The sequence below is a fragment of the Eurosta solidaginis genome, chromosome 5, assembly GCF_040869045.1.
Source record: "Eurosta solidaginis isolate ZX-2024a chromosome 5, ASM4086904v1, whole genome shotgun sequence".
NCBI lineage: Eukaryota > Metazoa > Arthropoda > Insecta > Diptera > Tephritidae > Eurosta > Eurosta solidaginis.
Genome location: NC_090323.1, coordinates 204,675,010 through 204,747,098, shown reverse-complemented (window position 1 = coordinate 204,747,098; position 72,089 = coordinate 204,675,010). Strand labels below are relative to the sequence as shown.

The window sequence follows — 72,089 nt, the reverse complement described above, 5'->3', positions numbered from 1 at the left end:
GGTTTCGTTGTGTAGATCCAATAGCTGCTCCACATAATGACCTAAGGCTGATTCAAGATTCGATTGCCTATTTTGATAAACAAGTTTCCAATGCTTTATTACAAAAAATAAAAAATAACTTATGGTACTTGCCGGAAGAAGCTGTTAGCCTTTCATTTTTTGATGAAAAAATTCCTTTGCATATTCAGCAAAAAATGGTAAAAGCAATTAATAAAGAAAACCAAGATGGCAATGCTGTTCCAAAACGAATTACCGCAACAATGCCCGATATACTTCTCTATGACAGCAAGGATATAAGTAATTTTGTTTCACCAAGAACTAAAGCATTCTTCACACGTTTAGGAATAGAAACAAGTTTTTTGCAATCAGATCCTTCCACATGGCAAGAGAGAGAAGATTATAAGGCAGGAAAAGGAATTTGTCAACATTTAACTGTAGTCAATGACGCTGCTGAGAGAGCATTGAAATTGATCACCGACTTCAATCGATCACTGACTTATATTGAAGAAGATAAAGAGCAATTATTGCAAGTTGTTGAGCACTATAGACAAAGTTATCCATCTTGCACCAAATCGTCTCTCATTAAATAAGTAATCAACTTTTATTTCTTTTGGAAATAGTACTATATACTAATAAAAAAAACAGTGAATTAAAACAAATGTTTTGTTACACTTGTTTAACTTGTTCTTTTGTCGTTTTAAAAACAATTTGAACAAACTTCAAAAAAGTGAAAAATGACACTAAAAATCGTAAAAATGGTAATTTTCTTGAAGTTCTACGTAATTTGGCCTTCACAAGGCACGTTAAGGGATGATCGGATCGAGCTGAAAAATTATACTGTTTCTTTTTACACATAACCTCATATTTTAAGATAAAAAAATTAAAGATTTTCCAAAAAAAAAAAATTGACGGCCAGTCTAATGTATATATATCTTCAACTTAAGTATGAGGTGAGAATCATTTTACGGGAGTATTTAAACTCCTGAACCTACAAAAGAACTTTGCATCACCGATTTCGCTTATTCTTTTGGCAATCGGGATATATATTTTTTTTAAAAAATCTGTACCTTTTTTGGATAACTTGCATTTTTAGGACCAGTTGAAAACGTGTTCGACATGGGTCATTTAGTCAGCATTTAGATTTATAATATAATTTTGTTTAGTGTTTTGTTTTAATTACTTGATGGATTCGGTGATGCAAAATCCGCGTGGAGCTGGCATTGAAAGCGCCTGTTTTTAAATAACTTTTGAACGGTTAGCAAGAATTAAATTTCGCAATTTGATTCTTATAACTGGTTGTGATGCGCATCCGTTGATACCCTTTCTACCATATCGGACCAATTTTCGACATGAACAATAAACGGTCTAGAAAGTCTTTAATGAGTAGAAAATATAGTAACGCGCAGAACGCCGGTGGCGACGCCGCCGCGCATATACTTTTGACATTCGGCGGCGGCGGCGTTTACCGGCGGCGTATATCTCTATTTCAAGCATCCGCTTTGGCAAATCTTATTTTGGCAAGCTCAGTATTTACTTTAAGTATACCTACATATTGTAACGAATTTTTGGAATTTCTGATTATTATGCATCTTCTGCTAACGTTCGAATGGCTGAACTGTCGCATAAATAACTCCAATATTCAGTACTGAAAAATGCTCTGTATTTAGACTACTTTGGGAGTAGTACAATTATACTTCACTAATAGCGTGTTTAAATCAAACTGATTACTATTCCTCAGCTTGCGCTGCTTTTATACTCTCTGTTGCCTCGTTCGCATATTTCTTCGCATAAGGTCTAGACGTTTCATAACCATGCCTTCTACAACAGTTGTATATCATGCTTGGTTATTTAGCTATATACATGTATATCTGTAGTCTATGTTTTTCTTCTAGCCATATGCGTGTGTATGTGTGAGCAACGACTTCTGCTCTTAGCTGCCGGTTACATATATGTATGTGAAATAATCTCTCTGATTTAAGCTGCTGGTTATGTGTATGGAATATTCTTCGTTGCCCTGCACATAAGTGTGACTGTTTGCTTTAATGTGTACATGTACATAAGTGTGGCTGCTTGCTGCTTTTGTTGTTGTGATTATTTACTAACAGCATAGTGATGCTTACATTCGCCACAATATGTTTTAATTCTATTTAGAATACAAATTTGCTGGAAGACTCAAACTTCTACTTACCGAATTGGCCAACTCAGGGGCCTTCGTCTGTATTGCGGAGCGAATAAATATTGGTTTTATTACGTTAGTGAGAGATAGGGAGTTTAAGATGGGTTACTCTGACATATTCTCTTTACGTCTAAATGAAATTGGTAGTGTTTACCTACTAAGAGTTGCGCTGCAAGCTGTAATCCTCTTTTTTGGAGTAAACATCTCGCTATAAAAATATGTAAATATCTCACGTATAGGTCTTCCCATACAAAGTTAAAAGGTTAATCGGTAAAGACCACTCTATGCTGATGAAGACAAAAGCAAAAACTGAAATCACTGCCTTACAGAAGTATAGTGGTCAGGCAGAGTACTCCTATCATCTATACATGTGGAAAAGGTTTCGGAACGATCCCTATAAAATCATAGTAGTTTTATCTTCACCCAAGAGTCGGCAAGCAAAAATACGCTTATAGCCTCACAGTCGGAAAATCACGATTCCGCGATGTAATATCTCCAAATTAGGAGAGATTGATTGACTTTAGGAGCGTTTTGCCGTCATGAAATAGAATGTGGGTATCTGCATTTTTATATAGGGAACTCAATTTTAACTTTTTTTTTGGCATAAATAAAAAGATCGCATCCATATTAGTCCATAAATACTAAGTTACAAACAAGTGAAGTTCAACATATCAGTTTTAGTAAGAATGTAGATGCCCACATTATTTTTTAAGGACGGCAGCGTTCATGTTGATAAATAGGGATAATGTTCATGTTAAAGCAGTAGCAGCTTGACTCACAGCTCAACTGAGCATTTATGATAGCTTCGCAGACGTGAAATATTCGTGAGACTCTCGAGAAAGGCGTTGTACAGTCACACAATATGCGCTCCACAGTTTCCTCCGCCCTCGAAGATTGAAACTGTGACATGAGGTATTGCATTAGAATCCATTCGTATCGCGCATGAACCCAAATTGTGTTTTGTATCTGATGATGACATGCTCTTAGAAACTTCAGATAACTGCAAACGCTTCCAAATACTGTTAGTCTCGCTAAGCAAGTGCTGGGGCATGCGATCTGTCATGAGTCCTAGGTGTGCAAAGATCTCCTCAGCTCTTGCAAGTTCAAGAGCCGATTCACGCCGTACTAACACATCGGCCATTTCGTTGGCCTGTATGTTTCAATGACCAAGCAAGCTTGATATAACTTTCACTGTCCTGAATGCCGGAAGAGCCGCATGGCTATTGGAGAATATGGCTCTAACGTTAACTGCACTATTTGCATTTAGTTATGCTTTACCCGCCTTCTGAGCCCGGAAGACGCATAGTTGTGGACGTGGCCGGAAGTATTTTAAACACTTTCATCCCAGTTCACACGCTATTTAAAACTGACATGTCCAACCTGTGAGTGGGCTCCTCGTTTTTCCAGTGCTTCCTTGTAGGAAAGGGGATCATAAAGTTTGTATTTTATATTGTCATTCGCTAATGTAGTCCTTTTTTGCTGCGCTGCATATGCATATGCAGCTGTTACCAGATGATCAAATCCCCAAGCATAGATTTGTTGAATATGACATCTAACGTTTAAGGCCTTTGAAGAGCACGATATTATCGCCGCTGTGATCACTCCAGAGGATGATCGTTGATCTTTCCATAGCATATAAATAACATGCAGTTCATCCCTTAGTGGCTTTCACCAAACTCGTGCTCCGTGTGTAAGAACCTGTCGAATAAACGCAGACTATCCATACTGTGAGTTCTGTATTAGACTCCATTTTTGCTCGGCATTCTTTAGCTGGCATACATAGCCGCGTAAGCTCGTTTAGCCCCATGTGACGTATATAACCTATGGTTCAGTTGCAGTGTAGGTAGATTTAAACTTGGGATTTTCATCCACGAGAGGTGGCGCTAAAGACCAAGTAAAGTGGTCATCTGGTATAGGCTAAAAAGCAAAATAGAAGAACAGTGCAGAGAGGATAGTATCGTAGGACTCGAATGAAGAAGGAGAAGATGGGTGGGATGGACAATAAGATTGCAAACAAAAGTGGAAGGGGGGGGGGGGGGGGGGGTAAGATGAGGGGGAGTAAGAGAGAGCTATAGGGCAGGGAAATGTTTCCCAGTTCGGCTATTATGTTCATACTTACTTGGGTTTACTATAAAGAAAAGCTACAACATTTTTTATATAACTAACGCGTATTGTATTTAACTTTTATTGTATCTTCTTTTCATTTCTATAGTCAATTATTGTTCTAATATTTTTATCTCTATGAAAGTACAGCAGCGAACACGAAAATGGCAGTGACAATTTTCATCAAACTCCGTCAGTTGAATTCTTTTTTATTTTCGATAAATTAAGACAAAACTTGCATGAATTTTGTTACTGAAACTATGTAAAAAATTTTTCAAAACGTTTTCGAAACAATTTTAAAATTAACGAAAAATTTTAGGAAAACTCCGCACTTTTTATTTGGAGCTCTCTGAATTTTTTCGAGTATGCAGTTTTGTAGCCCAATGAATTTTAGCCTTACAAAGTACAAGATTTAGGTTGCTCGAAATTCGCATTGGATTTTAAAAATTTTTTCAGAAAACTGTTTTAGATTTTCATCCATACGAGAAAGTACACCCCTCCGAAATAATTGTCAAAAATCAATGCGAATTTTGAGAAACTTGTACTTTGTTAAAATAAAATTGTTTGGGCTACAAAACTGCATATTCAAAAAAATTCAGAAAACTTTCGAAAATTTCGAAAAACTTCGAAAATTTCGTAAATTTTTCCGAAATTATTTTTGATATTGGTTTCAGTTACAAAATGGATAGCTGTTTTTTGTAAATAATCGAAAATAAAAAGAAACAGAACTTAATTGAGGAAATATGTTAAAAATGTTCACTGCTAATATCGTTCTATCTGCTGTATGTATGTATATATTTAACAATATTCTAAATGTATGCTATGTAATTTTTTGCTTATTTTCATATTAAATATCTATAAAATTCTCTTCTATAAGAGCCGTTACATATCAAATTCGCCTAAGTCAATTTTAAGCAATTTTCGGAAAATTACATTTATTTATCCCTAGCCGTCGCTCCGATATAGCAACTCCAAAGCTGGAAAAGGCATCTGCTAAAAACATTGTAAAGTACATTGCGCAGTAAAAATTATAAAAAGTTAAGCCACCTCATCTAACCTGAACCATTTTTGCAATAAAACAGTTTTAGGCAGTACTTAGGCGCTTTTGAAAAAAACTGTAGGGACTTTTATTATTATTGTTATTATTTGTCTTGATGCACTGCGACCTTTTTTTTAAGTCTACTGTAGTTAGCCTTTCATCCTATTACTGTATGTGAAGACTTTTACTGTATTTAAGAGCACGTCTTCAGGTTTTTTACCCCATATCACGAAGGAATTAAGAGGCACGCAACCTAGATGAGACAGGTCTCTGCTTTGCCAGTGCGACGCATTCGCCGATAATGTGATCCTGCGTTTCATCCCAAAGCTGACAAAAGCGCCAGATTTGTGTATCGGATAGATTTAACTTACATAGGTAAGACTGCAGTGTCCCGTATAGAAATCACTGAGAGTGTGTAATAATCAGGATAGAAAAAAAATTTGATTGAGCCATGTCCGTCCGTCCGTCCGTCCGTCCGTCCGTCCGTCCGTCCGTTAACACGATAACTTGAGTAAATTTTGAGGTATCTTGATGAAATTTGGTATGTAGGTTCCTGAGCACTCATCTCAGGTCGCTATTTAAAATGAACGATATCGGACTATAACCACGCCCACTTTTTCGATATCGAAAATTTCGAAAAACCGAAAAAGTGCGATAATTCATTACAAAAGACAGATAAAGCGACGAAACTTGGTATATGAGTTGAACTTATGACGCAGAATAGAAAATTAGTAAAATTTTGGACAATGGGCGTGGCACCGCCCACTTTTAAAAGAAGGTAATTTAAAAATTTTGCAAGCTGTAATGTGGCAGTCGTTGAAGATATCATGATGAAATTTGGCAGGAACGTTACTCCTATTACTATATGTACGCTTAATAAAAATTAGCAAAATCGGAGATGGACCACGCCCACTTTTAAAAAAAAAATTTTTTTAAAGTAAAATTTTAACAAAAAATTTAATATCTTTACAGTATATAAGTAAATTATGTCAAGATTCAACTCCAGTAATGATGTGGTGCAACAAAATACAAAAATAAAAGAAAATTTCAAAATGGGCGTGGCTCCGCCCTTTTTCATTTAATTTGTCTAGGATACTTTTAACGCCATAACTCGAACAAAAATTAACCAATCCTTTTGAAATTTGGTACGGGCATAGATTTTATGGCGTTAACTGTTTTCTGTGAAAATGGGCGGAATCGGTTGATGCCACGCCCAGTTTTTATACACAGTCGTCCGTCTGTCCTTCCGCATGGCCGTTAACACGATAACTTGAGCAAAAATCGACTTATCTTTAATGAACTTCGTTCACGTGCTTACTTGAACTCACTTTATCTTGGTGTGAAAAATGAACGAAATCCGACTATGACCACGCCCACTTTTTCGATATCGAAAATTACGAAAAATGAAAAAAATGCCATAATTCTATACCAAATACGAAAAAAGGGATGAAACATGGTAAGGTAATGGGATTGTTTTATTGACGCGAAATATAACTTTAGAAAAAACTTTATAAAATGGTTGTGACACCTACCATATTATGTAGAAGAAAATGAAAAAGTTCTGCAGGGCGAAATAAAAAACCCTTAAAATCTTGGCAGGTATTACATATATAAATAAATTAGCGGTATCCAACAGATAATGTTCTGGGTCACCCTGGTCCACATTTTGGTCGATATCTGGAAAACGCCTTCACATATACAACTACCACCTTTCCCTTTTAAAACTCTCATTAATGCCTTTAATTTGATACCCATATCGTACAAACTCATTCTAGAGTCACCCCTGGTCCACCTTTATGGCGATATCTCGAAAAGGCGTCCACCTATAGAACTAAGCCCCATGCCCTTTTAAAATACTCATTAACACCTTTCATTTGATACCCACATTGTACAAACATATTCTAAAGTCACCCCTGGTCCACCTTTATGGCGATATCTCGAAAAGGCGAACACCTATAGAACGAAGGCCCACTCCCTTTTAAAAATACTCATTAACACCTTTCATTTGATACCCATATCGCACAAACAAAGTCTAGAGTCACCCCTGGTCCACCTTTATTGCAATACCTCTAAATGGCGTCCACCTATAGAACTAATGCCCACTCCCTTTTAATATACTCATTAACTCCTTTCGTTTGATACCCATATTGCACAAACGAATTCTAGAGTCACCCCTGGCCCACCTTTATGGCGATATCTCGAAACGGCGTGCACCTATGGAACTAAGGATTACTCCCTTTTAAAATACTCATTAACACCTTTCTTTTGATACCCATATTGTACAAACAAATTCTAGGGTCACCCCTGGTCCACCTTTATGGCGATATCTCGAAAATGCGACCACCTACACAACAACCACCACTCCCTTTTAAAACCCTCATTAGTACCTTTAATTTGATACCCATACCGTACAAACACATTGTAGAGTCACCCCTGGTCCACCTTTGTGGCGATATTTCAAAACGGCGTCCACCTATAGAACTAAGGCCCACTCCCTTTTAAAATACTCATTAACACCTTTCGTTTGGTGCCCACATTGTACAAACATATTCTAGGGTCACCCCTGGTCCACCTTTATGGCGATATCTCGAAACGGCGTCCACCTATGGAACTAAGGATTACTCCCTTTTAAAATACTCATTAACACCTTTCATTTGATACCCATATCGTACAAACGCATTCTAGAGTCAACCCTGGTCCACCTTTATGGCTATATCCCTAAATGGCGTCCACCTATAGAACTATGGCCCACTCCCTCATAAAATACTCTTTAATGCCTTTCATTTGATACGCATGTCATACAAACACATTCCAGGGTTTCCCTCGGTTCATTTTCCTACATGGTTATTTTCCCTTATGTTGTCACCATAGCTCTCAACTGAGTATGTAATGTTCGGTTACACCCGAACTTAACCTTCCTTACTTGTTACTTTTTCAATTTGCTGAACGCGTTAACAAAAAAATAAAATAAAATTTCGAAATGTAGAATTTCGAACTTCGAACTTCGTAAGCCGATATCTATTTTTTGGAGGCTAAGTTCGAAAAACGGAGATAGTACTTTGTTTAGTTAAGGCTCAATCTCTACGAAAAAGTGGGGTTTGTCCAATACCCAGAAAAAAAGTTGATTTTGTCGCATAGTGTTATTATTATAAATACGAAACAACAGGTTTGACTCACTTATTTACTTTAACTTCCCCTATTCGTGATATTTGGCATATCTTTATTAACTTTTCAATGCAAACCCTGCAATGTCTCCTCCAAAAATATCATGAGTTTCAGGTCTAAGTATAATAAGAATCAAGTAAAATAACAGTTGCAATAAATATTGAAAGTGCTATAACTTCTTTATTATTTTAGTAATATGGTTTCAAAGCAAAATTTTCTTGAATTTTCAAGTACTTTCGTTTGGTAAGGAAAACAATATACATGGGGGGGGGGGGGGGGGGGGGGTTAAATTTGGTTAGCTGACCTAATCATGTGAAAACGACTTCATAGCTTCTCAAGGCCAAAATAATGACATATCAATTTTAAAAATCGGACGTCAAATAGCCAAGTTACAACGAAAAAACCTTTTTGGCTGTATTTCGAAGGATCAAAAAAAATTAAAAAAAATTTTTCCGAAACCCTCTCAACATAATCTTCAAATTTAGGGGCGGACATTAGCAACTTTCTTTTTTTTGTATGGGCACCAACCCAGTCTAGAATACACCATAGACTTGGTTCCTATTTAATGAAAAAAAAAATCGGCATCTCAAAAATTTGTTCATGATTACCGATCATCAAATGGAAAATTTTATATGGGAAATTTAGTTATTTAATTGCCGATTAGGAAAATGATTACGATCTTGTTACATGTATACTAGGTCTTAGGCACATTTTTTGGTTCTAAACTATTGGCTATTGGTTACCAACCAAGTAAAGTCTTAAAAGAAAATCTCACGTTAGACTAAGACACTTTTGAAATGTAGCGACTCATATAATCTATGTATATAAACTATATATGTATGTTATATGTATGTAAATAAATTACTATGTTTTTTAATTTGAGTATTTGGAAATTTTTTTCTCGCTACAAACTTGTTTTTATTTTGTTTCTCTAATAACTATATGTATTTATGTAAATATAAAAAGTTTATTAAATAAATTATTATTTGTTAGATATGTATACAAATCTGTATGTCACTGTTTAGACGTCGATAAATCGATATACCGATTTTTGATTTACTTGAACTTAGTTCATTTTCACATGTGTAGTACAGTAGTGGACACATATGAATGGCTGGGTCGAAAAACGTTGCAAGCTGAAATTTTCTCAAAGTGCAGCCTGCATAATGCAATATAAGTCCATCCACACACACATACATGTACATAAGAGAGCCGCAAATATGAGATGCACAAAAGTGAGAGGACAATAGACAGTCGGGAAAGCAATTCATGAACAACGTAATACCTTGTCGAGACAAATAAGTAAGTGGCAAACTGCCGACAGCGAGATTTATAAAAAGCTGCACGGTATAAAAGGTCGATAATCAATTTGATTTTGACTCATTGTAAGGGAAGTATGCGTATACATCGAAGTGTGAAATTCTACTAACATTGTTGTGTTCTAGTACCATTGTTGTGAACGGAGAGTGCTCATACAGAATATTGGAGTCTATTTATTTGACTATTCAATGGGACGAACCGGTAACAGAAGCATAAGAAATCAGCGAAAATCGTGACATTATGTTTATGATAATTATACTACCAAAACATAATGTTACGAATCTTAAGATCTCTATTATTATTTGCCTTTTGATATCGATCGAATCACTGAACTATGGAATAAAAAACTCTAACCTGCAGTAAATGTTCTTTATTTACAGCACTACTATGGTAGTAGAACTTATTCATTTAAAATTATCGCGTACATCACTAACAATGTCTTAAAATAAAACTGATGGCGTTTTCTTTTCTGAAAAAAATTGTTACTCCCATGTTGCACTCTTATATTCTATCTTTTGAACTAGGTCAACTGGCGCTCTGCAAAATGGCTAAATTTGCTGAGTTATCTCCTAGGGAGAATCGACGAATATGAGAACAGGGCAACCGACTTGCTATGGACCAACAGGGTTGACTGCGAAGTCTCAAGGTCCTTATGGCCATGTTTGGATAGGAAAGGCACCAGCTTCCTTCTCAAACTGAACAATGCTCCGACGGTGGCGAATACCAACAAGCTCCCTCTGCAGAAGCTGTCAGGAAGTGGAGTCGATCTACCACTTTCTCTGCCGATGTCCGGCGCTTCAAAGAAGAAGGGTCAGATTTCTGGGCTCACGCTTCTTCGACAGCCTGGCAGAGGTTGGGAAGGTGGGCGTCTCGCTTCTTCTGGGTTCATCAGGGAAAGCAAATGGTTCGTTGAGGACCAGTGGGAAATATATGGTGAAAGAAACACACAAGCGTACGAGATAGCCCAGATGAAATAATAGGGTGACATTATTTTCAGAAAATGAAACGCCATGAGTGACTATTCTGTTCGTTGCGCTGCTTTTATGCTCTCAGTTGGATCATTATTTTCTTCCAGAGTTTAGACTTTTCCCAAATTTTCGAATAGTTGCTTATTTATATCTCCTTTCTTTATCTCATAATGACTTTGGTTATATATATGTATATCTGCAGTTTATGTATTGTAATATGCGCTCATTATGCTGTGTGCACATGTTCGAAATTCTGTCTGCTCTCTTTTTTACTGTTTACATGTGTTCGTAACTGTTGCATCTTATTACATTGCTGTTCATCATTTGTTTACCAGCCGCATAGTGATGTGTCGAAATTGCTAATATCCGCCAACACACAATTTTTTTTTTAATCCGAGCAAGGACTGTCATCACGATCTCATTCTCTCAAAACTTCGACGAGTGTTGCTGTCGTTGCAACACCAATAAAAATTATGTAGTATTCTTCCCTTCGTATTGATGTCGAGATAATAAAAAAAAGATTAAGTTTTAAAGAGAGACATAAGTGTAGAAGGATATTCGCGAGAACGAAACTGTTATTTGTGAGCTGCGGACTGATGGAAGTAATGAATGCAAGCGTATTGAGAAATATTTCTATCGGGAATACGAAACGGCAAGTGCATTTTTAGGGGCTTTATTTGAACATGGGTGACATCATCTCTTATTTTATAAAAAAAAACATTCATGTCAAATACTTACAGCTCTTTAAATGAGCATTGAGAAAACGATGGCTGTGAAAATTTTCTGCCCACCACTGTACGTATGCAAATATATACAGCCGCGAAGAGTAAAATAGCAGTGACAAGTTTTATCAAATATCAAATAAATTCTTTTTTATTTTCGATATTTTGAGGAAAAACTTCTATGCTTTTTTTAACTGCAACTGTGTAAACCGACCTCAAATACATTTTGGAAAAAAATTGACAATTCGAGAAAATTGCAAAGTTTTTATTTAGAGTTTTCAAAATTTTTTGTCGTATCTTCTATGAATTTTGTAACTGAAACTATGCAATCGTATCTCAAAAACATTTTCGAATTTTTTAAAAATAATTTCGAAGATTTCCAACTTGCTATTTGGAGTTCTTTGAATCTTTTTCGGTATGCAGTTTCGTAGCCCAATCAATTCTAGTAGTGGAATTCACTAACTTTTTTAACCACATTTGCCACGCTTTATTTGCAGACCGATAACTATAACGATTTCGTTATTCAGTAACTATTTTGTAACGATATTTGTTTATCGACGATCAGCTGTGTTGTTAAATAAACGGCAAGTAAACTGGGTGCGTTAAAAATCACCAAATTAATATTTCTGGCAAATTTAGTGAAAAAAGAAAATCGGAACTTTAATTAAATACTTTGAAACTCGAAAAACTACTTTTTAAATCAAAAGGCATTTGAGTACTTGACGTACGTTTTTTTACAAGATCAAGAATTACTAAATCCATCGCCAGTGAAGAGACAACATCTTAGAGAAGTAAATAACCCATTCCACTTGAATGCAACGGAGTTTCGAAAGCTATACGGACTAACTCCAGACTTGGCTCATGATATTATTTCTCAACTTGATGGTCAATTAAGGGGTACAAGAATAACTGCGATATCAACAGAGAAAAAAAAAAGAAATTAATACCGCATGTACTTACCTTTTGTTGAAATATGTAAAAACTTGCACAATAATGACTTTTAAGAGCAGTTAGTATACGGAATTTGTTTATCTTTGGCATTCTCTTTGTACTTTTCGCATTTTTTGGGCTGTGCTGCCACCTTTCTACTATTAAAACGAAATTTAAATGTCATTTATTTCGGGTCGTTAAAACTAAGTTAGTGAATAGTACAATCGATAAGGCGAGCGACAAAATCGCTAATTAAAATGTCGACAAATCGCATCGTTATAAGTTAGTGAATTCCACTACATGTCTCACAAAACGCAAATTATAAGTCGCTAAAAATTCGTGTAGATTTTTGACAATTTTTTTTTTTTTCAGAAGGTTGTTTCAAAGTTTCTTCCATATAAAAATAGGGTTTCAGATTTTGTAATGAACAAAATCTAAAACATCCTTCAGAAAAAAAACTTTCTACTTGTTCTTTGTTAAACTTATATTAATTGGCATACAAATTGCATATCCGCAAAAATTAAATAGCTTCAAATAAGAAGTTCGAAACTTTCGAAATGTTTTTTAAAATTTTCGAGTTTCTTCGAAAATGTGTTTGAGTTTGGACTACATAGCTTAGTTAAAAAATTCATAAAAGCTTTTTAAAATATCGAAAATAAAAAAGAATTTGACAAAATTTGATAAAAATTGAGCCTGCTATTTTTTTGTTTGCTGCTGTATGTATATTATATTGGTGTCTTTGTATGTATATATGTATGTTTTTGTATGTTTTATATATTATTACATATATGTACGTAAGTATTTTAACGTATACTTGTATAAAAATCTGTAGAAAAATAGTATGATTAAATTAATGAAATCTACAATCTAATTTTAACTTTAATAAAATGGTTTTCTTGTTCTGCTTGTGAATTAAAATGGTTTTAATTACGCTTTGTATTATTTATATTAAAAAAGTACATATATATAATGCTTTTTTGAACTTGTGAGTGTACTAATTATTTATTTGTGCTCGGTCACTTCTACTACAGCTATTTTTCAATTAATTTACAGTAAGTTAAATAATAATAATATTTATTTTGTGTTCACCAAAGGACGATGTTCTCTCATTTTCAGCTTATATTAGCCTTGGTGCTGCAATTACGCACAATGCACACAAGGCGTTTCGTCACTGATGCGTATTAGACGCCAATTTACGAAAGTTGTACGTTTTGATGCCGAGCATTTATTTTTTGAATGAAGGGCTGCATACGAGGCTTCAGCTGCATGAAAACATGAATGAACTTAAAGCCAGTTAGCGTACAGCTAAAAACGCTTTCAGCGAACACAAGATTTATTGATATTGTAACGAATTTAGGGAAATTCCGCTTATTTGAAACCTTCAGCTAACGTTCGAAGTCTTTATTAGACTACTTTGAGAGTACTTCACAATAACACTTATACTTCACAACTCATTGCGTGTTTAAATCAAACTGATTATTGACTACTCAGCTTGCGCTGCTTTAATACTCTCCGCCGCGTCATTCACATATTTCTACTAAAGTCTAGACGTTTCGCATTCTACTGTATCTCCTGCTTGGTAATTGAGCTACATATATGCGTATGTATGTGTGAGAACAACTTCGGCTGATGACTACATCTGTGTGTGAGTTATCTCTTCGTTGCTTTTTATGTATGTGTGTAAATGATGATTGATTTGATGTACACAAGAGTGGTAACTTGCTTTATTGTTGTTGTGCCTTTATTTATTTAGTATCAGCGTAATGATGCCAATATTCGTCACAATATGTTGCAAACAATTGCAGACATGTTTCCTTCAGTTGAGTGAAAGAAATTTAGTTTTATGAACGGAGAGTTGAGCTAACTGCCAAATTAAATAATTTATGCTTACATTTTTGAGGAAAAGCACTTCTTTAATTATTTACCACACTTCATTATAATATTAAGATGAAAATTTCTAATAATAACTAACACTTTAAAATGTCAACGACCTGTCAGACAGCCGAATAAACATGCTGAGTAAATGTAGAGAAAAAAATGTATGCTCAGTTAGGTAAATGTATGTTATGCTACTTAGGTAAGTTAAACAGGCCGGCCAATAAAGAACTGATATAGACTGAATTTGTCCATAGTGTAACCAGAATTTGTTTGACGACCAAACTGAAGAGCCCCAATTATGTGCCAGGACTTATGTTATAGAACAACTCCTTCCTCTTTCCAAATGCTAGACGTTTTCTAGGACCTATCTTAATTCCTGCCTCGAGATCTGGCAACTCTGCTGCCTCTAACCGCTGGAGCCTTGATCTGGCAAGCGCGGGACACGCATACAGAACGTGCTCAACCGTTTCTTCCTGCAGTTCGCACTTCCTACACCTGCTGTTACTGATGCCAGAAGGTAGTGTCCAGCCACTTTGTGAGTCTTATATCGTAGGATTTGCACATGATCTCAGAATTTTTGCAGCCCCGCGCTTTTATCCACGCCTTTCCTGCTTAATGTGGATCATATGCAACTCCTGGCTCCCAAACAGATTGGGAAGTCTCTCGCTGATTCAGCGAATGTCGCATCCTCTTTTGTCAACTCATCGGCCTTTTCGTTACCTTGTATCCCTTTATGACCGGCGAGAATCCGGTATAGATGTATGGTCCGGTCTGAGCGAAGTTTTTCCGAAACTTCTTGACATTCCAGAACATTTCTTGATGAAGTGCTGTAGAAGAGTATTGCTCAGTAATTTGACGTAAAAGCCCAACCGTTTAGTGGATCAAAAACACTCAACGTTGCGTTCAGAAAAGTAACACTCAACGATTGATCAACAGTTGTATTTGCTGAAAGCGCCCAATAGTTGTAACTAGGCGCACTTAAGCTTAAAAAATAATAAGATCGCTGGAAAATGCTAGTCATAAAAGGAGTATGAAATGTATGTTTCCAATAAAAGCTTGATGAAATATTGTTGAAAAAATGTTCGATACTAGAAACTCCTTGCATGTTTTGAACACAGAGTGATGCATGCATCTTTTCTAAAAGCCCCGTCACATAAGCAGTTTTTCATATAAATGCGTTTAACGCTGCCTTATGCAAAATGAGTAGAATGCACGTATTATTATGGAGAACGGCAGATCGAGCGACACTGGCGCCATCTGACATGAAAAAATAGCCAATTCCCAACTTCTGTTGCAAGCAAAGCATAGGAAGAAGAATTTGATATTTGCTTTGGCTAAGGGTGTTTTCACACTTTGCAAGTGAAACTATTTTTCCCATTCGTTGGTACTTTTCTTGCATTTTCCACAGTTAAAAACTGCAATTTCACAAGCGAATAGGACACAAAATATGTTAGCATGTATTTTTCTTGTATAGTGGGAATATTTATAACATTGCTTCGCCAAATTTTGTATGTGAATGGGCTAGGCGAAATAAACTGCATTGACAAGTCTGAAATTTCTTTATATTTACAAACGCAACCGGCGGCCACCGTGGTGTGATGGTAGCGTGCTCCGCCTACCACACCGTATGCCCTGGGTGCGCACCCCGGGCAAAGCAACATCAAAATTAAAAAAAAAGTTTTTCAATTAGAAGAAAATTTTTCTAAGCGGGGTCGCCCCTCGGCAATGCTTGGCAAGCGCTTCGAGTGTATTTCTGCCATGAAAAGCTCTCAGTGAAAACTCATCTGCCTTGCAGATGCCGTTCGGAGTCGGCATAAAACATGTAGGTCCCGTCCGGCCAATTTTAGGGAAAAATCAAGAGGAGCACGACGCAAATTGGAAGAGAACCTCGGCATTAGATCTCTTCGGAGGTTATCGCGCCTTACATTTATTTATTTATTTTATTTATACAAACGCAACATCTTGCGTGATTGTGACGATGTTACTGGCATGCATAATATTGCGTTAAACGCATCTATGTGAAGAACTTCATTGTGGCTCGACCATAATCCAGTTTCTATTCTCTAAACTTCAGTGGCAGATCATAATGCTTAGAGGAATTATCGCTACACAACACATCGCATCAATGCCGATACGTCTCATGTGCTATATAAGGCATATAGGCTGCAATAAATTTGATCTCTACATCTTACCCTTTTTATTATCAACTTTGAAAACTGTCTTCAAGTTTGACTAAAATATTTGGGATTACAAAAAAATCTAAGTCTAAGCTAGATTCTATTTATTAATTTTTAAATATGCATCTAAAAATAAATCTAAAAATATCGGAAGTATTGGGGAAGAGCTTTTTGTTAACGTAATTTTTTTTAAGTTTAACTTTTATTTTTATATAAATATTTTTTTTTTGACTTAAATCTGTTTTTTCGATTTGCGACCTTCCTTCCAAATTACACTAAACACAGCAAAACAGTTTTTCAACAGAATAACTATGGTAGTTTTCTATAAGAAAAAGGTTTCTGAAAAATACCAATTTTACTCTTTTGCAAAAAAGTCTTAAATTTGATGTGGTGTGTTACTTTTTATTTAATCTAATCAACTAAATTCTTTTTTTCTATTTTTGGTAATGTAGAAAAAAAACTCTCATGAAATTTCTAAATGAAACTATGCAAACCAATCTTCAAAACGTTTATGAAAAATTTCGAAAATTATATAAAATTTCACGAAAATCTTGAATTTGTTATTTGAAATTTTCAGATTTTTTTCTCATTATGCAGTTTTGTAGCGCCATCAATTTTAATCTAACAAAGTGCAGCTATAGTTTCTCAATATGCGCCTTTTTTACACTTTTGTTTTCGAAAATGGTTTTAGATTTTCTGCCATACCAAGTAGAGGTTTACGCCGATCACTTTTACTTACTTTTCTTAATTTTTCTATTTAACAAAAATACTTAGGAAAGGTTTTGTTTGTATGTATTTAAGGAAATTAACGTTTTGGCCATTTCGGAAAGATCCTAGGTTTTTGCCCCAAAATCTCGCTCCTTGCGGAGGGATTTTCCCTCGTTCACTTACTTCAGAGAGGCTTCGAACCTAACCCCGTCTTTGGAATTGGTACTCTTGCGCCTTAGTCATAAAAGGGGCGGTGCCACACCCATTTTCAAAAATTTTTGTTTTTTCAATTTAATGTTATAGTCCAAATTAGAATGTAAAATTCTATCGATACAAAGCTCTTTTTCGCTAAGATATAGCTTATTATTTTCGTCGACGACCCCTTTAAAAATCTTTTATATAAAAGTGGATGTAGTCTTGACCGATCTCGTCCATTTTTTCTAGAAATATTTCCTGCTATAGGGAAATTTTGTGTACCCAATTTTATTACCATCCGTTAATTTTTCTTCGAGTTATAGCTCCCGAAACATTAAAAATTGCTTAGTCATAAAAGGGGCGGTGCCACGCCCATTTTTTAAATTTAAAGTTTTTCCTATTTATTGTTATAAATCCAATTGGGAAATGAAATACCATTGATATAAGGCTCTTTTTTGCAAAGATATAGCTTATTTTGTTCGCCCACAACCCTTTTAAAAATCTTTTATATAAAAGTGGGCGTGGTCCTTAACCGATTTCGTTAATTTTTCTTTAAGGCATTCCATATAATAAAGGCAACCTCTCTGCCGAATTTTGTTACGATAGATTTAACGATTTTTGGTTTATGAGTAATAATATTTGTAATATATTTATTTGTAATATTTGCGGTGCCACGCCCATTTTAAAAAATTTTTCCAAATTTTTATCAAGAGTCTCTATATCAGTCATGTCAAATTTCAACATCCTAGGTGTATTATTTACTAAATTGTCAGGTTTTTTGTGTATAAAAAGTGGGCGTGGTTTACATCCGATTTCGCTCATTTTCAATACCAATCTATTCTGGGTCCAGATAAGCTCGTGTACCAAATTTGGTGAAGATATCTCAATATTTACTCAAGTTATCGTGTTAACGGACGGACGGATGGACGGACGGACATGGCTCAATCAAATTTTTTTTCAATACTCATGATTTTGCTATATGGAAGTCTATATCTATCTCGATTCCTTTATACCTGTACAACCAACCGTTATCCAATCAAAGTTAATATACTTTGTTTGCAAAGCACGCTGAGTATAATAAGAAAAAATTGTTAAAAATCATAGCGAGCTTTTAGGAACCTTTATAAACCTGCACTTTGTTAGACTAAAATTTACTGGACTACAAAACTGCATACTTAAAAACTCTAAAAACTTCAAATGAATAATTCGAAAAATGTGAAATTTTCAAAAATTTTCCAATTTTTTCGAAAACGTTTTTGAGATTGATTTGCATAGTTTCAGTTACAAAAGTTTATAGAAAATTTTCTTAAATAATCGTAAATAAAAAAAAAATTTAGTTGACGAAATTTAAAAAAATTTTCACTGCTATTTTTGTGCTCGCAACTATATATATATTTCGATATTCGTTTACATATATATATGTTCATATTTATGTAAGTTGCTGTCGATATGTACTCAATTCTCAAAATTATCGTCAGCTTACATAACATGCAACATACTTTTTCCGGAATTCAATAAGTTATTCTTATTCTTATTCAATAAGTAATTTTAATTCTATGTGTTGCATTTATTTTTTTATTATTCTACTATATTATTATTGTAAAAATATGTTATATGTATGTATTTTGAAATTTTTTTATTTGTTCATGTGACATATTGTTTTTAGCAGTACTAATTTTTTTAAGAACTGTACTAACCCGTGATTTTTGTTTTCTTCTGAGAGTTGTCAATACTGTTGGTTATTATCGGTTTTTCGTTATGTTTTGTGAGAAATTCAAGTATATATCGCTACTTTATATCTGAGAAAGAGGCGTCTAGAAGAATCTATGTGATCATTCCCAAAACAGACAGGATAGTATCTTAATGGTGCTTGTTACCGTAACGTACTGATTTGTATTCGGCAAAGGACCATAAACATCGATAACACTCCCCAAAACTTTCAGAGAGTGTCTTAATACAAGAATAAGAAGAAGAAGGAAAAGAAGAAGAAAAGCAAGAGTTAGAAGATACTGCCTACCATCATCATCATGCTTATGATTATGGTACGCACAGAGAACACTATTTCGGGCCAGATTTTGTATGACGCCGTGGCATTTTGTCTCGCAGTAACTCACATTCACTGTCACCACTTTATAATATGACACATTTCATAAAGGAATTCAGGTTTACTGTCACAAAACCAGGGAATACTTCACCGTCAATTTGTGGATGTATTACTGAGGTTATGTACAACCCTCCATACTTAACATTGATACCTTCTTGTCTACAAGACTCCTTTAGTTTGACTGTTGGTACACAAGATAGTGAAATCCTAAACTGTGTTCTTGGTGGGAATATCTCTATGAGATTGACCCACGATCTTCAGAAGACTCCAAATGGATGCTCTTCTCAAGAAGAGACTGCACGGAGAGACAAAGTGTGCCAGAAAGTACCAAGTGGACTCTGCACGTACGGGTAAAAAAATGGAATACGAAATTGGAGCTGGTAATTTCTTTGAACAACTTAAGGTCTCACTCTCAATCAGCCTTTATGAAATGACTAGTATTTTCCAAGGGGATGGACTACTAAGGTTATGTTCAACAGAGTACTAAATGTTATCCTTAAACAGCACATACACAACACTGAAACCTGCTTGTCTAAAAGACTCCTTTAGTTTGACTGTTGGAAAACTAGGTAGTGGCATCCTAAACTGTATTCTTGGTGGGAGTATAGCCATAAAATTGCCATACGATCTTAAGAGGACTCCAAGTTGAAGCTCTTTTCAAAAAGGGACTGCAGGGAGAGACAAAGTGTGCTAGAAACTACCGAATGGGCTTTGCACCTACGGGTTAAAAAATGGAATGCGAAATTGAAGCTGGTTGTTGTTGTTGTTATTGTTGTAGCGATAAGAACACTCCCCGAAGGCCTTGGGGAGTGTTATCGACGTTACCAAGCCGGACCATCTCGCGAACTGCTAGGCCATACCACCATCCCACCCCCTAGATCCATGAGGACTTCGGGGTCGCCAGAGCCTCAGCTGTTAATCAAACAGGAATCGCCACGGATAGGTCAGGTTGACAATTGGGTTGGAGAAGCCATATATTGCGCTGGCAACACCTGGAAAGGGTTGCGATACACAACCCCTTGAATCTATTTGGTATTTTAGTCGCCTCTTACGACAGGCATACCTACTGCGGGTATATTCTAACCCCTAACGCGCTGGGGTAAAATTGGAGCTGGTAGTTTCTTTGAACAACTCACTCTTAGCCTTTCTCACTTGACTAGTATTTTCCAAGGGGATGGACTACGAAGGGTATGTACAACAGATGCGTACTAAATGTTAAGGCACTTCTGGCCCGTCATACACAACACTGAATGAAACCTGTTCGCCTACAAGACTGCTTGAGGTTTAAAGTTGGAACACGAGGTAGTGGAGTCCTAACTTGTATTTTGTGTGGGAATATAGCCATGAAATTGCCATACGACCTTAAGAGGACTCCAACTTGACGCTCTTCTCAAGAAGGGACTGCAGGGAGTATGCCAGAAACAACCAAGTGGGCTTTGCACCTAAAAAAAAAATCAATGTAAGGCGCTATAACCTCCGAAGAGATTTTAGGCCTAGATTCCCTTCCAAACTGCGTCGTGCTCCTTTTAGTCTGGCCCACAAATTTGCGGGACGGGACCTACTTGTTCTATGTCGACTCCGAACGGCATCTGCAAGGCAGATGTGTTTTCACTGAGAAGCTTTTCATGGCAGAAATACACTCGGAGTACTTGCCAGACACTGGCGGCTTTGCACCTACGGGTTAAAAATGGAGTGCAAAGTTGGAGCTGGTACTTTCTTTGAACACCTTAAGGTATTATTCTCAGTCAGCCTGCGACCAGGCAATACTACGAAGAAATCCGACACACAGAAATACAGCAGTATGAATGAAATAAGCGTAAACACGCCCCCAGCCTCAACCAAAAAGAGCCCCTAAAGTCTTAAGTCGATAAATGTCTGGCGGGTTTTGTTCTTAGAGTTCAATTCACAGTAATGCATAGCAGACTTACTCGGGTGACGCGCGTCACTCTTGCACAACTTCGATCTGGCTTCCGCAATTGGTGAAACTCTCACTTATCCAGAAACAAGACTCACATGCGCAATGAAGGTCCTGATTGTTATGTGTGTCTACATGACACCAACCAACTTATCAATTTCAATGTAAAACAAAAGCCTCTAACACCCATGTCTCTTCAGCCTACCCTATTAAAATTGCAAGTTTCCTTGGACTTCCGTTAGAACACCTATTGATTGGGGCGAGACACTGCTACAAGAAGAAGAAAATGGGTGGCTGCATTGTAGTAATAATGCATTTTCTGTGCGAATGGAATGGTTTTTGAGATATGCCTCTTTGGGATGTTTTATACGGCTAGGAGTCAAGGAAATGGCAAAATACTCTACAAAGAATAAACCAGCTTTCGATGATTTTTCGCCAAAATAAGACCGTATGGCTTCGGGGTGTAATTCATGGCCCCGGCTTTCAGAGTTCCGACAAGGCATAATCAATGTTTTTTCTCTGTACAAAGACTAAAAAGGCACACTCTAGACAAATTGTAAGAAATAGTAGAACATATTTATATATGGGTCTCAAAAATTGTTGTTGTTGTTGTTGTATTAACGATAAAGAAACTCCCCGAAGCCTTTGGGGGGTGTTATCCTTTGTAGGATATAGATCCGGTACGTTTCGGTAACATAGCGTTATTAAGGTGCTAGCCCGACCATCTCGGGAATGATTTTTATGACCACATTAAACCTTCTAGGCCATACCGCCCTCTCCACCCTCTTGTTCCATGGGGAACTTGGGATCGCCAGAGTCTCGCCTGCTAAACATGTGTATGTTATAAATATTCATCTTTGCAACAGCATTCCCCTCGCATAGGTGAGATTGACAATGGCGTTGCGGAAGCTTTGAAGTTATAAAACTTTGTATTGCGCTTATAAACCCCTTGAATCCCTCTCGAAAATTGTAGTTATTATCTCCGTTCATATTTGATTGGGATTTGGTCGTGTCTGCATTAGTTATACTCGGACTAAGTTATATAAGCATGTATGCATCTAGGATGCTTACTAAATAGGTATTTTTTCTCACTTAATAAAAACGAAACACGCACTACAAATAATTAAACTAATCTTTTAGATCTCTAAATAAAATATACAATTAGTTATCACACGATTAGAGAGGAAAGTAACAACTATCAAATATTTTTCTTTCAACTGCACTAGTCTACATATGTATATGTATGTGTATGTATATATGTATAAATATCTATAAGTATATGCATTTACGTATATTCTAAATTTTGTATTTCGTAATTTCGTCTATTTTTTCTAAATATTAAACTAAAACTAAACTTACACGCCATACAAAATTTTAGCCGCAACCTCAGACAACCGCGGCATGCACCACTACAAACGCCACATGTACTCTTGAATCTCTCCATCTTTGCTTTGCAATACAATGTGATTCCGCGTACTCATACATATGTATGTTTAACATAAAATCGAATTAATTTACCTTTTTACACATTGAAGTATAGCCGAGCTAATAAATTCATACGTCTTGTTGCACGTGCCTCCTCTTCGCTATTTATCATTTGTAAATATTGCAAAATTTGATCTCACAAAATCGTACATACCACAAATAGTGCCAACACAAAGAATAGCATTGCTACAATGTCTTTGTGTAGGTTTCGATCGCGATAGAAAGGACGCGTCGTATATGATTCTTTGCGTGTTTGTCGAAAGAGCCACAGTGGTATGATTAATTGTAGGATGTCGGGTATCATAAAACCAATATCACGTACAATTTGATGAGCATAACCTTCGCCACGTACAACATTCAAAAAGAATTGATCAAAACTACTCGCCGTTATATGTAGAATAGCAATGCCAACTATGCAGAAGACTTTTTTCGATGTAACAGAATTTGTAGTGTTAGCCAAATGCATGACCATTACGGAAGATATAAATTCAGTTACCTAAAATCAGGACATACATATAAAGAATTATTTTTATTTAATTTGATAATATAAAATACTTAAATTCTAGACAAAAGAGAAGATGCTTTAAATGTATTTGTTGTATAAATATGTACATCAATATTAATAGTGAACAGCGGAAGTACTGCTTAAAAAACCAATGATATAAATCCAATGTTACTAACCTCTTGGAGCGCGCCTATAATTATTCCACACAATGAGGTTTAAAAAAAAGCATATATTATTGGTATGTACGAAAGGGTGAATAACAACAAAAAGGCAACACTTAGAGACCAATTGCAAAGCGAGCAGCGGGGGTAACCATCGCCGTTTGTAAACTTTACAATTTCTCTAATATCAATAACTAAATACATATGGCGGCCGCCGTGGTGTGATGGTAGCGTGCTCCGCGATCCACACCGAAATCCTGGGTTTCGCGCCCTGGGCAAAGCATCATCAAAATTTAGAAAAAAGTTTTTTCAATTAGAAGAAAATTTGTTTAAGCGGGGTCGCCCCTCGGCAGTGTTTGGCAAGCACTCCGAGTGTATTTCTGCCATGAAAACCTCTCAGTGAAAACTCATCTGCCTTGCAGATGTCTTTCGGAGTCGGCACAAAACAAGTAGGTCTCGTCCCGCCAATTTGTAGGAAAAACTAAAAAGGAGCACGACGCAAATTGGAAGAGAAGCTCGGCCTAAAATCTTTTCGGAGGTTATCGCGCCTTGCATTTTTGTATTTATTTAATTGCTCACGATGTGGGGGAATACAGAATGTAAGAATAAGTGTAGTCTACACAGTTGCATCATTTGTGAATAATTCAAGTGGTAGAGTTGATGTGAGCGAAATGAGACATCAAATCAACGCAAAACAAGGTTTTTTTTAGGTGTGTTATCGACAAGACATAGACGAGCTATCGATTTGTTATCAAGGTTTCATAAATTTGAACACTAATCATTCAAAGGGCTGTGTAGGCAACCCTTTCAGCGGGCTGCCAGCGTAATTTATAGCTTCTTTAACCCATTTGCAAACCTCTCCTAACCGTGGCGAATCCTGTTTCCGACCCCAAGTTCTACATTATGGGGGCGGTATGGCCCAGAAGGTTCAATGTGGTCATATCAAATCGTTGCCGAAATGGGCAGACTTGTAACTTAATGGTTATTGTTACCGAAACGTACCGAGTTTATATCCGGAAATGTACCACCAACATCGATGACACTTGCCCAAATCTTCAGAGAAGTGCCTTTATCGCTATAAAACCAACAGCAACAATTATAACGTTCACGTTTTAAAAAAATGCCAAGTCACCAAAAACGAAATACATCTGGGTGAACTGTTAAAACGTGGGGGTTCAGAATTGGTCTAGAACGAGCATCAACTCATATGCGAAGTATGGACGAACCAGCTTAGGCGTTCACATTGAAAGTTAAGAGGTCTCTTAGGCTAGCCCAAACTTTCCGGCCTATATTTAAGCAACCCTCGATTAAAAAAAAACAAGTGTAATGAATTTAATTAACCCTTATTTAATTAAACTTTGGCGATCTCGTTTTTTGATTGGGCTGGAAAGGTTGGTCTATGTATGTTCTGCACAAATGACAAGAGACCCGATCCCGCAAACCACACCAATTATTACATATAATTGGAATGGAAAATTGTTTATTTAGTGAGCTGCCCTAGGTTAGGTAGAAAGAAATGAGCCGGCCGATAATGGGCCCCTTTGTGATACCCTAAACAGTCTGCCACGCTTACTGTATCATCTTTTATAGCGAGAAAAACTTTGTGGTGGCGATAAATTTAACTATCATCCTTTTTTATAGTCGCAGAACGTCAGCAAGGTCATTGAAAACGGTTGCCCGAGTGTAGCCAAACACCTTCTACTTAGTGCTGGACAATATAATCAAAAGAATGTCAGCGCGTCTTTACCATGGTAAGGAAAAAGTAGACTTGATGTGTCTCATGTAGGAAGCGCTGACCAGAGTACATTTAACGGTTTGTAATACACGGGGCTGTTGAAAAATTTTCTGTAGTTAATTTGTTAGTGCAAATTTGAATATCATAGCGAAGTGCCTTGCCTTCATATGGAACTGTTTTTTCTTTGCACTTTCATATGAAATTCAGGCACTTTCATATGAATTGAATTTATATGTTAGGCATATGGGAGTGCTATGAAATTTTTTTATATTCAAAGTGTGAATTTGTATCTGCAACCTTCTACGCCATACCGCCCTTCCACTGCCTATATCCATAAGGAACTTCGGGTCGTCGGAGCCTCGGCTGCTAATGAAAAATGATTCGCCACGGGTAGGTGAGGTTGACAATTGGGTTGGAGAAGTTATATGTTGCGCTGACGAGCCCTTGAATCAATTTGGTATTTAAGTCGCGCCTTACGACAGGCATACCTACCTCGGGTATATTCTAAGCCCCCTAACCAGCTGGGTGTATTATCTGTGCCTATTCTTCAGGGTAAAACAAAAACAGAAGTGCTGTAAGTGTATAAGGGTTGAGCAGCTCTGGTAGTAGAAGTACGAAAGTTTAAATAAGACACGCTATAACCTACTTATTGAAATTGCTTGAAGGATGGCGGCGGTTGTACTCCTGTAATGTACATATGTAATGTAAAATAAGTAATTAATGAGTACTCAATACGTTACTAATTTATCTAATTAATAAAACTGAAAAATCTTTGTGAGGTTATAGTGAGGAACTAGAATCGGAAAACCCGGTTTCTTTAAAAAAGGCTTACATCGGGTCTTAAAATGATTTCGAAAGGAGTCTTAGAAAGGAACGCTCAGTTCTAAAAGGATCGAAGTGGGAAAAATCCGTATAATAGGAACAGAAATTCAGTTCTAAAAGATTCGATATCAACTTTATAAGAGGAAAAAGAGTTTTTGAGAGATGGGAAAAAAATCGATTGAAGTCCATATTTTATTAAATGAGCGTATCTTACTTACTTAATTGGCGTTTAACCGTTTAAACGGTTATGGCCGTCCAATGAGGCGCGCCAGTCACTTCTTTTCTCTGCCAACGGGCGCCAATTGGTCACACCGAGGGATTTTAAATCGTTTTCCATCTGGTCCTTCCAGCAGAGTGGGGGTCACCCTCTACCTCTGTTTCCATAGGCGGGTTCCGATAGAAACACTTTCTTGGCCGTAGCGTCATCTTTCATTCGCATAAGCGTATCGTCACCGAAGATTAAAGTGTGCCTTATGTATAACTCGAGGAGTAATTTTCCTCGTCTGAAACAAAATTCGTATCATATAAGAACATTCAATCACTTCAGTGAGTGCGAGTAAACCTGAATGACTTTATAAAATGTTTGGTATTATAAAGTGGTGACTGTGAATGTGAGCTATTGCAATGCAAAGTGTCACGGCGCCATACATAATCTGGCCCTAAGTTATGTCAAGTACGAAACCGGATTCGCCTGTAGCCCAGATTCTTCAATGCGCAGAAATAAGCAGCACTAAAGGCTGCTATCGTCAGCCTATACTTGTAAAGCATATTGACATAAATATAATTTTGTTATATTAAATGAGGCTCATTAATACATTGCTCTCGTACATACATACATGCATGCATACATGCAAAGTATACAGACTCCGTAATGAGATAATTAATAGCTCAATAATTTAATATGTCAACACAAGAGATGCTCTTTTGTGGCTTGAAAATTTTAAAACATTTATGAGTGGTTTCCAACAGAGTTTTCTTTAGAACATTGCAAATGTATATTGATTGAAGAAGAAATGGAAAAAAATGAGTACTGTAATGCTAAGGATAGTAAGGTGGGCTCTACATTGAGTTCCCCAACACAACTAGTCTCTTTATGGAAAAAAGCCGTGAGTACGAAGTACTTACTCGTGAAATTCTATGTGTACGTCTATAAGCCTAATGTTTTAAAATTTACTGGAGCTCTCCCAGGGGTTGAACTTAAACCACAGCAGAGGTAACTCTAACAGAAAAAAAGAATTTCGAGTTTTTTCGGTGTCTTACCCGTACGCTTGTCCTCTTCACGAGGAGGTATAAGGTACCAAATCTAACACCGCCAAGAATTGGGGGTACGTTTTTAGCGTTTAGCGATCGAGTCAAGTATTTGGGAATAATTCTGGATAGGAAGCTATTATGGAGTGACCATATACTGGAGCGATGCAAGAAGGCAGCAGCAGCGCTGTTCACCTGCAAGAGGGCAATTGGCACCTCCTGGGGATTCTCCCCCAAGGTGACATACTGGATTTATACAGCCATTGTGCGCCCGATTCTTCTTTATGGTGCCTTGGTCTGGTGGCCTGCACTAGCTAAAACTACCTATCTTAAGACGCTTCAAAAGGTGCAACGGAGTTCGGAGCTCTGCATCACCGGGGCTCTCTGCTCCACTCCATCTGAAGCACTCAACACAATGCTATACCTTCCACCTCTTGACCTGGTGGCGAAGGAAATAGCGGTCATCGCCGCTCTACGCATAAGGGAAACAGGTCTCTGGTCAAATGGATCTAGTGGACACGCAACAATCCTGTGCACGAGCGCTCCAGTCCCAATACCGGTGCGCACTGACTACTGCACGCCAAATAACGTCTTCGTTAAAAATTATAGTATATATATACCATCGCGACAGGACTGGAATACCAGACAACATACGGTACCGGATGCCATCAACATATTCACGGATGGTTCTAAGCTTGACGGGAAGGTGGGAGCAGGCCTCTTTTCGCCGGATCTGGGTCTAGAGGTCTCTTTTCACCTACCAGATTACTGTAGTGTTTACCAAGCGGAAATGCTGGCGATACACAGGGCTATGAACCATCTAGGGTCTATGCCTAAGGATGGTAAACGGGTGTTTATTTTCTCAGACAGCCAGGCCGCCTTAAAGGCCCTGGACTAAGGCTGAGTAACACAGCACTGTGCTGTGTTATAGTGTTAACACTCAGTAATGCGCGGCACGCACACGCACACCAAACTGGTAAATGCTCATAACACAGTAACACGCTCTATAGCACAGAGAATGACACTCAGATCGTAAGTGCACATACATACATAGTCCATTGTGCGTGTGTGTTGATTGTATTGCTTTCCATTGACAGTTCACTCAAAACTTATTTATACACATGATACAAATATTACAAGATAAAACCGGTGAGAGGATAATGACATTTAAAAAGATTTTAAAATTCTCACTGCGCTCTCATAATTTTTATTTTATTTTGATTTTTTCATAAAAAAATGGTGTCCATAGGGGCACTTACTATCCTCTTGATCAGATGATATGACTTTGAAAAATTGGAGTATTAAAGAAGATAAATGTTGCCATGCTTTACTCTTCTACATGGCGTCAAACGTGGCGTTAGAGGTAAGTAACACAGTACTGTGCTCTGATATTGTGCCTACACTCATATCGACTTTCGATAATCAGTTATAACACAATTGTGTTAACACAATGTGTTAACACTGCAAAGTGTGCCTGTGCTACTGTGTTAACACTCAAAAAATAGAGTCATTACCCACCACTACCCTGGACTCATTCGTCGACAACGCAAAGTCGGCCACTGAATGCCGCAGATCTCTTAACGAGATGGCTCAGCACTTCAGTATCAGCCTTATATGGGTACCTGGGCACAGGGATATCGAAGGCAATTGCAGGGCAGACGAGCTGGTCAGAAGAGGCACCACCGACGATATCCTTCCGGGAAATGATTCGGTAGGCATACCCATGGCCACTTTCAGGCTTCGTGTGAACACAAGCACTATAAGAATCGCAAATGGGCTATGGTCAGCCATATCATCGTGTGAGACATCCAGACAAACCTGGCCCTCATATGACAAGGAGCGCACAGAAGCGCTTCTGATTTTAAACAAATCAGCTCTATCGTCCCTGATAAGGGTTCTAACAGGGCATTGCTTAATAGGCACGCACGGTGCTAGAATGGGGGTAATGACCTTCGACTATTGTCGCAGCTGCAGATGTACAGAAGAGGAAGAGAGTGTCCAGCACCTTCTCTGTCACTGTCTAGCGCTTAGTAGGCGTAGGATGGCTATCCTTGGTAAACCTTTTCTACATGTCCTCGCTGAGGTCTCTTGCTATGAAGTAAAGGCTCTGGCAAAATTTATAATTTCCACGAGGTGGTTTGACCCGCTTTAGGCAGGGTAGGGGTCCTCTTTTGAGACCGTATAGGGTATTACAATGGGCCCATTGGTGGCCTAAGTAGTGAGCTGTTACCATAGTGTTCAGCTCAGCCCTTGCAACCTAACCTAACCTACCCGTACCAGTCGATACCAACAAGCTATTGTTTTACTATCATCTTATTATCGGCAGCGAATAGTTATCGTCGAATAACCGATTTGTTATCGACGGATTACATATGTGCTATCGATTTTGTATCGAAGTTTTATCGGTTTCTGCTCTATAAGAAACCAATGAGTCGTCGTTAACTAAACCGTAACTCTTCGATAAGAATTCGATAACTTTTCAACAACACGTTAATAACACGCCAATAGAAAATTAGTGGCGCCTCCAAAAAAATCTATAACTTTTTGATAACATATCGATACCTTCTTGATATCACATCGATAACTTTTCGATACATAATCTATAACTTTTCGATAACTTTTTGATAACAAATCGATAAATGTTCGACAAAACGCTGATAACAAATCAGTAACACACATGGCGATTGATTTTCGATAACATATCAAAAACAGTTGATATCATATCATTAACTTTTTGATTAACATTCGATAACTTTTCGATAGCAAATCGATAACTCGTCTAAAAGTAATCGATAACAAACATATAATGCCCCGTAGACGTGAAGATTTGCAATCTTCTAGATATATTTTTCGGAAACATCCAGAACGCCATTGCTATCTTATGGCTGGGCTAAGCGTCAAAGTGAAGAAGGCAGAAGCGTTAATGTACTCGTATTTCTGGCCCGTACGCTTCTGTGGTAGATAAATTAGTAAAGAAAGAAATCGTACTTAAAAGTTTCAATACTTAAGGAGATAATAAAATATTTAGCGTCACGTGGCGAAGTTCACGACCCCCTTGCCCCTGTGATAAAATGTGACTCCCTACCTTCCTGGGCTCGTCACGTAATTTATAGATCACTCCAAAGTAATTTCGTTTTCTTGTTAAGCGTATACGTGTGAGGCAAATTACTTACATATGTGAGCAAATACTACCAGCTCCCGTACCACTGGGAAGATACTCTCCAGACTATTTGAAACCATCAGAGATTTCAGACTTGGATACTCCTTATCGAGCCATGCTGGGGCATCTTAACACCAAGAAAAAAATCGAGAATGAGTTTATACAATGTGCATATGGTAATAACGTCGTAAAGATGACGAGCAGCTCTAGGACTACCAAGGGCTGTTGTTGTTGTTGTTGTTGTTGTATTAACTATAGAGACACTCTCCAAAGGTTGATGGTCCTTTGCTGGATATAGAGCCGGTACGTTCCGGTAACAAGCACCATTAAGGTACTAGCCCGACCATCTCGGGAACGATTAATATGCAGGGCAAGCAACGCTGAAATCTGAACTATATGTATATAAATTGGTTAATCAAAAGATGCGCCTATTACGAGGCCACCTACGGCTGAATCAGTTAACAACGAGTTTAAAAGGTTTGAAAAGCTGGTACGATTGCTATTTCGTAACAAGTCCCAAAGCTAAAAGCGTCAGTTAAAAGCACGTAGAGGGGATATAATAAGAACTAGTACCGGCATTTAGTGCTATAGGTCAGCGCTAGTTCGGAGCTAGTGTGATTCTCTGCAGGGTCACTTTGAACATGTACATCCTTACATGAAAATCGTTTATCCAAAGAATTATTGCCAATTAATTTTGCTTTCGCTGTTAACGATAGCATTTACAAATTTTAAAATTAGGTTTATACTTATATTAACTAAATTTAATAAAAGTGTAACGTTCATGATAACTTATTTATAGATTGTTATATTGACTTCAAGGCACCAATGTCTTATCTAGTGACGAGCTAAGCAGTCGTGGGTGGTGAAAAACGCTACGACAAAAATTTCTCCGTTGTCTGAGTTGCTTGTCGAAATGGGAAGCCCAGTACAAATAAAATAATTAAAAAAATGTTTAAGTTAAACGGTTTTATTGAAAACGATACTTACATTAAGTAGTAATAATACTAAAAGATAGAAAATAATTAGGTAGATCCTAGGTACTAGTCATCACACTCCTCATCAATCTAGGGCGTTGATCAGAAAATTAAATAAAAGCGTTGGGTGCGTGAAATTTCTGAAAATGTGAGGCGTAGCATAACCTGATTAAGATTCAGTTGGTCTTACTTATGACTATCAATAGAATTTTGACGCGTCCAACGCTTTTATTTAATTGCCTGATCAACGCCCTAGATTGATGAGGAGTGTGATGACTAGTACCTAGGAGCTACCTAATTATTTTCAATCTTTTAGTATTAATACTACTTAATGTAAGTATTGCTTTCAATAAAACCGTTTAACTAAAATTTTTTTTTTTACTTATTTCATTATACTGAAATTTCACTAGCAAAATTTGAATTTATGTGCTCCAAAGTATTCTGACGTCTCTTCTACCGGGAAATGAATTTTTTACAGAAGTTTCACTAGCAAAATTTGAACTTATGTGCTCCAAAGTATTTTGATGTCACTTCTACCGGACTGTATATAATATTTGTTCAAAGAGCCAAATCGGACAGACAAGTACGAGTTTTTTGAATATCTCAATTTTTGCGACACCTAGCGTGAATTTTTTTTACTAAAGCGGTTTCTATTTCTGTGTGTGAAATATGATTTCCAAATATGAGCCAAATCGGACCACAAATACGATTTTTGTTAATATCTCGATCCTTGCGCCACCTAGCGGCAATTTTTTTCATAGATCGCTTTCTATTCATGTATCTATTATGTGTTCCAAATATGAAATGAAATGAGTTTTTTACAGAAATTTCACTAGCAAAATTTGAACTTATGTGCTCCAAAGTATTTTGATGTCACTTCTACCGGACTGTATATAATATTTGTTCAAAGAGCCAAATCGGACAGACAAGTACGAGTTTTTTGAATATCTCAATTTTTGCTACACCTAGCGTGAATTTTTTTTACTAAAGCGGTTTCTATTTCTGTGTGTCAAATATAATTTCCAAATATGAGCCAAATCGGACCACAAATACGATTTTTGGAATATCTCCATCCATACGCCACCTAGCGGCGATTTTTTTTCAATGTCGCTTTCTATTCTTGTATGTATTATGAACCAAATTGGACCAAAAATACGATTTTTGTGAATATCTCGATCCTTGCGCCACCTAGCGGCGATTTTTTTTCATATGTCACTTTCTATTCTTGTATGTATTATGAAACAAATCGGACCAAAAATACGATTTTTGTGAATATCTCGATCCTTGCGCCACCTAGCGGCGATTTTTTTCATATGTCGCTTTCTATTCTTGTATGTATTATGTGTTCCAAATACGAACCAAATCGGACCACAAATACGATATTTGTGAATATCTCGATCCTTGCGCCACCTAGCGGCGATTTTTTTTCATAGGGCGCTTTCTATTCTTATATGTATTATGTGTTTCAAATATGAGCCAAATCGGACCACAAATACGATTTTTGTGAATATCTCGATCCTTGCGCCACCTAGCGGCAATTTTTTTCATAGGTCACTTTCTATTCATGTATGTATTATGTGTTCCAAATATGAACCAAATCGGACCACAAATACGATTTTTGTGAATATCTCGATCCATGCTCCACCTAGCGGCGAGTTTTTTCATATTATTGCATTGCCATCGGGTTCTGAACTATATTCCAAGTTTCAAGCTCGTAGCTTATCGGCAAGTTACTTAAATTTTAATTACAAAATTCGCGCTGGCCGGCCGGCCGTGCAGCCTGTCAAGTCAACCTAAATAAAACCGTTTAAAAATAAAAACAATACGACATTAGACGGATAAGGCGACAGCTGTTCCGCAAAACGAAGATGCTGCGGTCAATTAAGGCAATACATAGACTGAAGGTATCGATATTGTCACCAGAAAATGACTATCAGGTACCAGGACTTATGTTATAAAATAACTCTGTTCATCTGGCAAATACCACATGTAGCTGGGCCTTGAGCTCGCGAGCGCAGGACACGAACATAGAACGTGCTCATTTCTTCCAATAGCCCGCAATTCCTAGATTTTAGTATTAACGACGAGGCCTAATTTCTAAGCACGTGATGTTAGAAGGCAGTGTTCGGTCACAATACCCATCATGAGCCTACCGTCGAATAAATGCCTACACCTTTGATTGAGACGGCTTCGGTATAAGCTTCGAAGGATGCACCTTTTTTAACTACCTCCTCCGCTTTTTCATTTCAATTTTATCCCATATGCCAGGGACTCAATACAGCTGCCTTTTTCACCTGAAAGCACTGTATTGAACCAACGTCGTACACGTGTATCGTCATTTAAGCAGCCAACCGTCCACCCCTTAGAGCCTCATCGAAGAAGGTGATCAGATAGTCTGTTCGTCCAATAATTCATGAGGCAATATTCCTATGGCCGCATTGTTTGAGCTCAAGCTGCCCGAATCATTGCAGCTCGTTGTGGTTGATAATGCTTTATTTTTCGCCGTCAGGAATGCAGGTGAGTTGTGCAGAAGTGCACATAGTGCAGCGGTTGTTTTCAGGGCTCCCTTGATGATAAACATTGATAGCCTGCATACCCAGTCCAATTTCTAGAGGTATATTATTTTTGTTTTTGTCTGCCCACCAAACACAGATTCCATAGTATATAATACACTTCACGATCGCTGTAAATACCCAATGAGGGAGAGGGAGGGCATCCCAGCTATCTTATATAAGCATAAAGTGCCGTCGAGGCATTTCACCTTTCATTTACCTCTTTCACGTTGAGCTTCTACGACAACTTACTGTCTACAATGATTTCTAGATATTTTGTACAAGGCTTCTTTTACAGATGCACGCTTCTTAGCTTAGGTCTAGTCCAATTGGGGACGTTATAAGTTTTTCTCTAAACAAGGGCACATTCGTCTTCTCCGAGTTTGCGGTCAACCCGATATTAGATGCCCGATGCCCAGTCGGTGAAAAGTATATTTCTTTCTTAGGTATTAGGGTAACGAGTTCGTTACCTTCTTCGTCAGTTAGCAGCAGCATCGAACATTTTCTGCAGTAAAGAAACGTTCCATTATCCAGATTTTTACGTTCTATTCTTACAACGAGGCATATCTCTTTCCTTTTTGCGTCGCAATGCATTGGGGTCGTATAGGCAGCGGCCTTCTTTAACGAGGCGGCGCGACATTACTCATCGTGGCAGTGGTTTTTAATGCTTGAAACCCGTAATACTCCTATGGGCGATGAGTAATGACTAAGAAGGAGTGAGAGGGAGAATGGTAATGAAAGTAGGGAATAGGTTCGGGCGTCGGGGGAAGAAGGAGGATGAGAAGTAAATGGTTCAAAGAGAATAAGAGAAATAGAAGAAAAATTAGACGACGAATGGATAGAGAGTGCTAGGGGAAGGAGGACCACTTTTTACATGTAGCTAAACGCTAGTTTAGTAAAAACTTGATGTTGCACTCCTTGCAACAGGCGTTTCCTGTCCACTCTCACATCTGACGCACAAAACTGTTTAAAAAAACCACCCCTTCTTCAAACCACAGTGCTTAGATATGTGGCGACCGAGCAGGGACATGAAACCTTGACACTTACTGTGTATTTTTTACTGAATTGTATTAAAGTAACTGGAATTGTTGTTAAGTTACCATTGCAGTTTAATAGTTTGCTATGTTTTTAAACGGTTTTGTTTAGCTTGAATGGCCGGCACGAATTTTGTAATTGACATTTAAGTAACTTCCCGATAAGTTACAAGTTTGAAACTTGGAATATAGTTCAGAACCCGATGACAATGCAATAATAAGAAAAAAGACTCCGATAGGTGGCGCATGGATCGAAATATTTCAAAAAATCGTATTTGTGGTCCGATTTGGCTCATATTTGGAAGGCATAACACATATAATAATAGAAAGAGACTTATGAAAAAAATCGCCGCTAGGTGGGCAAGGATCGAGATATTAAAAAAAACTCGTATTTGTGGTCCGATTTGGTGCATATTTGGAACACATAATACATACATGAATAGAAAGCGAAATATGAAAAAAAAAATCGCCGCTAGGTGGCGCATAGATCGAGATATTAAAAAAATCGTATTTGTGGTCCGATTTGGTCTATATTTGGAACACATAATACATATATGAATAGATGAAATGATGTCCGATTTGGCTCATATTTGGCGCAGAGTCGAGTAAAGTCTTTGGAAGGGTTATGTATTGAGGACTTAGATTGTAACAAATTGTCAAGAAAGAGTCCTTGTAATAATGAGTCACTAAATGAACTAAATGGAATGCGAAATAATAGGACATTAAATAAAGACTAAACGTTTTTAGTTGAGTTTAAATCATCATAGAATTGTTTAAAGCGGCTAACTTTTTTCTAAAACACACACACACACATGCACATATGTAAATACATAATAATAGGCATACTCACCGTAAAGAACAGCTGATGGTTCCATTGTTGGTAATAATCATCGTTGTAATAATTCATGTACGCCCACCAGGCATAGTAGTGTGAGAATATCGACAATGAAAATAGCAGCAACATTGAATAACGGCAACGTTGTTGCAATATCAATGCAAACAACTGTTTAATGCATTCATAAAGTGCAATAACAGCAAATACAGTTAACAACCACATTTTGAATGAATTTTGTGTGACATTGAAGTAAAGATGCTTATACGATGCAATACCCGATTCATATGGCCCCTTGAATATCGTATCCCAGCAGGAGCATGTACAAAAATGTTTATCAACATAACGTGAATAGTTTTGCCAAAAGTAGGCCAACACCAACATATGAGCGGGAGGTATTAGAGCTGGCGCCAAACTGCCACACGCGGCAGGCAACCATTTTGTGTCGAACATTTTTGAAATTGTTTGGCGTGTTCTTTTTTGGTGGCCTGTGGCCTAACGAGAGTTGTATGAACTTAAATTGAATGTTGTAAATAACCTATGAATGTGATAGAGTTTCTCAACCGCTTGCGCCGCACTGGATCTTAACTTAACTGAAGGATTCAAGAAGTGGCAGGGTGTTTGTGTGATTTTACTCAAATCAACGTTGAATACATTAAGGAAGTTAAGATTTAAGCTGCGATTCTGCTCATTTCCTTTTTGGTTGCTGCCGCTGGCATATATGCATATGTATGTGGATATGTAAATGTTTGTTCTATAAATTTATGCTGATGTATGTATGTACGTTAGTTGCCCTTCATGTTGGCTTTAATGGTTGTAGTAGTCAAAGTGGTTGGCCTAGTTAACGGTGGTGTATGTAGCTGTTGGTTTAACTTTCTCGCCTTCTTCTGTTTGTTTGTTAGCTTTATTCTATATATTGGTTATGATTGCTGTTGACAGTCACGCTCTCTATTCAACTTTTTTCTCGTTAAAGTCGCAGACGTGCAGACAAAAATATTTGCAAACGCACGTCATAACAACATTTATTCTTTTATCATTGCTTTAAGTTTTTTATTATTCAGGTGTACCTTTTCTGACGCTTTTGTATTGTACTTGCATTTATGAATATTCCAATTTGTGTTTGTCTCCGTGATGGGTGCTTTTAGTATCGTCAATTGTTGCTGTGCCTTAGGCGGATTTGTTCATTTGGGTACTTGAAAAGTTTGCCTGCCTTTTTTGTTTAAATAATTCCTCAAGTATGTTAGTTAATACTGCTTATGGCTGCCTGGAGAATGTTATATAATGCGCTAATTCTATGCTATTCACGTCTTACTAAAGGGAGCATACTAAATTACAGGATATTAGTTAAGATGTTTGGTAAAGCGTTGAAAATATAGTAGTAAATTCTTTTTAATGTGCACTATAAGAATGAGCTAGAAGCTAATATACATATGTACTACTGCTACAAGTGCTATGGTTGAACTGGCCGGTCCATGAGCATCTGATATAGAATGAATAAGTCCGTAGCGGTACCGATGCTTTGAATATGTTTACTGATGTCTCTAAGGCTGACGGAAAGCTGAGAGCAAGCATATTATAAAAACGCGACGCGACTTCCGAAATGCTTACATATCTGGCGCCCGAGTAGGAACACGAAACGCACCCATTTTGCAGGAAAACGGATTATTGCTTAAACAAAAAACTATCTTTTTTAAAATTTTCTTATTGCACAAAAGATTTGAGAAAAATAATCATACTCCTATTTTTTGCAACGAAGCCAAAAATTAATGAAACCATCATTCATCCTTTTACTGGAACTGGAACTTATTCTTATTTCACCTGTCCCTCTACTTATATGTATTTAAGTTACATTATCATTAAATCATTTGGCGTCATTGCCTGCGGTAGGTAGCATTAGAAGTCACAGAAAATTTCTTCAACATCAGTTACTCCAGCCGATAGATAATCTGGAGGCAACTGATGATGCTAATAAGCTCTTAGGGGGGCTCAACTTTATAAAAAAGATAAAGGAAGCAGCCCCGTCCATATATGAGTGGCGCAGATTATTTCCTTCTTTTGACACTGCCTCTATTAACCTTAGGGTCCTTCTAAGGGAACATATCACTGGTATCTGCCTGGTGAAATCATTGATCTAGCGCTGACAGATTATGGGCCTTGCGTCCAGAGGAAATAACCTGTTATACCTATTTGGATAAGGTAAACCGAGTTATTTTACTCTAGTAAAAAATACTTTAATTGCTTTAATTTTATTGTTGTTTTATTGGCCTATTAATTTGCAAGCTCAATATAAAGCTAAGCGGCAAAGCTCACCAACAACCTTGAACAACTAGCAGTTGTGTTGAAGTTTAATTTTCTATTCTAATTAAAAAAATATTTTTTGAATTAAGTAGAAATATAACATTACAATGGGAATGACAAAATATTTCTGTTAAGACCTTGAGCTCAGTCCGAACCCGAGCTCGTTTAAATTCTTCCTTTCTATATAATCTGAGTAAGTGCGATGTTACCATAGTTAGGGTGAAGTCAAAACGCGCTCGTAGTTCCACGATGACATCGAACCGCTAACCGACAGAGTGGAAGCGGAAAGCGTTGTAGAATATAAAGATAGAAAGCTCTGCAAATTACTTCTTATGAAAACGGACAGACGGACGAACATGGCTTAATAAAGTTTTTTTTATACTCATGATTTTGATATATGCAGTTAGTCTATATCTATATCCATTCATGTATACCTGTACCACCAACCGTTATGTTACTTACTTACTTACTTAATTGGCGCTTAACCGTCTAAACGGTTATGGCCGTCCAACAAGGCGCGCCAGTCACTCCTTCGCTCCGCCAACCGGCGCCAATTGGTCACACCAAGGGAGTTTAAATCGTTTTCCACCTGGTCCTTCCAACGGAGTGGGGGCCGCCCTCTAGCTCTGCTGCCATAGGCGGGTTCCGATAGAAACACTTTCTTGGCCGGAGCATCATCTTTCATTCGCATAACATGGCCTAGCCAGCGCAGCCGCTGCGTTTAAATTCGCTGGACTATGTTGATGTCTGCGTATAGCTCGTACGGCTTATCATTAAATCTTCTTCGGTACTCGCCATCGCCAACGCGTAGAGGTCCATAAATCTTTCGAAGAACTTTTCTCTTGAACACTCCCAAAGCTGCTTCATCTGCTGTTGTCATGGTCCATGCTTCTGCCCCATATAGCAGGATGGGTACGATAAGTGACTTGCAGAGTATGATTTTCGTTCGCCGAGAGAGGACTTTACTTTTCAATTGCCTACCTAGTCCAAAGTAGCATTTATTGGTAAGATTGATTCTTCGCTGGATTTCAGTGCTGATGTTGTTCCTAGTGTTGATGCTGGTTCCCAAATAAACGAAGTCTTTTACTATTTCGAAATTATGGCTGCCAACAGTAGCGTGGTTGCCAAGGCGCATATGTGCTGACTCTTTGCTCGATGACAGCAGGTACTTCGTTTTGTCCTCATTCACCATCAAACCCATCTTTACCGCTTATTTTTCCAGTCTGGAGTAAGCAGAACTAGCAGCGCGCGTGTTTAGGCCGATGATATTAATGTCATCAGCATATGCCAGTAATTGCACGCTATTATAGTATATTGTTCCAGTGCGGTTAAGTTCTGCAGCTAGTATAATTTTCTCCAGCATCAAATTAAAGAAATCGCACGATAGGGGGTCATCCTGTCTGAAACCTCGTTTAGTTTCGAACGGCTCGGAGAGGTCCTTCCGCATTCTGACTGAGCTGATGGGTTGCTCAACGTCATTTTGCACAGCCGTATAAGTTTTGCGGGGAAACCAAATTCAGACATAGCGGCATATAGGCAGCTCCTTTTCGTGCTGTCGAAGGCGGCTTTAAAGTCGACGAAGAGGTGATGTATGTCGATTCTCTTTTCACGGGTTTTTTCCAAGATTTGGCGCATTGTGAAAATCTGGTCGATGGTAGATTTACCAGGTCTGAAGCCGTACTGATAAGGTCCAATCAGCCGGTTCACGGTGGACTTCAATCTTTCGCACAATACACTTGAAAGGACCTTATATGCGATATTAAGAAGGCTGATTCCACGATAGTTGGTGCATTTTGCAGTATCCCCCTTCTTGTGGACTGGGCAAAGAACACTTAGATTCCAACCGTCGGGCATGCACTCTTTGCAACCGTTATGTTTCCAAAGTTAATATACTCTGTGTGCAAAGCACGCTGAGTATAAAAATATGAGTATCACATACTTTTTCATGCATTTAGAATTCATACTTCCTGTATGCATACAATTTACTTCATCTGGGTTGTCATCTTTACTTTTTTTGTACACATTCGAGTTCAGCAGCTCAAAATCTATCGCAGGATTAATTTTTAGGAAAAAATCTTTTAGTTTATTTTTAATTATTTAAAAAACCAGTAGCAAACCCAAAATGATTTTTTTAAACAAGGGTTGCAATGTTTAGTTCTGAAATTTTCTTACATCGGCAAGAAATTGGCCTTTCAAGCCTTTTTAGTTCGATAACTCTAACCTTGACCGTTACTTTGAAATTTCATCTTGGAGAAAACTTTTTCCAATTTAACTCTTATTTTGCCGCGTACCGAATTTGTAAAAGCTACCTAAATTTTTGGCTTAAGTTTTCGTGCTTACGGGTGGGCGGAAATCTCTTTGGACATGATAATTTTGCTATAGAGACTTCTATATCTATCACGACTCCTTTATATTATTGCAACTCATCGTTATGTGATTTATGTTATAAAAAAACAAGTAAGGAAGGCTAAGTTCGGGTGTAACCGAACATTACATACTCAGCTGAGAGCTCTTGCGACAAAATAAGGGAAAATCACCATGTAGGAAAATGAACCTAGGGTAACCCTGGAATGTATTTGTATGACATGGGTACCAAATGGAAGGTATTAAAGAGTATTTTAAAAGAGAGTGGGCCATAGTTCTATAGAAGGACGCCTTTTCGAGATATCGCCATAAAGGTGGACCAGGGGTGACTCTGTTGTTGTTGTTGTTGTTGTAGCAGTGCTTCGCCCCACCTAACAGCCGCGACCGATCACAAATTGTCATCAATATCCTCTAACGGGAGTCCAAGGAAACTTGCTGTTTCGACAGGGGTGAAGCATAATGAAAGGGGTGTTAGAGGCGTTGGTTCCACATTACAATTAAAGAGATGGTTGGTGTCATGTGGGGACACATTGCAAGCGGGGCATACATTTTGTATGTCGGGGTTGATTCTGGATAGGTAAGAGTTTAACCTGTTGCAGTATCCAGAACGAAGTTGAGCAAGAGTGACACGCGTTTCCCTGGGGAGTATGCGTTCCTCTTCCACAAGTTCTGGGTTCTTTTATTTGAGTACTTGATTCACCGGGCAATTCCTGACATAAAGGTCCGATGCCTGTTTGTGGAGTTCACCAAGGACCTGCTTGTGTTTTTTTGCTTCATACGGCTGGGTTCTCAGGTGCCGTATTTCCCCAAGATGCTTACGGAGATGACTCCTTAAGCCCCTAGGCGGCGTTGGCTCATCAATCAGATGTCTGTTTGGATGCCCAGGTTTCTGGGTATTCAACAGGAACTGTTTGGTTATCATCTCATTTCTCTCCCTGATGGGGAGTATTCTCGCCTCATTATGTAGATGGTGTTCTGGGGACATAAGAAGGCAGCCCGTGGCGATTCTGAGAGCAGTATTTTGGCGGCCTATAGCTTCTTCCAGTGGGTAGTTTTTAGGCTTGGCGACCATATGGGTAACGCGTAGCAAGTAAACGGCTGGCCAATTGCTTTGTATGTAGCAATGAGCGTTTCTTTATCTATTCCGCAAGGGATTTGAGGATTTTATTACGGCTCTGGATTTTCGGAACAATTGCGGCTGCGTGCTCACCAAAATGTAGATCCTGATCAAACGTCACACCCAAGATTTTGGGGTGTAGGACAGTCGGTAGCGTAGTGCCATCGACGTGGATGTTCAAATATGTCGACATTTGGGACGTCCATGTTGTAAATAAGGTCGCGGAAGATTTAGTCGGTGATAATGCCAGGTTTCGCGAGGTGAAAAAACCGGAGAGATCAGGGAGGTAGCCATTTATTCTGTTGCAGAGCTCATCGATCTGTGGGTCTGGGCCTGTGGCCATTATTGTGCAGTCATGAAACGATAGTGACTCCTTCTGGTGATGAAGGTAGCTTAGATATGTAGAAATTAAACAAAAGTGGGGATAGGACACCACCCTGTGGCTTCCCTTGTTTAATTCTTCTCGGTTTTGATGTTTCGTTCCTAAATTGCACCTATGCCTGCCGACCACCCAGATAATTTGCGGTCTACCTTTTAAGACATGGGGGAAGGGTAGACCATTCCAGGTCTTGCAGTAACGTGCCATGGTTGACCGTATCAAAAGCTTTTGATAGGTCTAGCGCTACGAGTAGTGTTCTGTGATGGGGGTTTTGATTTAAACCGCAATTTATCTGGGTGCTGATTGCATTTAGCGCGGTGGTGGTGCTATGGAGTTTTCTGAAGCCATGCTGATGAGAGGCTAGCTGCAAATTTGCTTGGAAGTAGGGGAGCAAAATGGCTTCAAGCGTCTTTGCTACTGGCGATAGGAGAGATATCGGACGATACGACTCTCCTATGTTAGCTGGTTTCCCAGGCTTTAGTAGCGAGACCACCTTGGCCATTTTCCATTTTTCGGGTATGACAAAGGTGGAAAGAGACAGGTTGAAGACATGTGCTAAGTATTTGAAACCCTCTTTCCCTAGGCTTTTAAGCATCGGCATGGCTATGCAGTCCGGGCCCACTGCTTTGGATGGTTTAGCGTGACCAATGGCATCTTCAATCTCTCTGGCGGTGATGGTAATTGGTGACGCGCTGAATTTATGTTTATGAGCGTGCCTGTTGGCCCTCCGTCTATCTTTGTCGACCGTAGAATGCATTACATATTGACGACAGAAAGCGCTCGCGCATTTGTTCGAATCCGACAGCACTTTATAGCCGAAGGCGATGGAAACTTTGTTATTGTGCTTAGACGGATTCGATAGGGACTTTACGGTGGACCAAAGTTTACCCACACCGGCAGATAGGTTACAACCTCTTAGGTGCTGCTCCCATTTCGCCCGCTTGTGTTCATCCACAAGCAATCTGATGCGTTGGTTTATGTCCCTTATTTGGGGGTCGCCTGGGTCGAGCTGTCTTACAAGGTCACGTTCTCTCGATAAATTTGCGGCCTCCGCCGGGAAGTGGGGCCGAATTTCGGAAATTCTCCCGGCCGGAATGAAACGGGCCGAGGCGGATTCAATGACCTTGCGGAAAGCACGCTCCCCTTGGCGGGCATCAGTCGGGATAGGGAGGGCAGCAAAGAGGTTGTCTGTAAAAGATTTGTATTCGTCCCACTTTCCTTTTTTAAAGTTTATGAAAGTGCGTTTTTCTGTAACGATGAAGTCGGCGGTACGCTGGAACGAAATAAGTATAGGCAGGTGGTCGGATGCCAATGTTACCATCGGCTCCCAGTTGACGCAGTTTACGAGTTCTGCACTCACGATTGAGATATCCGGCGAACTGTGACAGCTTCCTACCATACGTGTGGGCGCGTCTCCTTTTATTGTTCAGAACGTCGTTTCTTCTATTTGATCAAACAACATCTCACCCCTACTCTCCGCCCGCAAGTTTGAATGCAATAGATCGTGATGGACATTAAATTCGCCTAAGATAATGCGATTGTTGCCAGTGAGTAAGGCGCTAATATTAGGGCGGTATCCACTGGGGCAACAGGTGACACGAGGGATGTTGATGTTGATGATTTCTAGATTTGCATCGCCCGACCGGACAGATAATCCTTGACGTTCTAAGACACTGTCCCTGCGGTCGATGTCGGGATCAAATATATGATATTGCACAGAGTGGTGTATGATAAACGCGAGGCCGCCTCCATTTCCGCTCATGCGATCTTTTCTGTGGACATTATACCCAGAACAGGTTTGTAGTGCAGATCTTGCTGTGAGTTTAGTCTCTTGAATCGCAGCAATGCGGATGTTGTGCCGCTTCATGAAATCGACTATCTCCGTGATCTTCCCAGTTAATCCATTACAGTTTAACTGCAGAATTCTGAAGTAGGGGGAGACGTCGCCACTCTGGGAGTAAGTGACGGGTGACTACGCCTGGGTTGAGGAAGGCCAGGACGCAACTGCTGTTGTGGCCCTGGGACTGAGTGTCCTTGCAGGGGCTGATGCTCAGCGTTGCTACCGACTCTACTACGAAGGTAGTAGTTATGAGTGGTAGTAGCTGTTTGAGTTTTTGGCGCCGCGGGGCGCGAGCAGCAGCCGGTACTAGTTGTGGCTTGCTGACCAGCTGGGCTGCTGGAAGGTAGTGGGGGCGTTAAGGCGTAGACTACGGGACGCCTTTGGACGTGAACAGCAATGAGCAAAAGATTTATAAAAGTTACGTAGACGTCGGGTTTTGGGATCAAGCCCAGAACAACCTGTCCGATGCAACCATCCCTTACACGAGACACACTAAACAGAGTATGACCGTCCTAAAAAGATTCCTTTCCGGCAGATGCAGCAAAACCATTTCTCAGGACCGGGGTCAGGAGACGGACCCGGATTGGATTCGATACCTTCCCGGAGCAAGAGAATATGGAGCAGTCCCGCTGCAAGGAGCTGCTGGGAGGATGACAATTTGTGGGAGGCACGCAACAAATTAAATGGGGTTACACTGAAATGACAGTCCTTGGTCGGGAAAAATCACGAGTCGCTCCGGTACATAGAATCTAGAATGTGTTTGTACGATATGGGTATCAAATTATAGGTGTTAATGAGGGTTTTAGAAGGGAGTGGCCCTAGTTGTATATGTGAAGGCGTTTTCGAGATATCGACCAAAATGTGGATCAGGGTGACCCAGAATATCATCTGTCGGGTACCGCTAACTTATTTATATATGTAATACCACGAACAGTGTTTCTGCCATGATTCCAAAGGATTTTGATTTCGCCCTGCAAAACTTTTTCATTTTTTTCTACTTAATATGGTAGGTGTCACAACCATTTTACAAAGTTTTTTCTAAAGTTATGTACATTTTGCGTCAAAAAACCAATCCAATCACCATTTTTCATCCATGTTTTCGTATTTGGTATAAAATTATGGCATTTTTTTCATTTTTCGAAATTACCGATATCGAAAAAGTAGGCGTGGTCATAGTCGGATTTCGGCCATTTTTTATACCAAGATAAAGTGAGTTCAGATAAGTACGTGAACTGAGTTTAGTAAAGATATATCGATTTTTGCTCAAGTTATCGTGTTCACGGCCGAGCGGAAGGACAGAAGGTAGACTGTGTATAAAAACTGGGCGTGGCTTCAACCGATTTCGCCCATTTTCACACAGTTACCGCCATAGAAGCTATGCCCTTACCAAATTTCAGAAGGATTGGTGAATTTTTGTTCGACTTATGGCATTAAAAGTATTCTAGACAAATTAAATGAAAAAGGGCGGAGCCACTGGTGTTTAATCTTGACATCATTTACTTATATATGGTAAAGATATTAAGTTTTTTGTTAAAATTTGAATAAAAAATCTTTATTTTTAAATTGGGCGTAATCGTCATCCGATTTTGCTCATTTTCATTCAGAACACATATAGTAATAGGAGTAACGATCCTGCCAAATTTCATCATGATATCTTCAACGACTGCCAAATTACAGCAAAACTTGTAAATTACCTCTTATTAAAAGTGTGCGGTGCCACGCCCATTTTCCAAAATTTTACTAATTTTCTATTCTGCGTTATTAGGTCAACCCACCTGCCAAGTTTCATCGCTTTATCCGTCTTTTGTAATGAATTATCGCACATTTTCGGTTTCGGAAATTTTCGATATCGAAAAAGTGGGCGTGGTTATAGTCCGATTTCGTTCATTTTAAATAGCGATCTTAGATGAGTGCCCAGGAACTTACATACCAAATTTCATTAGGATACCTCAAAATTTACTCAAGTTATCGTGTTTACGGACGGACGGACGGACATGGCTAAATGAATTTCATTTTTCGCCCAGATCATTTTGATATATAGAAGTCTATATCTATCTCGATTAGTTTATACCGTTATGCGAACAAAATTAAAATAATCTGTGAGCTCTGCTCAGCTTAGTATAATAAATAAATGTAAGGACCCATATATATATATATGTATGTACAAACACAGCTGGGCTTAAAAATATTTGGTTTAAAATAATTCCTCATTTTTTTGTTACTCATACGCAATGGTATGCCCCAAAAAAGTTACTCACATATGCATGTATAGATAAGTGAATATTGCCTACCAAATCGCATAGTATACATATATATAGGATTAGTGAATTTTAATTCTTGCATGCATTTATTTTATGAAATTATTTAAAGTTAAAAGAAACACTAAATACCGTTATAGGTTACAAGGTCGCCACCATGGCCTACTAATAATAATAACACTGCTCGACACAGGTTCAGTTGCATGGGATTTTGTGCATAATGGTTAAAGTACTTTTTACATCAAATTCAAATGCAGAAGCCGTTCTTTCTAGTTCTGGTTCACGAAAAAAAAAAAACAAATACTAGCCACAAATAAAACAAAAACTGTTTAGATTGTTTATAGACATTCTCCGTGATGAGCTTATAATAAATAACGCAATAGATCACAGCAGTTACTACACCGACTATGGTTATATGTTAACAGAAAAGTGTTTTTTTATGTGATAACCCGTGTTTCAAAAACTCGAGCCGTTAGAAGAAATTGGAGGGCAGATTTGAAATCAGCGACACCATGAAATATGACGCTCCGACCAAGAAAGTGTTTCCATCGGAACGCGCCTATGGAAGCAGAGGTAGAGGGCGGCCATCATTCCGCTGGAAGGACCAGATGGAAAACGATTTAAACTCCCTTGGTGTGACCAATTGGCGCCGGTAGGCAGAGAAGAGAAGCGACTGACGCGCCTTGCTGGACGGCCATAATCGTTTAAACTGTTAAACCCCACTTAAGTAAGTAAGACGCCAAATTAGTGAAACGAACGGAAAACTCCACGTAACAGACAAAAAGTGCTGTTTTGTCTACCAGTGTAATAATAGCAAATGGTAATAATACAATGTGAATTTTTCTGTGTTAATTAAGCGCACTTTCAAACAGTATACATACAAAAGCTTATAGGTACGTACGTACATACAGTTGCGAACACGAACATAGCAGTGCAAATTTTTATGGAATTTCATCAACTAAATTCTTCTTTCTTTATGTTCGATAACTTTGGAAACATTTTCCATTAATTTTGTTACTGAGACTATGCAAGCCAAACTCAAAAACGTTTTCGAAAAAATTCTAAAATTTCAGGAAATTTTCTCCAAAATAACTGAGATTTAATTTTTATACTCAGCTGTATTTGTACACAGGGTTTTACAACTTTGATTGGATAACGGTTGGTTTTATAGGTATAAAGGAATCGAGATAGATATAAACTTCCATATATCAAAATCATCAGTATCGAAAAAAAATTTGATTAAGCCATGTCCGCCTGTCCGTCTCTCCGCCCGTTAACACTATAACTTCAGCAGATATTCAGATATCTTTACCAAATTCGCTATACGGGCTTATCGGTGCCCAGAATAGATTGGTATTGAAAATGAGCGAAATCGGACGATAACCACGCCCACTTTTTCGAAACCGAAAATTTAGAAAGAAGGAAAAATTAGATAATTCAAAGACGACTACTGCGAAGCTATTGAAATTTTGTAGGTGGACTGGTTATATGACGCAAAACATAAATTCCAAAAAATTTTGGAGTATGAGCGCGGCACCAGAAAGAAGAAAAAATTTAGAAGTTTAACAAGCCGTATGTCAAAAGCCGTTTCAAGTGCATAGCTGGGTATGTAATGTTTGGTTTCACCCCAACTTAGGGTTTCTTATTTGTTTATTTAGAGTTTGTGAGTTTTTTTTTGAGTATGCAGTTTTGTAGCTCAATGAATTTTAGTTTCACAAAGTACAAATTATAGGTCTCTCAAAATTCGTACTGATTTTTGAAATTTTTTTTTGTTCGAAGAGGATCATTTCTGTAGTCAGTCTTCATTTACTTTCATTACAAAAAGTGAACTTTGAGCAAGCTATAAATGGGAAAAATCTAAGTTAAAAATTAGAAGTTTTTTTTTAAATTTTCTCGAAAGTGTTTTTGATATCAGTTTGCATTGTTTCAGTTGCAAAACTCATGAAAGCCTTTTCTAATACTTTCGAATATTAAGAAAGAAGTATTTAACCCTCCGATAGATTGTAGCGTCTGGGCGGACGAGAAGGCTTTATTTTCGTACATAACTTTACAGCTATCCACCCGATCATGAAAATCTTTAGTGACCTTTTAAGTTTAGAAACATGTTGTGTGCTCGTGCTCATGCCCCCCGCTTGCCAGGCTAAGACTGATACAGCTGTCAGATCTAGAAGCAGCAAGTGGCTTAAATCCTAGGAAGCTTCTAGTATTTGCCAAGAGGACGGAGTTATTTTATAACATAGGTCCTGGTTTTTGATAGGGTTTTTCAGTTTGGTCGTTAAAACAAACTTCTGGTAACACTACGGATACATTCAGTCTATGTGAGGTACTCATGGACCGGCCAGTTCAATCTAACCTAACCTTTTTAAGTTTAGAGGCGGTCCTTATAATAATTTTCGAATCGATACTTTTTTATTGTTATTTTATCTTTTTTTTTTGTACCAAAGTTGATTATGTCAAATTTTAGCGTTGTCGTGTGGCTAGACGAACATGTTTTTAAGCCTATAAGACCTCATAGTTCGTGTTAATTTAAAAATTTATCCATAAAAATTCAAACTTATTTCTGGGTAATCGCAGTGTGCGAGGAGTTTTCTTCAAAATTTAAATAAAAATTCAATTATTTGTGGATAAAGTTCAAAGTGTCAAACTTCGTCTGGCCAGGCGACAACGCTAAGATGTGTTGAATTTATTCACCGCTAATCGGAGGATTAATTGTTGTAATTTGATGAAAATTTCCGCTGCTGTTTACGTGTTCGTAACTGTATATGTAAGTATTTTTGCACATGTATGCTATAACATTATAATCCAACTACATAATTTCAAAATTTTTAATTAAATCTTCTATTTAAACCTAAACCGCCTGAACAATGAACTATGCACTTTATTGTTTTTAGTTTTGTCACATTTTATCAAAAGTAAAAACTTTTCAAGCTGCAAACTATGAAGTGGGTTTTGTGTAAGGCTGGGGTAACGCTCAGTGAATCCAGAGTCGAGTAAAAGTCCCACAAACCCCTACTGAATAAAAACACAATATTTATGTGTTACGAACACACGTACACACGGCGGAGGTATTAGGCGGGCAGCAGCTTTCCGTCGCAAGATGGTGAGGGGGCGGAGCGGCGGCTAACGGTCGTCGGAGCGGAGGAGGTATCGGCAGGACGATTGAACGATGGTCGGGTAACGGACGGATTGGTACGGCGGTATGAAAGCAGCGGCGGGATCAGCTCGGGGGTTGAACGGCGTTCGGCGTAGCAGCGGCTTAACGGCGGTAGGATGGCGGGCGGCCAACGATCGTTGTAGCAGCGGCGGCTTAACGGCGGTAGGATGGCGGACGGCCAAAGGTCGTCGTAGCAGCGGCGGCTTAGCCGCGGTAGGATGGTGAACGGCCAGTGGTTGGAGAAGCAGCGGCGGCACGAGCAAGGCGGGATCAGCACGGCGGTAGTATGGCGGACGGCCAACGGTCGGCGTAGCACTGGCGGGATGGAGGCAGCGGCGGCACTAGAGGGGCGACAATGCGACGGCAGCGGCGGTGGGGTGCGGCGCGCGTACCAGGGCCGGGGTGAGAGGGGAAGCAGGCTGGCGACGGGGTTTACCTGGGCAGCGGGTGTGTGCTCCGGGCGGGGTATTCGGCGGGATCGGCTGATCGGTAGTCTTCGGCAGGATCGATATTCTGCGGGGTCGGTCATCTAAGGCAGGGACTGCGAGGACTCGGTAGTGCTGGCTTCACCTCTGGACACCCCCGTCTCCCTACTTGCACACTAGACAGAAGGTGCTTAAGGAGGGCGGGACTATACCAGATGAGACACCGTGGATCGATCCGTGGGCGGAGGGGAAGTGCACCTTAACGGCGCAGCGGTAGCTCTTTGTGCACACGTATCGTTTCACGGCTGAAGCCAGAACTGAGGGGAAGGGGTTGAATGGTCATGAAGGTGTCGGGCCGTTCAACACCTAGGAGGGCACAAAGGCATCCTCTCCGTCGTCCTTACCCAAGTGAAGGGTGACCCGCGCCATGACGGTGCCCCTGCCACTCAGCTAGCCGAAGCTAGGACTGAGGGGGAGGGATTGTATGGTCATTAAGGCGTCGGACCCCACAACACCTAGGAGGACGCGGGGGGGGGCAAAGTAGCACAAAGGCATCCTCCCCGTCGTCCTTACCTAAGTGAAGAGTGACCCGCGTCATGACAGCGCCCCTTCCACTCTAGCAGGAGGGAAAAGTATGTCTTTGAAAAGACATCCACTCCATCTGGCTCACCTGCGAGGACTGACTTACGAAATGAAAATTCGCTGTTTTTATACGGGTTATGATGCAAACTTCTGGAGAAATAAATACACCACTATTGTGGTGATTGTCTTGTGGTGATTTTGCCGAAGAAACACACCATTGGCCTACCATCAGCTGTTGGTCGCGTATGGCCATTTACCATATGGTGGTTGTATTGCTATATGTGATATCATTGGCCTAAACACCCGCGCTGTTAGTTCTGCTTTCTCCAAACTGGAAAAAGAAGCGGTAAAGATGGGTTTGATGGTGAATGAGGACAAAACGAAGTACCCGCTGTCATCCAGCAAAGAGCCAGCGCATACGCGCCTTGGCAACCACGCTACTGTTGGCAGCCATAATTTCGAAATAGTAAAAGACTTCGTTTATTTGGGAACCAGCATCAATGCTAGCAACAACATCAGCACTGAAATCCAGCGAAAAATCAATCTTGCCAATAAATGCTACTTTGGACTAGGTAGGCAATTGAAAAGTAAAGTCCTCTCTCGTCGAACGAAAATCATACTCTACAAGTCACTTATCGTACCCGTCCTGCTATATGGGGCAGAAGCATGGACCATGACAACAGCAGATGAAGCGGCTTTGGGAGAGTTCGAGAGAAAAGCTCTTCGAAAGATTTATGGACCTCTACGCGTTGGCGATGGCGAGTACCGAAGAAGATTTAATGATGAGCTGTACGAGCTATACGCAGACATCAACATAGTCCAGCGAATTAACACGCAGCGGCTGCGCTGGCTAGGCCATGTTATGCGAATGAATGATGATGCTCCGGCCAAGAAAGTGTTTCAATCGGAACCCGCCTATGGAAGCAGAGATAGAGGGCGGCCCCCACTCCGTTGGAAGGACCAGGTTTAAACTCCCTTGGTGTGACCAATTGGCGCCGGTTGGTGGAGCGAAGGAGCGACTGGCGCGCCTTTGTGGACGACCATAACCGTTTAGACGGTTAAGCGCCAATTAAGTAAGTAACCCTGCAAAAATCGCGAGTACTCCATGCATGCATGTATGGAGTACTCGCCATGGACCAACCGAGTGCTTCAAAATTAACCACAATTCATACAAAACATATGGTCCAATTAACATTGCGATGTCCTAGGACTGGACCATATACTCCAGCTCCGCATTACATCAGAGTAATCCATGGAGTACCCACAGTCCAACAAACATCGTGTAGTTATTACTATCGTTAAAAACGAGCAACGATCGGCTTACAATATGTTCGTGTAGAAACATGAGTTGGTCCATTGCTGCATTACAGTGGAGTATAATGGTAAGTACTTAAGTGGACCACATGGTCCAACGATTTTTGCAGGGAAGGTTGTATTGTTGCCGCCCGCCATCTGTAGTAGCTGTTGGCTATGTTATAGAAAAAAAAAGTACAGTGGGCTCAAGCTTAAGTGAAAAAGGGAAGTACAGAGGGGTTATGTTATTGTAACGCTACGTTACAAAATACAAATCAATATTCTATATCCTTCTGTGAAATATGAAACTAATTAAGTATAAAGGGGGCTTCCACCTATTTTTGCAATTGAATCTTCTTATAAACAAAGCTATGTACTTACATTAGACTGGGTAGATTTGTTAACCGATATCGCGCCATCAATTTTTCGATAGTATTTGGGATCACGAAAAAAAGTTCCACCACGCATACCCAAAAAAATAATTTTCGAGCCTGCGAAATTAAATTTTTTTGATTTTTTTTCGACTTTGCTTTTTAAGGTTTTTTTCATGACCTACTAAAAAAAAATAGGTAATAAAAAAAACCTTAAAAATCAAAGTCGAAAAAAAGTTAAAAAAATGAAATTTCGCATGCTCGAAAATTATTTTTTTTGGTATGCGTAATGGAACTTTTTTCTTGAGCCCAAATCCTATCGAAAAATCGATGGCGCGATATCGGTTAACTTTCGTCCATACAAATCGACCAACCCTAACCTACATACATTGAAAGAAAAAGACTGGTAAAATCAACCGAAATACGGGTCAATTCAACAGAAATTTCTTTCAATTTTTATCCATCGCAACAAGATGTTGAATCAACTGCGCACAAATAATTGACCGTTTTAGTAGTCAAATGAACAAAAAAAGTTGTTGCGACAGCTTTGTGTGAAAGTACCTATGTTACCATATAAATAAATAAATGTTAGGCGCGATAACCTCCGAAGAGGCCAAACTTCTCTTCCAATTTGCATCGTGGTCCTTTTTAATTTTTCTTACAAATTGTCGGGACGTGACCTACTTGTTTTATGCCGACTCCGAACGGCATCTGCGAGGAATATGAGTTTTCACTGAGCGCATTTCATGGCAGAGGGGCGACCCCGTTTAGAAAAATTTTCTTCTAATTGAAAAATCTTGTTTTTAAAATTTTGATGTTGCTTTGTCCGGGGTGTGAACCCAGGGTCTTCGGTGTGGTAGGTGGAGCACGCTACCATCACAACACGGCGGCCGCCATATAAATACGTAAATATGTTAATACATAAATATGCATGCCTGCTACATTACATACATATGAATATAGAAATGAAAATAGTAGTCACAAAACTGATTTTCAATTCTTTCAGTTGCAGCTCAGCTCATTCTCAATTTCTTCTCTCGCATTTAGTTACCATACGTGATTGTTTCGAACAAAACTTGTAGTATAAATGTTTGACGTAACATTTTAAAAAGAGAACATGTAAGTTATAGAAAAGTAAGGAATCAAATCGCAGGAAGGTAAATCACCACTGGAGTAACTTTACATGTAATTCGGCAAGTTTAATTTTCGTAACACTTTATTTTGAAACGATTCCAAAACAACTCTAACTTGCATGCTGTCGGAAACATCAACATTAAAGAAGGATGTTTTTTTTATTATCTTATTAGATTCGTTTGCATGAGTGAAAATTCATAAAAACTTGAACAAAATGTTACTAACTTTGGAAAAATCCTGTTCGTTCAAGCAAAACTTTTGCAACAAGAGGGCGCAATATTGCATTTCGCTTGGACGAGAAGTTGCAAAAATGTACCCGATAAATAGGTATCCCAGTATCTCATAATTTTTTGCGCAGTAAATTCAAAAAAGGGTTTTTTCGTTTTGTATTGATAACTGAAAAACTAGTTTTCTGTTGTTTTCCCATTTTGTGTGTTTTTTCGATTTGATGGTTTTCTTAGTTAGGTGTTTTTTTTAATAAGTGGCACCATCGTCATAAGTACAAAGTAGAGAGCGCAGTGAGCGAAAATTCTCTTTGAAATTTGCTCATGTATTGACAGTTGATCGCCGTTGAAATGACCTGTAAGATCAGTTGTGTTAACAGAAAAATCAGTTAGATTGATTAGGAATCTGTCAATTTTACAAAATTTTGTTAACTTAAGAGCGACAATTTCTCTACTGTTGAAATGACTAAACTAATTTGTTCGCTTGACAAAGAACTCGGTCGAATTAACCATAATTCGATCAATTTCACCGAATCTCCGTTAAGTCAAGAAAAATAAATCCGATTTGTTGATTTTACTAGCACCATTTCTTTCAGTGTAGCAATAAACTTGATTCAACTAGTAAGTCGCCGTATTTACTTTGAAGTGATTTTATTTATTTATACTTAGGTTTTTTTTTTCAAATAAAATTTAAACCCTCTTTTTCTGGTACTTGCTTGGTGCATGGAAAAATCAGCAATCATAGTTGGCAAGTTAAGAAAAAGTTGAAAACGAATTTCTAAAGTGAAAGCGTTTGTATATTTTTATGTGTCTGTACGTGTAGAGTTAGCTCAGCTTGTACGTGATTGTGCATAGGTAATAAACTTTATTGATTCATAAAATAAGTTATATTTATTTGTGCGCTGAAATTTTTTTCGATTTTTTGAAAGCAGTTTTGTTGAAGGGGTTTCCAATATGGCATGGCTGACAACTACAGGCTGTTGGAAGCTGCAATAAAGACCAAAGTAAATTTTTGGAGAGCATCTTAAACGTCAAAGTTGTTGACAGAAATGCTGAATGGTTGTCAGAGCAACAAATTTGAGCAGTTTCATTTAAGCTCGACTTTGGCTGTTATTCCTTGTTGGCATTTAACGCAACCAGCGCTAAACTGCAACAATTCTGGTACATCCTTATTGGAACACCTTTTGCAAAATGGCGGAAGTACATAAATACTTCCACGCAATTTACAACGTTTGAAAACATTATAAGTTTGGACCGTAATGAACTATTTACATTATATAAAAGTTACTATGGACTTGATGAAAAATGTTTTATTATTGATTTTGGGTTTTGTTTTTTGGTTATAACCAAGCGAAACTACTTTCAACAAGTTTCATGGGTCTATTTTGATAGTGGAATAGCGGTAGAAGGAGATGTAGTGGCAGAGATAGAGACGTAGATAGAGGCATAAGAAAAGGTAGACCGCCTTCAGGATCGAAAGTCTAGGGCCTACCAAGCGGTGGCCTATGCTGATGATTAAGCAATCCTTGCCAGGAGGAAGTTTTGAATATTCTGATGGACTTTTACAGAGATAGCTCGGTGCTGTGATCAGGCGTTCAGAATCATGCGGATAAGCTGCTAACCCTAGTAAAAATGCGCTGGTTCTATCCGCGAAGAGGTCATACATTTCTAAATTAATACCACACTAAATTGGGGCAGTATCTTTGGTGTTTACTTGATAGGTCTTACTCCCCAGCGGGTTAGAGGGCTAAGAATATACTCATAGCAAGTATGCCTATCGTAAAAGGCGAGTAAAATATCCAAATGATTCAAGGGCCTGTTTATAGCTTCTCCAGTCCAATTGTCAAACTCACCCATCCGTCGTGAATCTTGTTTCTTTAGCAGCCGATACTCCGGCTCAAGTTCCTCATGGAAGTAGGGGGTAGAAGTCGGGATGGCCCAGGACGTTCCATGAGGTTATATTAAATCGTTGTCGAGATGGTCGGGCTTGTAGCTTAGTGGTGCTTGTTACTGGATTATACAGGGTCTATATCCGGCAAAGGACCATCAACATAGATCACACTCTTCAACGCCTTCGGGGAGTGTTTTTTGTCGCTTCAACAACAACAACACTGACGTATTTAAGTAACTTGATATAGTTATGGACAGCACGCTGTCATGGAAGCTTAGTTTGTAGAACATCGTTTTGACGACTTTGGGTACTTTGTAATGCTGACAACATACTAAAGCTTTGATGTACAGCACTTGATAATTATTCCACGGTTAAATAGTAAAAATGCTCACGAATGCAACCAAAGATATAAGGAAAATTAATATTTATTGAGCGGATATAAGAACACTGAGCTCTGCCACCATCAGATCGAGTGATGATACAAATTATCCACTCTCGGCATGGCATCGAACTACTTTTCGATATAACTTATCTGTGTGACCGGGTATGCTTGGGAAGCTGTCACGCAGATTAGTTGGCCCGAGCAAAAACGATGCTTCCGGTATAGACATTAGGATTTTGCAGGCCGCTTGCTCTCGGTAGGCCTGCGAAGAGGTGCTGAGGTCTTTCTGTCCGGCTGTTGACTCCAACCTTTCAGCAGAGCTGTAAGTATTTACTACTGTTAATTTATTCATTGTATTGCAAGTGTTAACAAGGCACTGCCGATTGGGTGGCCATGCGGTGCACCTTAATATTTTGAACAGTCACCGCTGTTGTATAGAGAACGTCGAAATGGAAACATCCAGTCACGAGGATGAGTGGTAAATATCTCGGCAGAGACATATTCTATTTTCCAATTTCCGAGTTCGATGTGTGTTTTATTCAGCATATTTCATAGTAAGCATTCTTATTCCTACTCCCATTTCTTTTCCTATTTTTATTTCTATTTCTATTCTTATTCCTTTTTCTATTTGTATTCCTATTCATGTTCTTTATCCAACTCCAATTTGTTTTCCTGTTTCTATTCCTATTAATTTTGCTATTCCTATTCCTATTATTATTCCTATTACTATTGCTACTTCTATTTCTATTCCTATTGCTATTCCTATTCCTATTCCTCGCCGTATTCCTATTCCTTGCCCCATTTCTATTCCAACCCCAGTTTCTTTTCCTATTTCTATTTCCATTCCTATTCGTTTTTCTGTTCCTATTTTTTTAATGTTCCAATTCTTATTTCTACTTTTATCACTATTCTTATTCATATTTCTATTCCTATTCCCACTCCTATTTCTAATCCTATTCATATTCATATTCCCATTGTTGTTTCCATTCCTGTTCCTATTCTTGTTCCTTTTCCTATTTCTATGCCTTTTCCTGTTTTTATTCCTATTCCTATCCTTATTCCCATTCCTGTTTCTATTCCTCTTATTATTCTTATTCTTATACCTATACCTATTCCTGTTCCTATTCCTATTCCTATTCCTATTCCTACTCCTATTCCTATTTCTATTCCTTATCCTGTTCCAATTCCTAATCCTATTTATATTTCTACTCCCATTCGTGTTCCGATTCTTATTCCTGGTCCTAGTCCTATTCCAATTTCAACGCCTATTCCTACTACTATTCCTACTCCTACTCCTATTCCTATTCCAACAACTAATGTAAATATTGTGACGAATGCTAATAATTATCGTGCATTATCATACAACTCTTGCTCCTGGCGCTAATAAAAGAACGCAGCAAAAACAAGTAAGGAAACTAAGTACGGGTGCAACCGAACATTACATACTCAGCTGAGAGCTTTGGAGACAAAATTTTTCCCATTTTTAATACCAAGATAAATAGAGTGAGTTCAGATAAGTAAGTGAACTAAATTTAGTAAAGATATATCGATTTTGCTCAAGATATGGTGTTAACGGCCGAGCGGAGGGACAGACGGTCAACTGTGTATAAAAATTGGGTGTGACTTCAACCGATCTCGCCCATTTTGACAGAAAACCGTTTCCGTCGTAGAAGCTATGCCCTTACCAAATTTCACAAGGATTGGTAAATTTTTGTTCGACTTATGGCATTAAAAGTATTATAGACAAATTAAATTAAAAAGGGCGGAGCCACGTCCATTCTGAAATTTTCGTTTATTTTTGTATTTTGTTCCACCATATCATTACTGGAGTTGAATGTTGACATAATTTACTTATATACTGTAAAGATATTAAATTTTTTGTTAAAATTTGACTTTTAAAATTTATTTTTTTAAAAAGTGGGAGTGTTCGTCATCCGATTTTGCCAATTTTTATTTGGCGCACATATAGTAATAAGAGTAACGTTTCTGCGAAATTTTATCATGATGTCTTCAACGACTTCCAAATCACAGCTTGCAAAATTTTTAAATTACCTTCTTTTAAAAGTGTGCGGTGCCACGCCCGTTGTCCAAAATTTTACTAATCTTCTATTCTGCGTCATAAGGTCAACCCACCTACCAAGTTTCATCGCTTTATCCGTCTTTGGTTATGAATTATCGCACTTTTTCGGTTTTTCGAAATTTTCGATATCGAAAAAGTGGGCGTGGTTATAATTCGGTTTCGTTCATACCTCAAAATTTACTCAAGTTATCGTGTTCACGGATACAAGTCTATATCTATCTCGATTAGTTTATGCCGTTACGGGGTACCGTTATGCGAACAAAATTAATATACACTGTGAGCTCTGCTCAGCTGAGTATAAAAAGTAATGACGTTATAAGCCCGAGATAACGAAAGCTACAAACACATACATGAGAGGAGGGAAGAAATATATCGCTTCAATGGTTACAAGGTAAAGGGGGATGGCAATGTATAATATTCGAGAATGTGATACGCTACTAATCCAAATTTTTGTAAACTCTAACTAGTGATAGCTTGTCACTCTACAGATCTATAAAGGGTGGTGTTCAGACAAGGGATATGACTAGTTTGATCTTACACCATTGTTTTATTTATAGGACGAGAAGTAGTATTGGGGAACTCACTACTTGCATCTGGTAGCAGTGTAACAACCCAACAAACATTTAGGTTAGAAAACGATTAGAAGACGAATCGAATTCTAATGTATTTCTCTAAGGTAGAAGGTTAGAGGACGATTTGCGAAACTGTTGCGAATTATAGCATTCTCGACAAAAAGGGGACTTCGTTCCCGATATCGAGAAAAGGGTAAGAATTCTAATCGACTTCTAACGAGAATTGTGAAGTGATGCGCAATTAATTCAGTTATTCAAAATCAGTGAAATTTTCATTGTTTCATTATATCAAATACTTTTATTTTGTTAAAGCTTATGTATTAAGAATGAACATATTTCAAAGGTTTTTTTTTATTATAATAAATACTTACTTAAAACTTAAATATATTCGATGCAGACATATAAAACAGTTAAATTCAGTCTTTCGAGATTAGAGGTACTTTTTGCACATTTCATAATAAAAAATAAAATTAAAATAATTCAAAATCCTAGCTTATGTTTCACAGTTTTCAGTGCTAGTTATTGTGTTGAAATTTTGGGCCTACTTCCTCAGCATTGAGCTCAGCGATGGTTTGAGGTACGGATGAGGAAGCGTTTTCTCCACGCAAATAGCACTTCAATAATTTGCTCGATTTCCCTTTTTAACTTTTTATACTCAGCTGAGCAGAGTTTACAGAGTATATTAACTTTTTTCGCATAACGGTAATCCGTAACGGCATAAACTAATCGAGATAGATATAGACTTCTATATATCAAAATGATCTGGGCGAAAAAAGAAATTTATTTAGCCATGTCCGTCCGTCCGTAAACACGATAACTTGACTAAATTTGGAGGTATATTGATGAAATTTGGTATGTCATCATCTCAGATCGCTATTTAAAATGAACGAAATCGGACTACAACCACGCCCACTTTTTCGATATCGAAAATTTCGAAAAACCCAAAAAGTGCGATAATTCATTACCAAAGACGGATAAAGCGATGAAACGTGGTAGGTGGGTTGACCTTATGACTGAGAATAGAAAATTAGTAAAATTTTGGACAGTGGGCTTGGCACCGCACACTTTTGAAAGAAGGTAATTTGTTTTGCAAGCCGTAATTTGGCAGTCGTTGAACATATCATTATGAAATTTGGTAGGCACGTTACTCCTATAAAAATTAGCAAAATCGGATGACGAACACGCCCACTTTTAAACAAAAAATTTTTGTAAGATTAACAAAAAATTGAATATCTTTACAGTATATAAGTAAATTATGTCAACATTCAACTCCAGTAATGACATGGTGCAACAAAATACAAAAATAAAAGAAAATTTAAATTTTCATTTAATTTGTCTAGAATACTTTTAATGCCATAAGCCGAACAAAAATTAACCAATCCTTGTGGAATTCGGTAGGGGCATATATTCTATGACAATAACTGTTTTCTGTGAAAGTGGGCGAAATCGGTTGAAGCCACGCCCAGTTTTTATACTCAGTCGACCGTCTGTCCTTCCCCTCGGCCGTTAACGCGATAACTTGACGAAAAATCGATATATCTTTACTAAACTTATTTCACGTACTTATCTGAACTCACTTTATCTTGGTATAAAAAATGGCCGAAATCCGACTATGACCACGCCCACTTTTTCAGATCAGATCTGGCTTTCGAGATATCCTAACTTAAAAGGGTTAAGTGGGTTAGCCTGCTTGTGGTATGATAGGGGTGGTTTCTAGGGGTTAGGGATGTGTGTGACTTGGTACCAGAGGGTTAGATAGTGTAGGGGTGTGGTGAGTAAGCACACATATGGTGTAAGACAAAATTTTAAGAAAAATAAGACTCAATTCAAGAATTTTAGTAAAATTTAGAAACATGAAAATTTCAAAATGCGATATCTTAGCGAAAAAAAATGATATTTGAGCAAACTCAACGCCATTTGAAAGAAGAAGACTTGTATTTAAAGATGGCGTCCTTTAATTTTGCTGAAAGAAAACATCTGCACGGCTACATAACCTCAAATATGGGTAAAAACGGTGGTAGGTTAGGATATCTCTAAAACCAGAGCTGATAGAGCAATTATGAGACCAAATTTGGATTCAGCGCATCATAAACGCTCGGAAATATATAGTCTGGTTTCTGGGCTTGAGATGCTGTCGGCATGTGTAATCGATAACTGTGACAATAATCATAACATTGCATTTCTAGTGTTATTCAAATCGTTTCACAGTCGAATTATAACTTAGTTCTCTAACCTGGTTTTCGATGAGAAATGCATTAGAGAACTGCATTAGAATTCTAATGTAAAATTACAATATTTTTCTAATGTTTGGAACTGTGTTGGATGGGAATTACAGCGAAATGAATCAAATGAAAACAAAAACTTCCGTAACAACTTTTATTTAAAGCCGTTAACAAAAAAATAAGTGGAGGAAATATTAAATTTGAACTTTGCTGATTTGTTTGGGCAACATTTCTTGTTCTTTTATTGTTGTTTATTGTTTGTGCATAGAAACTCAAATTTACCAATGAACGGTAAGTAATTGTTTTTCTCACTACACTTAAACCCTGGCAACACCCACTCATTCAAGCTATGCAATTGGTTATATTTATTAGCATACATTCAGACTAACTGTATTTTTATGCACTTCATTTACATATTCGCCGGTTAGCGCGAACGAACGATCTACCGAAACTTGTAATCACTTCATATAAAATTAGAAATGAACGAAATCGGCGTTTAGTTACTTTTAGCACGATAAGAAAATCACGCCAACCGGATGTGAAGTTACATAAGTGAGGAAATTCATGCAACATGCTAAATTACACACAAGAATTTAATTTTTTTTGGAAAAGTATGTTTGGTTGTAATGAAAATAAAAAGTATACACCACACTCAATGCAATTAACACTTGTGTATTGTGTTTGGACAACTGGGCAAATTATGGCCAATCTATTGGCTATTGTGTTGAAACTTTTGCACATTCAATTTCTAATTAAATATTTATTTGGGCTATATGCACATATGTATATACATCGATATTACATGCTAACTAAAAAAGTTATATGTTGCTCTGTAAACACTTTAATATATATATACATTAGGGTGGCGCAATTTTGTTCAACATCCATCCAACCCTCTCCCCAGAGAATCAGTACTCTATTAGAATCCCAGAGAGACAGGAACGAGAAAATTTTTCTACAATGGAACCAAAATCAATGCAAGTTCTTATAGTTGGTGCCAAACTTTATCACAACATGGGCGGTATTGCATAATCTACAGTAAGCTGGATAGGATTGATACGGCACTCCGAAATAGGTAGTGCTAAGCTGGGAGCTAGTGAGCTTATAGCACATGCGCGGATAGGGACGCCACAGCACGGTGACCTGCCGCTTTTGGTTTTGCGCTATAGACAGTATACATCAGAAATCGGGTTAAAGTTGTGGACTTCGTTGATACCGTAGTAATACTGGTATCGAATCGATGTTCTGACATTATTAATATAAATAGGGAATGGGATATCTCATAAAACGGAGTATTTTTATGGAGACCGAAAAACTTAACATGAACGCTTCAAATTGCAAATCTTAACGTACTTTTCCTCAAGAACGAAAGAGCTAACTTCACTAGGACGAAAATCCTAGGTTTTAAACTACTTTTGAGAAGAAACAAGTAAGGAAGTCAAAGTTAGGGTGAAACCGAACATTACATACCCAGCTGTACACTTGAAATGCTGTTGTGGTTTGTTTTGTGCGCTTAATAGTGTTACAAGGCTGCGCAATAATACATATAAATGCATATGGTTCTATTCTGAACTAATTGTCGTTTAAAAGAAGCAAAAGGGATACAGAGGCTAACACCAATGACCTTGAGCGGGTAATAATGCAGTTTTCCTTCAGATATGGGAATTTCCGTATTGTTTATTTTAAAATAAAGATAAACCCGAACAATAAAAATACGATTGATACAAAACAATTTTTCGCTAAGATTTAACTTATTATTTTCGTCTACCACCCTTTTAAAAATCTTTTATATAAAAGTGGGCGTGACATATGACCGATCTCGTCCATTTTTTCTTGAAATGTTTCCTGATGTAGGGAAAATTTGTGTAACCAATTTTATTACGATCCGTTAATTTTTCTTCGAGTTATGGCTCCCGAAACATAGAGATTGCTTAGTCATAAAAGGGACGGTGCCACGCCCATTTTTTTAAATTTCAAGTTTTTCTTATTTATTGTTATGAATCCACTTGGGAATGAAATACCATTGATATAAAGCTCTTTCCTGCAAATATATAGCTTATTTTATTCGTCCACGACCCTTTAAAAATCTTTTATACAAAAGTGGGCGTGGTCCTTAACCGATTTTGTTAATTTTTCTTCAAAGCATTCCTTATAGTAAAGGCAACCTCTCTTCCGAATTTTGTTACGATAGGGTTAACGATTTTTGATTTGTGATTAATAATATTTGTAAAATTGAGTTTATCACAAGTGGGCGGTGCCACGCCCATTTTCAACATTTTTTTCAAATTTTTAACAGGAGTCCCAGTATCAGTCCACACGTCAACTTTAAACATTCTAGGTGTATTATTTACTAAATAATCAGGTTTTTTGTGTTTTCCAAAATGTTATACATATAAAAAGTGGGCGTGGTTGTAGTCCAATTTCGCTCATTCTCAATACCAATCTATTCTGGGTCCAGATAAGCTCGTGTACCAAATTTGATATGTGAAGGTATCTCAATATTTACTCAAGTTATCGTGTTAATGGACAGACGGACGGACATGGCTCAATCAAATTTTTTTTCGATACTGCTGATTTTGATATAGGGAAGTCTATATCTATCTCGATTCCTTTATACCTGTACAATAGGGCGGGTCGCTCATTGATCTGTGAAAATCGTATTCTAGGGATCAAAATAAAAAACTTTGCCGAAGGAACCATACCTCTAAAACGAATTCTGATGTCCCCCCCCTTTGGTTCGAACTTTTGGGTAGGGGCAATTTCAATTCTACCTGCTGTGTCTTGTGGTGGCTTAAAAAAACAACACAAGCAATTTTACGATCTGCAATTGTTTCATTTTTTAAAACGGTTGAATAAAAAACCCACACAACTATGTTTACGACATGCAAATGCATCACAGTGATGCCTTGGTTTTAAAAGGGGGTTGTAAAAGCGCTAATTTCTAATAAATTTTTTAATTTCTTTTCTATAACTAAGTTAAATTCATTTTTTCATTTACATATGTTCTGACTAAATAAATTTCTAAAGAGAAAAATAAACTCCAAAAAGAAAAAACATAGGCATTTCAAAGTGGGATTTTTGAAAATTTGCCCCTACGACCCAAAGGGGGGGAGACATCAGAATTCGTTTTAGAGGTATGGTTTCTTCTGCAGAGTTTCTTGTTTTGATCCCTAGAATACGATTTTCACAGAGCAATGGGCAATTTTTTTGCCCCCCCACAAATCGACCCGGCCTAGTGTACAACCAACAGTTATCCAATCAAAGTTATAATACCCTGTGTACAAGTACAGTGGGTATAAAAAGCTAAGTCGTTAAGATTGTGTCACATATCTAGGAGTATTTCTGGCATATAAGATAAACTGCGGGCTCTAAACGGAACAAAGATTGATACGAGCTTACGGGGAATGCATGCCTGCAAAGTATTGCTAGCGTAAAAAGGTTGATCTAGAGACCAGAACTCAAGGCATGTATGTACAAGGAAACTAGCGAAGCTGATTGAGGTGAACTACATAAAAACTATATGAAAGAAAGTTCAATGGTCTGCTTCTGTGGGGCGGTCATAGGCGGTCAGGCTTTTCAGAGATTTTAAATGTAATATTGAACATACCTCCGATTGACCGTTGTTTTAAGCAGACGACATCTCATGGTGTCCTCAGGCTAAGGGAGTTAAACCTCGTACAATGTTAATGGTTCCATACGCTCTTTTACAGAAAAGATTGAAAAGATGAAGAGCTCACTCACAAAATTACCGATAACCATCTAGCCGTCTGGCTTTTCACGATCTTGGGCCAGCGACGATAATGGAAACAAAATTACCGGTAACCATCCAGCCATCCGGCTCCTTGCGAACTTGGGTCATCGACGATAACATAAGGTCAACTTGGTCAATGCATGGAGTGGGCAATGCATCTGGCGAGTGGACATAGTGTTTCCCTTATTTGGGTGCAGTCTCGAAATTTGATGTCGCAGAAACTAAAGTGCCATTGCACGCACCCTCATGACGCAACAAAGATCTTCTCCTTCTTTTAGCAGTGCTTTGCGCCATTCAATAGGTGGGAACACACACAAATTCTCACTTATATCCTCTTACGGAAGTCCAAGAAACCCTGCCATTTTAATATAGTATATTAAGGCTGCATAAGTACCAGTTACATTACCATAGTATCCAGGTGGAAATTGTGCCAGAGTGACACGCGTCTCTCTGGGAAGTCTGCTTTCCGCCACTGCGAGTTCCGGGTATTTCAAACTGAGAACGTAGTTGGGCGGGCATTTATAGGCATACAACTTTGACGATAGTTTTTGGATGACTCTGATGATTTATGTTATTTTGGTTTAATCGTCTGAATTCTTTTGTGACAGATTTCTTCATAGTGCTTTCGGAGATGATTTATTGTGTACCTGGGAGGCGGGGTCTCTTGAATCAGATGTCTGTTAGGATGCTAAAATTTCTGAGTATTTAAAAAGACTGTTTGTTAAGCGTTTTGTGCTTCTCCTTTGTGGAATATAATAGGAAGATGATTTTCTGGTGACATAAGAAGACTTTCCTTGGCAGTTTTGGGTTCGTGGTTTTGACAGATCTGTCATTTCTCCCAGTGTGGTTCCCTCATCAAGGCTCGCCTCTACCAGCACTGAACTAGCAACACTAGCAATAGATGGAAGTTTTACAGTCAAGTAGATCATGTGCTCATTTACAAGGAAAAACGATTTTTGCGGTTCTTAACAACCGAGAGAGGAATGGGGAAGAGGAATCATCTGGGGCATGGGAACGGTTAACTTTTACACGGATGGGTCGAAGCTGGACGGAAAGGTTGGTGGGGGGACCTTTTGTCAAGAGCTAAATGTAAGCCGCAAGTTTAAGGCTGATCAGTGCAGTGTTTTCCAAGCGGAAGTTGCTGCGATTAAGGATGCGGTGGATGAAATGCTATCCAGTGCTACTACGGTTAGGGAATTTAACATCTACTCTGATGGCCAAGCGGCTATCGAGGCCTTGAGCTCAACTACAGTGCGATCAAGGGTGGTCTGGGAGTGCCTGACCTCGTTTGCGATTGCATCGAATTATTTTACAATTAAGATTATCTGGGTCCCGTGTCATAGTAATATCCCGGGTAACTGTCAAGCGGATCTGTTATCCCGCATCGGTACAACTGAACCGGATTAAGATGGCTGTAGGGATTTCGGGATTCCGCTGGCCACTTGTGGATTGCTCCTCCATAGCTGGCCCTTGAGTCAGCTCAGCAAACGTAGCAAGATCTTTCTGGCCGAAAGTGGATGGCAGGAGGTCTGCTGAAATAATTGGGTTCACTAAGGCTCACCTATCAATGGTCATTGCGGTTCTGACAGGGCACTGTCCCATGGGTATCCATGCGGTACTTCTGAATATACTGGAAACTCCATCCCGCAGCAGCTGTATGGAGGATGATGAGGTGGAATCACCAAATCACTTTATGCTTGATTGCCCAGCTTTACTAGGCGAAAGTACTTCGGTCGCGACTCACTTGGATCACCCGAGGATTTATCCAAAGTTGAGACCGGTATCATTCGGAGCTGTATCGTTGCTACCCAACGATTATCTGAGTAGCTATATCTACGTTACCGTTATTTTATTGCGTGTGGTATCACAGCGGTCCTTCATGTTGTCCAAGTGAGCTCCCCTTATTAGGGCAGCTACCACCTAACCTAACATCTTAAGAAGGAATAAATTTATATAAGTTGAACGTACCGGACATTGGACAAAATACGGCTGGAGCACTGACAGTGCGAATGAATTGTCGAAGCAGAACAAAGTTTTTTAGATATCCCTCTTTCGCCAGTTTCCCAAAGCCTAAGAATTTTCGAACTGGGGAGTTTAGTAAATATATAAAACCCCATGGAATGGATATAGTGAAGAGGATTACCACCTGGGCTTTTGAAGAAACATTCTTCAGTCTTCTGACAATATTTGTTGGTTCTTAATTTACGGCGCTAATTGAAATCAAAGAGAACTCGACAGACAAGCCAAGGTATTAGGATGATATTTCGCATTCCTTAAGTTAACCCACTGCAGCAACTTTCCATGGAATTAACGGCTATAAAGGAAGCCACTCGACAGTCAATATCCAAGAATTCCACGCCCGTATTAATTTAATTCGAAGGCAGTCCTAATTTGAGTGATATGAAATATATTAGACAGGGCTACACTTTAATTAAAGCCATTGACCGAAAAAGATATCCTAATCTCTTCGTAAATTGAGAAGCGGTAGTCTTGGGAAGTGTTATTGGGGTCTGGGAAATGTGCCTTTGAAACTAGCAAAGAAGGAGACTAAACAGGCAGAGTTAATTAGTAAAGTAACATCACTCCTCCTCTTGCAAATACAATATCGCCCTCCGTTTCACAGCGAAAGCTAAAACGAATAAGGCGCTGGAACCCATATACTTAATTCAGTGCCTGACAGTAAATGTAATTTGTTAAGTGTTAATTCATTTCAAAAAATAAGGCTCCCAAGTCATGATTAAATAGAGTGCTTTCAAAGAACTTCATGCAGAAAGCGAAAAGATTTACCCACCCTAACAGATTTATGCTACTTACATATGTGTACAAATACTTTGGCTCTTATTCCACATTTTGATTACATTTTGCAATTATTCTTTTAAATATGCCACTTGTTGACTTTTGCTTTCTTTTGGGAATACTAAAATAGCCCAATTAAATACACACTTCCAATTATAATTCAGCAAAACGATGCGTGTAGAGTCAACATTGTAGATATATTAACAATTGTACATGTACCAGTGCTCCAAAATAATTGAAATTTACATTTTTTATTCCCAGCTGTACTAGTACATAGGGTACTATAAATTTGATTTGATAACGGTTGATTGTGCAGGTATAAACGAATTGAGATAGATATAGACTTCCATATATCAAAATCATCAGTATCGAAAAAAATTGATTAAGCCATGTCCGTCCGTCCGTCCGTTAACATAATAACTTCAGCAAATATTGAAATATCTTCACCAATTTCGGTATACAGGCTTATCTGGACCCGTATTGGTGTTGGAAAAGAGCGAAATCGCATTATGACGTCCACTTTTTCGATGTCGCAAATTTAGAAAAATGGAACAAATGAGATAATTCAAAAACAAATACCGCTAAGCTAATGAAATTTGGTGGAGGGACTGCAGGTTTGGTCACACCCGGGTCCTGAAACAGGTCCCCGAAACCTTCTTAAAGTTAGACCATACAATACTGTCCCCTTGCTGGGACAACAAATTTTCCACAGGAAACCCAGAGAGGAACGAGTGGGCAAACGGCAGGGAGCCGAATATTTAAACTGAATAACAGAGTCAGCAGCGGAATATTCTCAGAGAAGCTCAATCTGAGCAAGAGCTTACGCTTACCCGACCACTGCAATGTTTTTCAGGCTGAACTTATAGCTATCTGGGAAGCAGCTCTCTATCTTGCTAACCTGCAGGTGACCAATTCTATTTCAATTTCTCGGACAGCCAAGCTGCCATAAATTCCCTGCAATGCAGTAACACCTCGTCACTAGTGGCGTTGAAGTGCAGAGAAACCCTCAACAAACTAGCTGATAATTGCAGCCTGAGCATAGTATGGGTTCCTGGCCACTGTTTCATCTCAGGAAACTGCGCTGCGGACCAGCTAGCTAGGGAAGGCACCAACCTGCAAACAATAACCTCCGCTGGTTGGACCAGCTCTCCCCTAAACACCTGCAAACACTGATTACGATTTCTATTCACTAGTGGGCCTTCTTACAGGTCACTGTCTCATGGGCACTCACGGTGCCTATATGGGCCTACAGACAAATGACTTCTGCCGCAGCTGTAGGGACGAGGAGTAGATAGAAAGCGTAGAGCGCTATCTGTGCCACTGTCCCGCACTGTCAAAAACCAGGTACCGATGTCTCCACAGACACTCCTTTGGTTGCCTAGCGGAGCTTGAATCTGCAAACCCAAACCACATCTTGCGTTTCATCAGGCAAACGCGCTGGTTTAGCCTCACTGGGGTCTAAATATTCTTCTGAAGTAGGGAAATAGGAAATAGGGCCCCCCGCGTGGTAGCACAAGAGCAGTAGCACGGAGGCAGCCACTTCAACCTAACCTAACCTAATGAAATTTTGCCGGTGGGTTGGTTTTATTACGCGAAACATGAATTGCAAAAAATTGTGAAAATTGCCAAATAATATAGACTGAGTGAAGATAATTAAAATCGGTTAGTGTCCACGCCCGCTTTTCCTAAAAGTCTAACCTTAACAAAGTTTGCAATAACTGTATGGTATTTCACTACATTTGACTGATATTTACCTCAGCAATTGTCTGGTTGAGCTAAGAACAAAACTTAGACAAATTTTGGAAATGGGCGTGACCCGCCTCTTTTTTTATTACTCTTTCCAAAATACTTTTAATGTTCGGTTTCACCCAAACTTAGAATTTCTTACTTGTTTGGTTAAATTTTTTAATTTTTGTAGGTTTTTCATACTTTTTCGATATGGGAAATACCGTAAATAGGAAAAATACAACAATTCAATACCAAAAACCGATAAAGTGTTTAAAATTCATGAGTGTGTGTTTGCAATCCACTAAAAAAAGGCCGCCTATCACATCGGAGATTGAGGGTTCAAGTCCCGGGCAAAGCGAGATAAAAAATAAAAAAGATTTTTCAATTAGAAGAAAGTTTTTCTAAGCGTGGTCGCCCCTCGGCAGTGATTAGCAAATAATCCGAGTATATTTCTACCTTGGCGGCCACCGTGGTGTGATGGTAGCGTGCTCCGCCTATCACACCGTATGCCCTGGGCTCAACTCCCGGGCAAAGCAACATCAAAATTTTAGAAATAAGGTCTTTCAATTAGAAGACAATTTTTCTAAGCGGGGTCGCCCCTCGGCAGTGTTTGGCAACTGCTTGACAGCTGCCATGAAAAGCTCTCAGTGAAAACTCATCTGCCTTGCAGATGCCGTTCGGAGTCGGCATAAAGCATGTAGGTCCCGTCCGGCCAATTTGTAGGGAAAATCAAGAGGAGCACGACGCAAATTGGAAGAGAAGCTCGGCCTTAGATCTCTTCGGAGGTTATCGCGCCTTACATTTATTTTTTTTTTATTTATATTTCTACCTTGAAAAGCTTTTTAGTGTTGCAGATGCTGTTCGGTATCGGCGTATAATATCTTGCTCCCGTTCAGCTCATTTGTAGAAAAAATTAATAGGAGCAGAACGCAAATTGGAAGAGAAGCTCGGCCGAAAGTCTTTCCGAAGGCTATCGCGCCTTGTATTTATTTATATTGTAACGAATTTACTTGCAAATCCTCTTATTTGCCCTTTTGCTAAGTTCGTATCACTAAACTGTTGAATAAATAACTCCAATATTGAATAATGGAAAATGGCCGTTATTAAAGTACTTCACAATAACACTTATACTTTGCAACTAGCTTGCTTAACAACCAAACTGATTGATAGCTCAAATGAAACTCTACTATTGCCCGACAGATTGCCTGCTTAATCAATAACTGCTTGACAGCTCAACTCGAAACTGAATTCCAGCGCCTCTACATTTGCTGCATTTTATACTCTCTGATTTCAACGTTCGCATCTTTTAGGCGCTTCCAGAATCTACTAGTTGCCATCAGCTCTCAAACTTCTCAGCTGTAACTACAATTGCACGATTTTATAGTTTCTCTCATTGCATACTTTCAGGAGTATCTCAGATATATGCATGTGTTTGTGCATTGACTCTCCGCTGCTCGTATACGTACATGGTACATATGTGTAGACGCAATTATTGTTTCGTTTATGTAGATACATAATGATTGAATTATTGATGTGAATTTTCGTCACTGCTTAGCATCAGCCTAGAGATAGCAGCATCCCTTAGTTTTGCTAATATTCGTAACACTGCCTTCCACCTAAGTCTGATCGTCCCGATCAGACAAATCTCCCAATTCAAACGACGCTAGCATCTCCAAATGTACCACTCTTCTACTCCGTGGATTCCCAATTGTTTGTATGCGGTAGATGTTGCCAATGATCTTCTTCACAACTTTGTACGGGCCTTCCCAACTGCACCGATATTTGGCTGGAACACCTTTCCGCCGGTGAGGGTTGTTTAACAGTACCAAATCTCCCTCCAAGAAACCTTCCGAATTTTTGTTCTCATTGTACCTGCGTTTCATCTTACTACTCATTATTCTTGATCGTTCCCTCGCACTCTGTTGTTTGACATATTGACTTTGCATCATCATTATCGTCTGGACGTTTCACAACAGTAGTGCGCGCTGGCTTGAAACCACCCTTGCATTCTTTCTGAAAAATTCTTTCAGTCGTTTTAATGCGTCCATTAGGGTTTGTCGATGCCGGTCTTTTTCTCGCAGGTACTTTTAATTTCGCTTTATTTGGCCCATTCGATCCATCAACCTTTTCTTTTGACTTTCGTGGCCTTTGTTGAGTCTTCTCCACCATTACTCGATTACTACTGAACCCTTTCTCCAACTTGAAGTTAAGTGGTATATCCTGGTTGTCATAACGCATCACCCTTGTCTGCATATCGATCTCGATGTCATGGTCAACCAAGAAGTCCACTCCCAATATGACTTCCTCAACGATCTTCGCCATAACGAATTTGTGTAGAACCGTGACCTTTCCAATCAAGACTCCACATATCACTTCTCCCTGAACTTGGTTATACTCGCCAGTGACCGTACGCAACCTTGCTCCAGGTAACGGTTTTATTCTCCAGTTTACCAAGTCAGATCGGATCAAGGAATGAGATGCGCCCGTATCTACAGTCAGTACACGTTCTTTACCATCCACATTCCCTCTGACGGTAAGAATGCTCGATTTTCTAACAATTTGCAACACAGATATCACAGGGCATTCAATAGCTGGATCTAGCTCTCGATCTCTACCTCTTACTCGCTCTTGCTCATCTCCTCCAGCTTTGCGTTTACGGCCACCCACATTGTTGGAACTATTAGGACCAAGATCGCAATGACGTGCAATGTGACCTGACTTCCCGCACTTGAAGCATTTGATAACTTTTTCACTCCGCTTTTGCGATCCTTTCAGCACCTCCAATATTGCGTCTACCCACTCTGGCCTCTACTTCCACACGGCGTGCTTTTGACATTGGCTTACACAGAAGCGACGCTGTTTCCTGATGCCATTTGTAAAGCTCTGAATCTTTACCCTTTCAGTGTATTCCACGGGTGCGACCGCATTCGCTAAATGTTCTAGCCTTTCAATATCCGACGCAAACTCTTGCAATGTTTCACCAGGCCTCTGGAAGCGGTTCAGCAACTCCATTTGGTATATCTATCTCCTATGCTCAGTTCCGTATCGTCTCTCTAGAGCGCCCATCAATGCTTCATAACAGTTCCGTTCGCCCTCTGGAATGGTTTGTAAAATCTCAGCTGCAGGTCCTTTCAACGCCATGAACAGTGCAGCAACTTTATCTTCAGCATTCCAGTTGTTCACTGCTGTGGTCTTCTCAAACTGTAGCTTAAAGACCTGGAAAGGAACAGAACCGTCAAAGGATGGTGTTTTTACCTTCGTAATGCTTGCTGAAATAACTGGGCGATTTAGTTGCAGCTCCTGTATACGACCTTTTAAAG

At 38.7% G+C, this 72,089-nt stretch overlaps 1 protein-coding gene across 1 annotated transcript; it reads right to left on the bottom strand.

Annotated features, from left to right (window-relative positions):
- Nucleotides 1-23,021: 23,021 nt before the first annotated feature.
- Nucleotides 23,022-36,361, bottom strand: LOC137233607 (uncharacterized). Its single transcript, XM_067756762.1, has 2 exons — nucleotides 35,927-36,361; nucleotides 23,022-23,381 (listed from the first exon to the last, which is right to left on the bottom strand). The coding sequence occupies exons 1-2, from the start codon at nucleotides 36,359-36,361 to the stop codon at nucleotides 23,022-23,024; spliced, it is 795 nt and encodes a 264-aa protein (XP_067612863.1).
- Between the last annotated feature and the right edge of the window lie 35,728 nt (nucleotides 36,362-72,089).

Bases quoted from the DNA above. Each gene is read 5' to 3' on its own strand.
- LOC137233607 (XM_067756762.1), bottom strand. From the start codon at position 36,361: ATGTTCGACACAAAATGGTTGCCTGCCGCGTGTGGCAGTTTGGCGCCA. The intron at 23,382-35,926 runs GTGAGTATGCCT...TCCTGATTTTAG, and splicing joins ACCATCAGCTGTTCTTTACG to GTAACTGAATTTATATCTTC.